General features: G+C 47.5%; 3 protein-coding genes and 1 pseudogene across 5 annotated transcripts; all 4 read right to left on the bottom strand.

Annotated features, from left to right (window-relative positions):
• Positions 1–21,915: 21,915 nt before the first annotated feature.
• On the bottom strand, positions 21,916–24,152 carry LOC119286094 (scarecrow-like protein 9). Its single transcript, XM_037565429.1, has one exon. It carries the CDS (start codon positions 24,117–24,119, stop codon positions 22,116–22,118), a length of 2,004 nt encoding a protein of 667 aa, XP_037421326.1. The 5' UTR covers positions 24,120–24,152; the 3' UTR covers positions 21,916–22,115.
• A 962-nt stretch (positions 24,153–25,114) lies between these two features.
• Positions 25,115–28,360, bottom strand: LOC119286095 (scarecrow-like protein 9). Its single transcript, XM_037565430.1, has one exon. It carries the CDS (start codon positions 27,093–27,095, stop codon positions 25,146–25,148), a length of 1,950 nt encoding a protein of 649 aa, XP_037421327.1. The 5' UTR covers positions 27,096–28,360; the 3' UTR covers positions 25,115–25,145.
• A 109-nt stretch (positions 28,361–28,469) lies between these two features.
• On the bottom strand, positions 28,470–36,327 carry LOC119286096 (scarecrow-like protein 14). 3 transcript variants are annotated; one of them, XM_037565433.1, is made up of 5 exons: positions 36,227–36,327; positions 35,290–35,364; positions 35,113–35,185; positions 32,035–32,101; positions 28,470–31,955 (listed from the first exon to the last, which is right to left on the bottom strand). In XM_037565433.1, exon 5 carries the CDS (start codon positions 30,503–30,505, stop codon positions 29,009–29,011), a length of 1,497 nt encoding a protein of 498 aa, XP_037421330.1. In that variant the 5' UTR covers positions 30,506–31,955; positions 32,035–32,101; positions 35,113–35,185; positions 35,290–35,364; positions 36,227–36,327; the 3' UTR covers positions 28,470–29,008. The 3 variants fall into 3 exon arrangements, with proteins under 3 accessions (XP_037421330.1, XP_037421329.1, XP_037421328.1); XM_037565432.1 differs by lacking the exons at positions 28,470–31,955; positions 32,035–32,101 and adding an exon at positions 32,118–34,195; XM_037565431.1 differs by lacking the exons at positions 28,470–31,955; positions 32,035–32,101 and having other exon boundaries at positions 32,118–35,185.
• LOC119286093 lies at positions 35,721–38,721 on the bottom strand (annotated as a pseudogene).
• Between the last annotated feature and the right edge of the window lie 30,153 nt (positions 38,722–68,874).

Raw genomic sequence — 68,874 nt, 5'->3', positions numbered from 1 at the left:
GCTTGACGGGGAGGAGAGGGGGCAGGGGGAGTATATAAAGGGGGTCTGGGGAGGCGGATCCGGCTTGGGGGAGGGGCAAACGGCGACGGGGTGGGGTCGGACTCCAAGTGGAGTCCGGCGGCGGCGGCGGAGCGGGTCTGCTCAGGTCTCCTCCCAAGTCGGCGGTGGAGGCGACGCGAGCTGGGCCTCGGCCTGGCTTCGGCTGGGCCGGCCTAGTCGGAGCGTGGATTTTTTTTAAAATAATAATTTCGCCGGAGAGGAAAAATAAAAAAATAAAAATCCTAAAGTCCCAAAAATAATTTTCACGATCCTCTCCTAATATTTAGGACCAGGTGAACATTTTTCTGGGCTAAAATGCAATTTTGAAAAATGCAATTTTTCCCTAATTTAACCGAATAAAATCTCAAATAAAATTCACATAAATATATATTTTTATTCAAAATTAAATTTCCATTATTTCCTCTATTTTGAAGAAGTCATATTATGTTCTCTCATTATTTTATTTATTTTGAAATAATTGGAAAAATAATTTCAAATAAAAATCCCTTGATCCAATTTACCAAAATGGAATTTTATGAAAACCTCCAACTCTCTCACATGGTGCTTGAGTTGCTTAAGGTCTCTTGGATCAAAGTGTCCAAATAAACCAAATTCAAAATGCTCAAAATACGGATGCATATGATGACCTAATGATTAACATCCAAATTGAAAATTGGGATGTTACAACTCTAAGCATAGTGGTTCTTTTCTTACTTTCAACCATAGAAACATAAAGAGCTTTAATTGATTCCTCAACCTAAGGCACAAAAAATATCAACTTGAGATTTTCTACATCATGAGAAATTCTATCAACACTTCTAGACAAATCATCAATCTTATTCAACTTTTCTTCCATTGTAGTGTTGAAAACTTTTTGAGTGTTGATAATGTTGGGGAACGCAGTATTTAAAAAAACTCCTACGATCACGCAAGATCTATCTAGGAGATGCATAGCAACAAGAGGAGAGAGTGTGTCCACGTACCCTCGTAGACCGAAAGTGGAAGCATTTAGTAATGCAGTTGATGTAGTAAAACGTCTTCGCGATCCAACCGATCCAAGCACCGAACGTACGGCACCTCCATGTTAAGCACACGTTCAGCTCGATGACGTCCCTCGATCTCTTGATCTAGTTGAGGACGAGGGAGAGTTCCGTCAGCACGACGGCGCGGCGACGATGATGATGAAGTTACCGGTGCAGGGCTTCGCCTAAGCACTACGACGATATGACCGAGGTGTGTGACTGTGGAGGGGGGCACCGCACACGGTTAAGAGAAACTTGTGTGTTCTAAGGTGCCCCCTGCCCCCGTATATAAAGGAGGGAGGGGGAGGTCGGCCGGCCCTGTAGGGCGCGCCAGGAGAGGGGAGTCCTACTAGGACTCCAAGTCCTAGTAGGATTCCACCTGGAGGAAGGGGGAAGGAGGGGAGAGGGGGAAGGGGAGGAAAGGGGGCGTTGCCCCCTTCCCCTATTCCAATTCGGACCCAAGGAGGGGGGCACGCGGCCAGCCCTTGTGTCCCTTCTCTCTCCCCATTAAGGCCCATGAAGGCCCATTAGTTCCCCCGGGGGGTTCCGATAACCCTCCGGCACTCCGATAATTATCCGGTACCTCTCGGAACTCATCTGGTGTCAGAATAACATCGTCCAATATATCAATCTTTATGTATCGACCATTTCGAGAATCCTCATCATGTCCGTGATCTCATCCAGAACTCCGAACAAACTTCGGTCATCAAATCACATAACTCATAACACAAATCATCATCAAACATTAAGCGTGCGGACCCTACGGGTTCGAGAACTATGTAGACATGAACGAGACACATCTCCGATCAGTAACCAATAGCGGAACCTGGATGCTCATATTGGCTCCTACATATTCTACGAAGATCTTTATCGGTCAAACCGCATAACAACATATGTTGTTCCCTTTGTCATTGGTATGTTACTTACCCGAGATTCGATCGTCGGTATCATCATACCTAGTTCAATCTTGTTACCGGCAAGTCTCCTTACTTGTTCCGTAATGCATCATCCCGTAACTAATTCATTAGTCACATTTCTTGCAAGGCTTATAGTGATGTGCATTACCGAGAGGGCCCAGAGATACCTCTCCGATACACGGAGTGACAAATCCTAATCTCGATCTATGCCAACTCAACAAACACCTTCAGAGACACCTATAGAGCATCTTTATAATCACCCAGTTATGTTGTGACATTTGATAGCACACAAGGTGTTCCTCCGGTATTCGGGAGTTGCATAATCTCATAGTCATAGGAACATGTATAAGTCATGAAGAAAGCAATAGCAATAAAACTAAACGACCATTATGTTAAGCTAACGGATGGGTCTAGTCCATCACATCATTCTCTAATGATGTGATCCCGTTCATCAAATGACAACACATGTCTATGGTCAGGAAACATAACCATCTTTGATTAACGAGCTAGTCAAGTAAAGGCATAATAGGGACATTCTGTTTTGTCTATGTATTCATACATGTACTAACTTTCTGGTTAATACAATTCTAGCATGAATAATAAACATCTATCATGACATAAGGAAATATAAATAACAACTTTATTATTGCCTCTGGGGCATATTTTCTTCAGATAAATTCTTTAATATTATTCTCAAGATCAGAGTTATTCCTATTATGATAAAGGAGGAGGGTTGTGATAGGCTTGGCAAGCCAACGTAAAAACTCAGCCACTCTTATGGAGATGAAACCCAAAAGATTTTCGTTGGGGCGTAACCCTCTCAGCGACGCGCCACATCGGAACCCGGGTGTGGTGGAAAGTGGGCAAGGGCCGGGCCGTCACCCCCCAAGTGGCGCGCCGTATCTTGATCTGGATACGGTGGCAAGTGAGCGAGGATTGGGTCGTCGCATCCTTAGTGGTGCGCTACATCGGCGCCTGGGTGTAGTGGAAAATGAGCAAGGGTCTTCGCATTTGACTCGACGGGTGCGAAGGGTAAGGAAGCTAGCCGAGCCTAGGAGGATTCTCTTAGGTATCTGGAACGTAGGGTCTCTGATAGGGAAGCTTCGGGAGCTAGTTGATGCAGCGGTGAGGAGAGGTGTTGATATCCTTTGCGTCCAAGCAACCAAATTGAGAGGACAGAAGGCGAAGGAGGTGGAGGATACCGGCTTCAAGTTGTGGTACACGGGGACGGCTGCAAACAGAAATGGCGTAGGCATCTTGATCAACAAGAGCCTCAAGTATGGAGTGGTAGATGTCAAGAGACGTGGGGACCAGATTATCTTGGTCAAGCTGGTAGTTGAGGACTTGGTTCTCAATGTTATCAACGCGTATGCCCCGCAAGTAGGCCACAATGAGAACACCAAGAGGGAGTTCTGGGAAGGCCTGGAAGACATGGTTAGGAGTGTACCGATTGGTGAGAAGCTCTTCATAGGAGGAGACCTCAATGGCCACGTGGGTACATCTAACACAGGTTTTGAAGGGGAGCATGGGGGCTTTGGCCATGGCATCAGGAATCAAGAAGGAGAAGATGTCTTAAGCTTTGCTCTAGCCTACAACATGATTGTAGCTAACACCCTCTTTAGAAAGAGAGAATCACATCTGGTGACTTTTAGTAGTGGACAACACTCTAGCCAGATTGATTTCATCCTCTCGAGAAGAGAAGATAGGCGTGCGTGCCTAGACTATAAGGTGATACCTGGAGAGAGTGTTGTACCCCAGCATAAGCTGGTGGTTGCTGACTTCCGCTTTCGAATTCGTGTCCAGCGGGATAAGCATGCCAAAGTCGCTAGAACGAAGTGGTGGAAGCTCAAGGGGGAGGTAGCTCAGGTGTTCAAGGAGAGCGTCATTAAGGAGGGCCCTTGGGAGGAAGGAGGGGATGCAGACAATGTGTGGATGAAGATGGCGACTTGCATTCGTAAGGTGGCCTCGGAGGAGTTTGGAGTGTCCAGGGGAAGGAGAAGCGAAGATAAGGATACCTGGTGGTGGAATGATGACGTCCAGAAGGCGATTAAAGAGAAGAAAGATTGCTTCAGACGCCTATACCTGGATAGGACTGCAGACAACATAGAGAAGTACAAGATGGCGAAGAAGGCCGCAAAGCGAGCTATTGGTGAAGCAAGGGGTCGGGCATATGAGGACCTCTACCAACGGTTAGGCACGAAGGAAGGTGAAAGGGACATCTATAAGATGGCCAAGATCCGAGAGAGGAAGACGAGGGACATTGGCCAAGTCAAATGCATCAAGGACGGAGCATGCCAACTCTTGGTGAAGGACGAAGAGATTAAGCATAGATGGCGGGAGTACTTCGACAAGTTGTTAAATGGGGAGAATGAGAGTTCTACCATTGAACTAGACGACTCCTTTGATGAGACCAGCATGCGTTTTGTGCGGCGAATCCAGGAGTCTGAGGTGAAGAAGGCTTTAAAAAGGATTAAAGGAGGCAAGGCGATGGGCCCTGATTGTATCCCCATTGAGGTGTGGAAAGGTCTCGGGGACATAGAAATAGTATGGCTAACCAAGCTTTTCAACCTCATTTTTCGGGCAAACAAGATGCCAGAAGAATGGAGACAGAGTATATTAGTACCAATCTTCAAGAACAAGGGGGATGTTCAGAGTTGTACTAATTACCGTGGAATTAAGCTGATGAGCCATACAATGAAGCTATGGGAGAGAGTCGTTGAGCACCGCTTAAGAAGAATCACAAGCGTGACCAAAAATCAGTTTGGTTTCATGCCTGGGAGGTCGACCATGGAAGCCATTTTCTTGGTACGACAACTTATGGAGAGATATAGGGAGCAAAAGAAGGACTTGCATATGGTGTTCATTGACTTGGAGAAGGCCTATGATAAGATACCGCGGAATGTCATGTGGTGGGCCTTGGAGAAACACAAAGTCCCAGCAAAGTACATTACCCTCATCAAGGACATGTACGATAATGTTGTGACAAGTGTTCCAACAAGTGATGTCGACACCGATGACTTCCCGATTAAGATAGGACTGCATCAGGGGTCAGCTTTGAGCCCTTATCTTTTTTGCATTGGTGATGGATGAGGTCACAAGGGATATACAAGGAGATATCCCATGGTGTATGCTCTTTGCGGATGATGTGGTGCTAGTTGACGATAGTCGGACGGGGGTAAATAGGAAGTTAGAGTTATGGAGACAAACCTTGGAATCGAAAGGGTTTAGGCTTAGTAGAACTAAAACCCAGTACATGATGTGCGGTTTCAGTACTACTAGGTGTGAGGAGGAGGAGGTTAGCCTTGATGGCCAGGTAGTACCTCGAAAGGACACCTTTCGGTATTTGGGGTCAATGTTGCAGGAGGATGGGGGTATTGATGAATATGTGAACCATCGAATCAAAGCCAGATGGATGAAGTAGCGCCAAGCTTCTGGCATTCTCTGTGACAAGAGAGTGCCACAAAAGCTAAAAGGCAAGTTCTACAGGACGGCGGTTCGACCCGCAATGTTGTATGGCGCGGAGTGTTGGCCGACTAAAAGGCAACATGTTCAACAGTTAGGTGTGGCAGAGATGCGTATGTTGAGATCGATGTGTGGCCACACGAGGAAGGATCGAGTCTGGAATGATGATATACGAGATAGATTTGGGGTAGCACCAATTGAGGAGAAGCTTGTCCAACATCGTCTGAGATGGTTTGGGCATATTCAGCGCAGGCCTCCAGAAGCTCCAGTGCATAGCGGACGGCTAAAGCGTGCGGAGAATGTCAAGAGAGGGCGGGGTAGACCGAATTTGACATGGTAGGAGTCCGTTAAGAGAGACCTGAAGGATTGGAGTATCACCAAAGAGCTAGCTATGGACAGGGGTGCGTGGAAGCTTGCTATCCATGTGCCAGAGCCATGAGTTGGTTGCGAGATCTTATGGGTTTCACCTCTAGCCTACCCCAACTTGTTTGGGACTAAAGGCTTTGTTGTTGTTGTTGTAGAGTTATTCCTATTATTATTATAAGAAGGATTTTCATAGGAATTACCATAATTATTAGAGGAATTACTAGGAAAAGGCCTAGGATTAAAAATACCTCTATAAGCATTGTTATTGAAATTGTTTTGCGAGATAAAATTCACATCTACGGCATCACTATTTTGCTCAATCAAAGTAGACAAAGGCATATCATTGAAATCAATAGGAGCATGTTTACTAGCAACCAATTTCATAAGAGCATCAACTTTTTCACTCAAAGAAGAAATTTCTTCAACCAAATTAACTTTGTTACTAGTAGGAGCTCTTTCGGTATGCCATTGTGAATAATTCGCCATGATATTATCAAGAAACTTAGTGGCTTCACCCAAAGTAATTTCCATAAAAGTACCAACCGCGGAGGAATCTAAAACATTACGAGAAACAAAATTCAACCCTGCATAAAAATTTTGTATGATCATCCAAAGATTTAACCCATGAGTTGGGCAGTTCCTTAGCATCATTTTCATCCTTTCCCAAGATTGTGCAACATGCTCATGTTCAAGTTGCTTGAAATTCATGATCTGGGTTCTAAGGGAAATATTTTTTGCGGGCGGAAAACACTTAGTGATAAAAGCATCTTTGCACTTATTCCAAGAATCAATACTATTGCGAGGCAAAGAAGAAAACCAATTTTTTGCAGAATCACACAAAGAAAGTGGAAATAATTTCATCTTCACAACATCATTGTCCACAAACTTTTTCTTTTGCATATCGCATAATTCCACGAAGGTATTAAGATGGGACGTGGCATCCTCATTAGGAGTACCGGAAAATTGATCTTTCATAACAAGATTCAGCAAAGCAGTATTAATATCATAAGATTCCGCACTAGTGGCGGGAGGAGCAAGCGGAGTGCCAATAAAATCATTGCTGTTGGTATTTGAGAAATCATGCAACTTGGTGTTCTCTTGAGTCATTGTGACTACACAACAAGATTGCACTCAAAAACAGATCCGGCAAGAACACGGCGAACGAAAAAGAGGGTGATTGTTGGGGATATGACTATTAGGTATGACCCGCCAGGAGGGGCCGGGTTATACCAATGGCGATTCATTATCACGAAGCCCATGAAGGTATCGAAGATGGTGGTTCATGAAGATGACTTATTAAGAGCCCAAGGCCCAAAGGCGGCTTAAGGCCCATAGGTGTAAACCACCATATATGTATGACTTGTGTTGTAAGGCATGTATATTTGGTCACCGAGCTGGACATGTTGTTATGAACTGGCTTGGGACTCTGTAAGCCACATGACGTCAACCTGAGTATATAAAGGGATGACTCTACGGCGGTTTAGGGTAAGAAACAACAGATCGAAAGCTAGGTCAAGCGTATTCACTCCCTGGTAATCGAGGCATAAGCAATACCACCTCAAACTGGATTAGGCCTTTACCTTCACCACAAGGGGCCGAACAAGTATAAACTCCTTGTGTCCTTTGTCCTGTTTAACCCCTTTAAGCTAACCCTGTCGCGATGGCTCCATGACTAAGTCCTCTTGCTAGGACATCTGCCGTGACAATTCCACGACAGTTGGCGCCTGCCGTGGGGCCAGAGCGTGGTGGTTTCGAGTTCTTACAGGGCAACTTTGAAGGGGTCAAAGGATACGCTATAGGCCGGATGACCAAGAGTCGTCGCGGCAAGCTCTACATTGACGAATCAGGCTGGGGCCCCGAGGCCGGCTCAATCAAGTACGGGTACCGGGTTCCCTTCGGCGGAATTCACATCTTCATCGGCAAGATCGGCGAACCGGGCCTTGAGCCGGACACCTGCGCCGACATCATCGAGACAGCTCAGCGTGCATGACCCGCCCGGGTTCAACCCATCGTGAAGCATGCCTTTGTTGGATTCATGCATGGGGGAGAATTTGAGGAAGGATCCATGTCTGCTGGTGAGAGGGCCATATGTTCTGATGGTGAGTCGTCCACAGGCGAGACTACTTCATTGTACCAGCTGCAAGATGGCAGGCTTGGGGGCTGTTCCGGCGGTGACAGTATTCCGGACCCCTATGAGCCGCCGAACCGGTTCACGATCTTCATGGCCGGTACACAAGCAGTGCAGAATTCTTCGACTGCAGCGGCAATGGTTTCCAGGTCAGCAACGGCGATGAGGGCTGGGGCAGGAGGCCCTGTGCACCCGCCGGCTCGGGTTCTGTCTGACTTATTGGACACGTTGACAACATTGTTGACAACAGAGGTTAACCCAGCAAATCAATCTCAGCATAACGCGGAAGTTGCAAAGCTGCAGGATGAGATAGCTCAGGCCAAGGAAGATTTGGCAGCTGAGGACGCAAGGATGACTGTGGAGCGAGCCGCTCTGGATGCTCATGCACAACGAATCCAGGCTGATTCCTTTCGGCTCTCCTTGGATCAGAACGCTTCAAACGACGTCTTGAGGAGAAGGCACCGAAGTCGTCTGCCCCTGGTTTACGAGGCGAGGAACCTCTTCAACACACCTGGTGCAGGGACCAGTGACCCGCCAGGGGTAAACCGGGCGGTAGCTGCACCTGGGACTGGAGCACCGGCTCAACCACGCACGACGGACCCACCTCGTCAGAATAATATCCCGCCACATGTGCCAACGCCACTGGGTCATTATTCTAACCCTTTGGATAACATGATTGTTGCGGTGTCGCAATTGGTGGCTCTCCCAATTGAAGGTGAATCTCCAGCTGCGGTTGAAACACGGAGGGCTAGGGAGCTTCTTCAGACAACATTGGTGCAGCAGGAGGCTTATTCTTACAGCCGTGAGAGGATCCATTCAACCCCTCGCCTAAGCCGGAGTTATAGCAGACACATGGACTCCCCGGCGGTGTCAAGAAGTGAGCAGCTTCGTAACCCGCCCCGTGGACAAGACCCGCCCCGTAACACTCAGGCCCTGATGGATCAGGATAGAGCACGTCGGGAGGCTGAGATGGCGGCTCATCAACCATCTCTGGTTTATCCAACAACTTCGGTGGAGGCAGGTGTGACCTCTAGAAGCATGGGTGTACCATGTTTAGAGTCGGCTCTGCGTAATGAGCTCTTGCCCAAGGATTTCAAAGGACCTCGTAAGGTGCCCAACTACACAGCCGACTTACCCCCTGAGGCGTGGATTGAGAGTTATGAGATGGCTATGGAGTTGCTGGAGGTTAGCGATGTTGCATGTGCCAAATACTTCACCATGATGCTGGATGGGACGACTCGTACTTGGTTAAAGGGGTTGTCTGCCAACTCCATCGGGTCGTGGGCCGAGTTAAAAGCACGGTTCATCCAGAATTTTAAAGATACGTGCAAACAGTCCATGTCAATTGTGGATTTAGATGCTTGTGCCCAAGAGGAAGGCGAATCAACGACCCATTGGGTGCGCCGGGTCAAAGCCATCTTACATTCATCGGATAACATCAATGTCGGCTCAGCGGTCCTCATGTTAGAGAAGAATTGTCGTTTTTTGCCTCTTAAACAGAAGTTAGGGCGGCTCAAGCGCCACTGTAATGATATGGGGGAGCTGATGGTGGCTCTAATTAAATATGCCGACTATGATAGTACCAAGGACCCCCGAGTCTGATGATGAAAAGCCGGGAAAGGGAAAGAAGGGTGGCAACACTAAGGGCCAACATCATAACCCGGCGAGTCAGGGGGCAACGGTAAACGCAAGGCAGATAATAATTTAGATTTTGTGGCTAATACCAACACGCAGAACAATGGTCAGTGTCATAAAGGAAAGCCACCTCCTCGGGCAGGAGGGTCAGGTATAAATCTAGAGCAGATGATGAATCAGCCTTGCCCAAAGCATGGTACGCGTGAAAGGCCATCCATGCACCTTTGGAAGGACTGCCACATTATGAAGGAGTTCAAAAATTCTAACTTGTTCCCGTACAATCATGGGCCAGGTGGCGGCTCAGGTTCCGGCTCTTATGGTCTGGGTCACGGTGGCGGCGGTCCTAATTCCGGCTTCCAAGGCAATCAAGGAAATCAAGGCAATCAGGGAGGTTTTCATCAACAGTTTGGTCAGGGGAATCAGCAGCAACAATATGGGTATCAGAGTAACCCGAAACAGTTGAATAGTGGGCAGTACCATGTCTTCACCACAAGTTTATGCAAACGGGATCAGAAGCTCCATAAAAGGGTTGTGAACACTGTTGAGCCAGCAGTGCCCCATTACTTGCGCTGGTCTAAGCAACGCATTGTGTGGAGCCATGAGGATCACCCGCCTCGGGTTGATAATTCGGGTCACTTAGCTTTGGTGGTGGCACCTCAGGTTGGAGGATATAAATTCACTAAGGTACTCATGGACGGAGGCAGCAATGTCAATATCCTTTATTATGAAACTTTTCGTCGCATGGGATTGACTGATAAAAATCTTAAACCGTCGAACACCGTCTTTCATGGTGTGGTGCCTGGTAAGTCGGCATACCCAGTTGGTAAGATAGCCCTGGAGGTTGCTTTTGGAGATGATTATGATTCCAGGTCTGAGACGTTGACCTTTGAAGTGGTTAAGATCAAGAGCCCTTATCATGCTCTGTTTGGGTGGCTGGCTTATGCCAAGTTCATGGCACGGCCTTGTTATGTTTATCTGCAGCTCAAAATGTCGGGTCACAAGGGGACTATCACAGTGCATGGAAGCCAGAAGATAGCTTTGGAGTGTGAAGAAGGTGATGCGGCTTATGCTGAGTTTGTCTGTGCAACAGAGGAGTTGAAATTTTATAAAGACAATGTTGACCCAGTAGATATGACCTCTTTGAAAAAGCCAACTACGGAGCATGATCCGGTCTTGAAGTTTAAGTCGGCAGATGACACCAAGCTGGTTGATTTTGTTCCTGGCGATTCATCCAAGCAGTTCAGCATTAGTGCTAATCTGGATCTGAAATAGGAAAGCGCGCTCATCGAGTTCATCCGTGAGAACCGGGACACCTTTGCATGGAAACCTTCTGACATGCCAGGTGTACCGAGGGAACTCGCTGAGCACACTCTTAATATTGATCTGAAGTTTAAGCCGGTCAAGCAGTTTCTTCGTCGTTTTAATGAAGAAAGGCGTAAAGCCATTGGTGAAGAAGTGGCCCGGCTTTTGGCGGCTGGGTTCATTGTTGAAGTTTTTCATCCTGAGTGGTTGGCTAACCCAGTGTTGGTGCTTAAGAAGAACGGCACTTGGCATATGTGTGTGGATTACACGGACTTAAATAAGGCTTGTCCGGCTGATCCCTTTGCTCTCCCTCGTATTGATCAGATTATTGATGCTACGGCGGGTTGTGAGCGTTTGAGCTTTTTGGATGCTTATTCTGGTTATCATCAGATCAAGATGGCAGTTAAGGACCAGGAGAAGATAGCTTTCATCACTCCATTTGGAGCCTTCTGCTATGTGTCTATGCCTTTTGGGCTCAAGAGCGCCCAGGCGACTTACCAACAGTGTGTGCAAAATTGCCTTCATGATCAAATTGGGCGTATCGTTCATGCTTATGTGGATGACATTGTGGTGAAATCCAGAAATAAGGAAAAAAGGAAACCCTGATTGATGATTTGAAGGAGACCTTTGATAATCTCCGGGCTTATAATATGATGCTTAACCCGGTCAAATGCGTTTTTGATGTACCACCTGGTAAGCTTTTGGGTTTTCTAGTTTCCAACATAGGCATTGAAGCTAACCCGTAAAAGATAAAAGCCATCACCTCTCTGGCTAAGCCGGCATGTATTAATGATGTTTATCGTATGGCAGGTCGTATTGCGGCCTTAAGCCGGTTCATAAGCCGGTTGGGCGAGAAAGCTATCCCTCTTTACCAGATGATGAAGAAGACAGATCACTTTGTTTGGAGTGATGCTGCTAATCAAGCGTTTGAGGATTTGAAGAGGCAGTTGGCTGGGCCGCTCGTTCTTGTTGCTCCCATCGATAAAGAGCCTTTATTGTTGTATGTGGCTGCCAATAGCCGAGCTGTCAGTGTAGCAATTGTGGTGGAGTGGAAGGAGTCAGGTAAGGAATTCCTGGTTCAACGGCCGGTTTACTACATTAGTGAGGTCCTTATTGAGTCCAAACAGAGGTATCCACATTGGCAGAAGCTGGTGTATGGGGTTTTTATGGCTAGCCGAAAGCTTAACTAGCATTTTCTGGGTCATCCTATCACTGTGGTTAGTTCTGCCCCCTTAGGGGATATCATTCAAAACAGAGAAGCCACTGGTCGGGTAGCCAAGTGGGCCATTGAGCTTGGGCCTCATAGTTTAAAGTATGTGCCCTGTACAGTCATCAAGTCTCAAGCACTTGTGGATTTTATCAATGATTGGACAGAGTTACAGATGCCTGAGGAGAAGCCAGATAACACGTATTAGACTATTCACTTTGATGGATCCAGGTAGTTGGAAGGCTCGGGGGCTGGAGTTGTATTAACTTCCCCATGAGGTGATAAATTTTGTTATGTTCTCCAGCTGATGTTCCCTTGTACTAACAATGCAACTGAGTATGAGGCCTTGCTCCATGGTCTTCGGATGGCTAAGGAGATGAGTTTAAGCCGGGTGCGATGTTTCAGCGACTCAGATCTGGTAGCTCAGCAAGTTTCTGGCACTTGGATTCTAAGGATCCACTCATGGCGGCTTACCATCGAGAGATTGATGCTATTGCGGGTCACTTTAAGGGTTATCAAGTTGAACATGTTGATCGCAGGAAAAATGAGGCGGCTGATGCTTTAAGCCGGTTAGGGTCTTAGCGTAAGCCGGTGCCACCTAACACTTTCCTGGATATTCTGCATAACCCTTCTGTTAAATTGCCTACAGAGGAAGATCTGGCTATTCCTGACCCGGAAGCACAACTGGTGGCGGCTCTTCATGCGATTCCTGATTGGACAGTTTCATATTTGGCTTATATGACCCGGGGTGAGTTACCTGAGGATGAAACTTTGACCAGACAGATAACCCGGGGTGAGTTACCTGAGGATGAAACTTTGGCCAGACAGATAACCCGGCGGTCTAAGTCAATGACTATTGTCAATGGAGACTTGCAACATCGTAGTGTCACAGGGGCGTTTCAACGTTGTGTTCTCCTGATGAAGGCTGTGAGATTCTACAAGAGATTCATTAAGGGGATTGTGGTCATCATGTCGGGTCTAAAAATCTCTTGTAGCCAAAGCTTTTCGTCATGGGTTCTATTGGCTGATGGCGCATGCTGATGCGGAGGATCTAGTCAATAGATGTGATGGTTTTCAAAAGTTTGCACGACGCGCCCATGTGTCAGCTCAAGAGTTGAGGATGATTCCAATTACTTGGCCGTTTGCAGTCTGGGGGCTTGATATGGTTGGACTTTTCAAAAGGTCCAAAGACAAAAAGACGCACCTCTTGGTGGCGGTTGATAAGTTTACAAAGTGGGTTGAAGCAGAGCCGGTCAGTAAATGTGACGTGGCGATGGCGGTTCAATTCATGAAAAAGGTGATTTTCCGTTTTGGTTTTCCCCACAGTATTATAACTGATAATGGCACTAATCTATCCAAGGGCGCCATGGAGGAAATTTTTCAACATGAGCACACCCGGCTTGATGTATCGTCGGTGGCTCACCCCCAGTCTAATGGTCAAGCCGTGAGAGCCAATCAAGAGATCATGAGAGGCATCAAGCCCTGGCTTATGGTTCCCTTACAGAGGACGTCGGGTTGTTGGGTGGAGGAGTTACCATCCGTGTTATGGAGCATTGATACCACCCCCAACAGATCTACAGGTTATACGCCTTTCTTCATGGTCTACGAAGCAGAGGCGGTTCTCCCCAGTGACATCCGTCATGATTCTCCTCGAGTGGCGGCTTACGTTGAAGATGATAATGAAAAGGCACGTCAAGATGCACTTGACCTGTTAGATGAGGAGCGTGACCTCGCGGTGTCTCGATCCACGATTTATCAGCAAGATTTGCGTCGTTATCACAGCCGTCGGGTTAAAACCAGAACTTTTCAAGAAGGCGACCTGGTGCTTCGACTTACCTAGGATCAAACTGATATGCACAAGTTATCCCCACCTTGGGAAGGACCCTTTGTGGTCAGTAAAAGTCTGAACAATGGATCGTACTACCTTATCGACATTCAAGAACACAAGGATTCACGTAAGTCGGAGGAGGAGACCCACCGGCCTTGGAATATTGCTCATCTTCGGCCTTACTATACTTGAGCCACCGGCTCTTATAATGTACATATTTTGACAATGTATATATTATGATGATTATAATAAAGCTGGCATCCCTGATAAAGCAGGGCCTCTGTCGTTTCATTTCCAAGAATAATGAGTCTTTTTCATTACAAAAAGGTCACTTTGTGGCTTCCTGCTCATGGAGCATAGCTGTGAATATCCCTCTTGATCCGGCGCAACGCCATTCTTACAAATCACTTTGGGGCTTCCTATTCAAACATAGGTGTATTCACCAAAGAGAACATAGCGTTACTACCCTCTTGATTCGGCTATCAAGCCAATATGATAATTTCATAAGAGCAAAGCTCTGATTACCTCGGTAATTCGGCTATCAAGACAATATGATAATTTCATAAGAGCATAGTTCTGATTATCTTAGTAATTCGGCTATCAGGCCAATATGACAATTCATAAGAGCACAGCTCTGATTACCTTGGTAATTCGGCTATCAAGCCAATATGATAATTTCATAAGAGCACAGCTCTGATTACCTTGGGATTTCGGCTATCAAGCCAGTATTATAACTTCATATGAGTATAGCTCTGACCTACTTGGAGACTTAATGAGCGGGTTACAAAGACCAAAGAGAGTCTGTTGCACAGCACAGCTCAAAACATAGGTATATAATGAACCGGCATATGATGATATTAAGCACTTGGAAGTATTGTCTTCTAAAGTTTTGGGTTATCACCATAACTTCTTTGGTATGGTAAGCCAACAGTTTTAATCACATATCACATGTATGATATTTTTTTATTATATTTGAACCAACCCTGGTTATACACTATTTTCGTCACCAGTGGTTTTATATGGGGTATTATGACCCGCCTGCGGTAAACCGCCGGGGCAATTGTGATCTACTTGTGTGCTGGGTAATGATAAATTTCATCTGCATAAATTGACGTTACCATAAGCATAAAGTGGTACGCTTTTCAAGTGGTGGATCAAACAGTGTTGCACAAAGTAAAAACATGCACGATGGCACGACAGATCAAAGTTTTGCTAGCCTATTACATGACTCAGTGAGCCAAAACAGATCAAGTATTTTCCGAAGTTCAGATATTTGAACCACCCAGCGGGTCAATCTTCTCGGTCTTGGCGACTTGAAGTTTCTGGATCATCCTTTTCCGGTTCTTCATCCTCCTCCGCTGTCTGGAAGTTTGGTGACGACTAATCAATGCCACGTAAGGCATGGAATTCAGCTTCATCATCTATAAGATTGGACGGGTCAACTTCAGGGGGCGAAAGTATGCTTAAGAATTGGGGGAATCAGATCCATCACTTTGTAAGCCGGCATGGGCTTCTTCTGATTTTCTGCATCATAAGCCGGCTGATATTTTGATAGGTTTGTCTCATCAGCAATCAGAGTCGCCATAGGACGTATTTCCTTCACGCAAGCAGTGAAGTCCTTTTGATCAAAAGAAGTGCCATCTTCTTTCAAACTTGGATACCTAGTAGCTACCTCGGCTGGGTCTAGCTCTGGTACCCATGCCTTGGCACGGCTCAAGGCCGTCACGGCGCCGGCTCTTGCACATGACCGTTTTATCTCTTGAATCCTCGCGGGCAGAATTGACAATTTCTTCAAGACGTCGCTCAGCAGATTGGGTCCTTGATTTGTTGGAGAAATCATGGCTAGCGTGCGTTGAGCTCCACTATATAGTTGTTCAACAAGTGTATAAACAGCCTTGAGCTTCACAAGCATCTCTTGATCAAGGTTGCGGCTCCTGGGACCTGAGTAATAATTATGAATTGGTTAGAGGTGATTTATACCATCAAGGAAGAGATTCAATTTCAATATTAACACGGCAAACTCACCAAAGATAGCAGAAACCATCTGGGATACACGGTGCTTTAAACCGGTAAGCTCGGTGGTCACCTCTTGAAGAGCCGCCTCCGCTTTTTCAGCCCACTGCGTTAAAGCAGTCTTTTCTTCAGCCCAGGCGTTTCTTTCAGCCTCAAAACTGGTCTTCAGCTTTTCCATTTCAGCAACGCTAAATTGGAATTTTGAATCAACTTTCCGGGTCTCAGACTCTTGATTCTCCAGTCGGGTCTTTGCATCAGCCAATTGTAATTGAAGTTCAGCAGTGGCGTCCTGTACAAGCACAGAGTTGCAAACACATTCATATCCAGGTTACAGAAATATAAGTCCCCAGCCTTTTGCAAGCAACAACACTTGGCACTTGGGGGCTAATGCCTGCCGAAAAATTCTTCATACAACGGCTCATGTGAATAAGTCCCAAGCACTTTGCAAGCAAGAGTACTTGGCACTTGGGGGCTAATGTATATCACTGGTGTCTCTTTACTACTTTATGGTGACCCAATTGTGCCGTAAATAATCACAGCCGGTTCATGGGGGCTATACAGGTAAGCTCTCTTTTATGAACAATGGTAAACATGACCGGCTCATTCATGCTGATTAAACCGGCCCTCGGGGACTACGGTTGCAATGTTAATTGTTTAAAACCCGGTTTAACTTTAGATGTGAAAACCGGCCTTGGAAGGATTCTACAAAAGATGCTCTTAGTTATTCTAAGTCTACACTGTATTCAATCTTATCATACCCAGTAGACTTGGGGGCTTGCAGGATGTACATAGCTTATTTAAGCAGGAATCCATACTTCATATTTTTGATGCATCTGCTTCACCATATCAATTTCAAGATCCCAGCTGGTGTGTACTTGTTTGAGGTAGCCAGAGAGTACTTCACTATTGCTCAATTGAGAATAGTGGGCAACATCAAATCTCACTTTCCGCTTTTCAATGAACTCCTGTTTAGCGGAGTGTTTGGCCAAGACAGTTGGATTTCCTGGTTCTGTAAAGCCGGTGCCTGTGATCATAACATGGTCGGCATGTGTCTCTGACGGTTTAAGTGGGCTTGATGATTCAGTACTCAAAGGATTGAGTTTTGTCTGGTCACCGGAAGGTCATGAATCTCTGGTGGGACATCATGGGCAGGTTCTTCTGGTTGTTTTTCAGAAGCGTCTGATGCTGGGACTTGCTGCTCCGGTTCATGGACTTTAGGATCTTCAACTGGCTTGGTCACCTTTGCCTTCTTGCTAGGCTTTGCTTGTCCACTGCACGGGTTATGAGGGATCAGTACAAGTATAAGAGCATAAGGAGATAGAAAATAAAAATGATGTTACCCAGGGGCAGTCTTGAAAGCCGGCAGCTAGGTTTGAGATGAGTCGCCGGAGGAAGAGCGAGAAACCTCCTGATAGTTTGAATCGGGAGGATTAAGTGGCTGGCGAATGAGACCCACCAGTGGGTAAAAAGAGTTTAAGTTTGGAAAGACCTCGTTTTGACGTTTCCGTGGAGCTGGAGTATTTGGTAAGCCGGACGATAACTCTTCACCTCTGCTGGTCCGAGTTTGTCGCCGGCTCTCATGTTGCTGTTGCTTCAAAAGAAAGTGAGGATCCAAATGAGCTAAGGGGTGTGAAAATCTTACTTTCCGGGTTACCTGTCGAATTTTCTGTCTTGGCAAAGGCTCTGAGTCAGACGAAATGATAGTTACCTCTTCTTCGACTGCTTGGATGGTCCCCGTGTCATCCTGATGATAATCAGTGTCAATAAGATGGTTGAAAAATGAGCCAAGGGAATCAAGGGCTACCTCCGACTCAGAACTGTCGTCCAGCCCAAGCATCTTGGAAGTAGTTAATTTCTTCTTGATTTTCCTGACAGTTTTCTTGGCGGCTTTCTTGGTAGCCCTGTCCTTTTTGGCAGCTTCATGGTCATATTGCTTTTTCCAAAAATCAGATTTAGTCTGTGGTAGTCATCAAAGTTGAGTTAATAGACTATGTGAACAATGAGGTAAAAGCAAGTAATTTAGAGACTCACATCCGGTGGCGGGTTAAGTGTGCAGAAAGGGTTCAGACCCACTTTGCTGCAGTCTTCTGGATCTTCATTCAGAAGGGTCTTTGTCATTTCATTGATGGCCTCATCAGTTAAAAGCACGGAGCTGTGGCGCGATGGATCCTTTATACCACCCGTGTAAGTACACATTAAACTGGGCCGGCGACTCAAGGGTATGATCCGCCATGAAACCCAGCACCGAACCAAGTCAATGCCAGTTAACCCGTTTCCCAACAGAGCCTTGACCTTTGCAATGGTAGGGGCAAGTTTTGCACGTTCAGCACCGGTAAGTTTTTTGGGAAGAAGATGCTTTGGGTTAAGACGCTGGACACGATAACCCGGAAGTGGATTCTCGTCAGCCGGAGAGGTATCTTTGCAGTAAAACCATGTCTGGTTCCAATTTTTGGGGTGACTCGGCAAGCAAGCATAGGAGAAGATAGCACGTCTTCTTCGTTGAATTGAGATTGCACCAAGTTCCAAGTTGGGCTCGTTCGTAAACTCGTTTTGGCGGTTCAAATAAAAATATTCCCTAAAGAGTTCAACGCTGGGTTCCTCTTGAAGGTATACTTTGCAGAAAACTTGAAAATTGCAAATGTTGGACACGGAATTGGGTCCGATTTCTTGAGGATGGAGTTGAAAGAAGTGCAGAACGTCTCGGAAGAATTTTGATCCGGGTGGTGAGAAGCCCCGATTCATGTGATCAGTAAAAATGATGACTTCATCATCCTTTGGGTGAGGTCTTCCTTCGCTTGGTTTGGGGGCGCGCCAATGCATGATATCTTTTGCTGGCAAATAGCCGATGTTGACAAAGTCTTTGAGCATGTTCTCAGTAACAATTGAAGGAACCCAATTACATGAGGTGACTGTCTTCGACGGCATTGTGAAGGAAGAAGCCTGAAAGAAAGGAAAATTTTCCGGTTTAAGTTGATTCATTAAGCTGGAGACGCTATAGTATGTATTCAGATTGGCGGCTTAAGTGGGGCCTAATGATATATGGATAATTATAAATCGGTGGTGTAAGCCGCCATGACAGCAATGCTATTCAAGATTTGTCAAGAGCGAATTCTACTAAGTGTTGAGGCAAACAAGTTTCACAGATTAATGCTAGGATTTCAGATCTGGGACACTTCGCATAATGGAAAATATTTTTGACCTAAAATACAGTTCTCGAGCAGTTCATATGTTCAGATGGGTTTTTCTTACGCGAAAGAGATGCTCTAATAACAGAAACAAGTATCACGGCTGCCGCCGCGCGAGAGAAGTGCTAAGTTTGGATCAAAGTCATCAGTTGCAGCGAAGAACAAGGATGAACTCTGAAGAACTTCGAGAAACCCTAATGGAAGATCTATGATGGAGAAAGGAGAGGCACTTACGGGATACACTGAACAATGGAGAAATGTCGCGGCTGCTCTGGCCTCATTCAGGTCGATGCAGCAGCCGGAGTCGAGGAAGCTGATGAGTTCGGCAGCGGCGGTGCTCAGGCAGGCAGGTGTGTTGCGGAGATGTGAGGAAGAAGAAAGAGACGAAGAAGCAAGGGAGGAGAAAAGAAAGGAACCCCTGGCCCTATTTATAAGGATGGAAGGATAACTGACATTCGCGGGAATCAAGGAGATCAAAAAATGGATATGTGACGACGCAAATGCCTCGATTTTCGGGATGATTATTAAAGATAAAGATCCGTTAAGATATGCTGGGCATTGTGCAAAATTAATAACAGATGACGTCATGGCGGATCTCCCAAATTCTAGGAGATGATGTCACGGCGGGTTACAATATCTAGTGAGAACAGGTGAAGAAGGATTTTTCCTAAGTGATAAAGATTGACATGAACAAGTTCAAATCAACCTGGGGCCTAATGTTGGAGATATAACTATTAGGTATGACCCGCCCAAGAGGGGCCGGATTATACCAACGGCGGTTCATTATCACGAAGCCCATGAAGGTATCGAAGATGGTGGTTCATGAAGATGACTTATTAAGAGCCCAAGGCCCAAAGGCGGCTTAAGGCCCGTAGGTGTAAATCACCATATATGTATGACATGTGTTGTAAGGCATGTATATTTGGTCACCGAGCCGGACACGTTGTTATGAACCGGCTCGAGACTCTGTAAAGCGCAGGGCATCAACCTGAGTATATAAAGGGATGACCCTGTGGCGGTTTAGGGTAAGAAACAACAGATCGAAAGCTAGGTCAAGCGTATTCGCTCCCTGGTAATCGAGGCATAAGCAATACCACCTCAAACTGGATTAGGCCTTTACCTTCACCGCAAGGGGCCGAACCAGTATAAACTCCTTGTGTCCTTTGTCTCGTTTAACCCCTTTAAGCTAACCTGTCACGATGGCTCCACGACTAAGTCCTCTTGCTAGGACATCTACCGTAACAATTCCACGACAGTTGGCGCCCACCGTGAGGCCAGCGCGCGGTGGTTTCGAGTTCTTACAGGGCAACTTTGAAGGGATCAAAGGATACGATGTCGGCCGGATGACCAAGAGTCGTCGCGGCAAGCTCTACATCGACAACGCAGGCTGGGGCCCCGAGGCCGGCTCAATCGAGTACGGGTACCGGGCCCCCTTCGATGGAATTCACATCTTCATCGGTAAGATCGGCGAACCGGGCCTTGAGCAGGACATCTGCACCGACATTATCAAGACAGCTCAGTGTGCACGACCTGCCCAGGTGCAACCCGCCATGAAGCGCGCCTTCGTTGGATTCATCCATGGGGCGGAATTTGAGGAAGGATCTGTGTCTAGCGGTGAGACGACCATCTATTCTGATGGTGAGTCATCCACGGGCGAGACCACTTCATTGTATCAACTGCAAGACGACAGGCTTGGGGGCTGTTTCGATGGGGATAGTATTCCGGACCCCTATAAGCCGCCGAACTGGGTCGCGATTTTCATGGCCGGTACACAGCCAGGGCAGAATTCTACGACTGCAACAGCAATGATTTCTGGATCAGCAACGGCAGCGGCGGCCGGGGCAGGAGGCCCTATGCGCCCGCCGGCTCAGGTCTTGTTCGACTTATTGGACACCTTGACAACATTGTTAACAGCAGAGGTTAATCCGGCAAATCAAAGGCTGATTCCTTCCGGCTCACGTTGGATCAGAACGCTTAAAACGAAGTCATGAGGAGAAGGCACCGGAGTCGTCTGCCTTCGGTTTACGAGGCGAGGAACCTCTTCAACACACCTGGTGCAGGGACCAGTGACCCGCCAGAGGTAAACCGGGTGGTGGCCACGCCTAGGACTGGAGCGCCGGCTCAGCCACGCACAACGGATCCGCCTAACATCTCTTAGGCATCAGCAATATTAACAAGATAGGAGAACTCATGATAACAAAGTCTACTTACTTTGGCAAACAGAAAATGGTCCGAAGGAGCCGAACCGCCGAACTAATGTGCTGCACACAAACAAGTGAAATACGCCATCTAACAATGATAAAGCACCCTCTGCCTGTTTCCATCCACACCTGTCGAATTCATATTACCACTAAGTAACCAAGAGAATGTCAATTTTTCATCAATGTAATGCCTATCATATATGATAGCATGCAGATAAATCTGTTTATGTAAGGACTATAACTTTCATCATTGCATATCCTCATATATGGCATCATGCAGATAAATCTGTTTAGACAAGGACTATAAATTTCAACTCAACTTGCAACTAGACCATATAAATCAACGAGAAAAATGGTTAAATAGCATCAAAGATGCAACAACTACTTCAGAATCCCCTTTTCTGTGCTAACTGCCAAGCACCCAACTCACTCGTATGGTTTTCCCCATGATCCTTGTGCTAATTTCATTTGTTACTTGACCCCCAAAGTTCTGAACAAGAATGGAAGACCTTGACAAAATATCCTTACGATTAGGAACTGAACAAGAAACAAGTAAATATGGAATTGGTAGATGTTGTCATACAGGGATTCCACATAATCTCATCTTTGATAATGCAGTAGCAATTTTACATGTTCTATGTTTAAACAGATATATGTGTGCTCACAGCAGCTTTGAACAAACAGGTGCCACTCCACAACCTGAAAATTGTTTCTATTACTAGTAAGTTACAGATACAAAAGAGGAGCAAACACGCATCTGGTACTGCAACAGATCATCAAACACTGATGAAAGTTGCATGTATTGGTACTTCAATCTATCACTTGAGAAGCCCATGTGGAGTGTGCATAGAGCACCCGGCCTTTCCATCCTTGCAGAAGCCAGCGGTGATCCTCGCTGATCATGAAATGCTTGTGGTACCGACTCTTCACTTGGTCCTTGAGCATCAGAACAACATCAGGGTCCAACGGCAGCTGCCTTAGCCCCGCTCGCTCGTTCCGCGCCTGCCACTCCTTGTAGTTCTGAGGGCGCTCCACCCGGTCTGCACCTTCACAGGCGATCATGTTAATGGCGGAGCGTGCAAGCATGTCCCGCTCCACCAGAAGTCTCTGGTCGTTGTCCCGTGGAACGGTGTTCTCCATCACATCGAACAAGGCCGTGAAGTAGTACAAGGCATGGCGGAACCGCGTCATGAAGAAGGCCGCGCTGTATGGTCCATTGACGAGGGACTGGACGAACACGGCCGGCCTCATCTTGCTGATATTGTTGAGCACCATGTCCCTCGGGCTCACCATGTCAAAGGTTAGGCTCTCGTCCATCAAGGTCCTGAACTCGTACATGCTGTTCACGACCAGGACCTCGTCTGGGTCGATGTGCAGGTCCTCAGCCCGGACATCCTCCGGCTTGGATGCGACGGCGCGGAACTCGAATGGCACGCCGAACTGCTTAGCACAGTTGCCGAGCCGGTCCCCCGCCTCCTCCATTATTTGAGCCGGACGGAGCCCGGGGCGAGGGGTGTTAATGCCGGTGATCCTCACTTGTGGTGGGCCGCCCTCCCTGTTGGCCAGCAACCGGAGCAAGTCCGGCCACTGGAATCCGGTGGTGATGCCGTAGTGCACAATGTGCAGTTTCCTCCTCCCTGCAACGGCCTTGCAGATGGTGTTGATGGCAAAGAGCAAACCAACCTTCATCGAGCAGCACGCAGCCATGTGCAGATGGAAGGCTTTGATGAGCCCAACGGTTAAGGTGTGCTTCTCCATGAGCGCTCGGTACAGCCGGCTCCCCGTGCCAGCCAGCCGTGCCTCCAGCCCCTGGGCGAAGTAGTGCGCCAGCCGCTGCTTGGCGTCCCCCGTCGGCGAGGAGTGCCACTTGATCCGCTCCAGCAGCTTGCTCGCGCCGTGCACGTCGTTGCTGGACACTGCTTCGGCGCAGCGGATCAGCAGGGTCTCTAGGTCAGTCACCACCGTGTGCCTCGCCCCGCGCCTCCCGCGCCTGCCAATTGCTGACTTGTTCTCCTTGTCCTCCAAGGTGACGCGTACCACCTCCTGCATCTCGCCCGGGTGCGCGTCGTAGCCGTTGAGGACAAGCCGGTCCAGCATCTCCAGCGCGGTGGCTTCCTCCTCCTCCTGGACACAACGCGGCAGCACTGTTATTTGCTTGCTGCTCCTGCCCAAGCCCGCCTCCACCTCACCATCCATGCCAGGCCTCTTCTTACGCCCCCTGCCAGCCACCATCACATTGTCTGCGGGCAAGAACCTGTTGGCTTCCTCCATGCCTTTGAAGAAAGCCATGCTCGACAGCATGTCCGTTCTGGTGCTGCTCTCGCTGGGAATGGGAAACACCAAACCACTGGCCTCCGCAATGCCTGTGCCGTTCAAGAAGAAGGCTGGATACTGTACCTGGCACCTGGAAACCATGAAGTCCGTGCCGTTACCTTGGCTGGGCATCAAGATGGAGGTGGAGGAGGCAAAGGACTCGTGGGCGTCGGATGAGGTATTGGCAAGGATCTCGGCGAAGGGCTGCTCGGCCTGCAGGAGCTCCGGGTGGTCAGGGTACTGGTAGAAGAACTTGTCGACGATGTCCTCCTCCGTGAGCATGCGCGAAATGTACTCCAGGGCCAGGTCGTTCTGCGGCTGCTGTGAGTCATCATGGGTCATCGGAGTCGGAGGAAGGTCGAGGAAGACGGATGGGGACAGTGGTGCAGGCTCAGCGAGGCCCAACAGCTCCTCTGGTGTGGCAGCCATAGTGGAGTGCATGCTGATTTCTGATGGTGCAGTGAAACTATATTGGATTTGGAGTGGATATATCACTGTCATCCATCCGTTTCATGTGAAGCAAAAACAAGCACTTCGGACATCGTACAGTACGTTGCTGTCTATTGGAACCATCGTAGCTTCACATTTCACAAGGTTAGTTTAACCGTCCACCGGCCGACCTGCGCCTGCACACATGGACAAAGAGAGGCTTTTGAGAAAGATTATATCCATCTTGTTGTCGCAGCCAGCATTCTGTCCTTGTCTGATCAGAACTTCAGAAGCAGTCAACTTTCTTGTAGACATCAATTTATGTTTTAGAATGTCAGGCTGTTGTGAGTTCAACATGTACGTAGTAGCACTAGCAGATAAAATAATTGAAAGTTCTCTAGTATTATCCTGAAAATTGATTAGGTCACATGTACTCCCTCTGTTCGGAATTACTTGTCGCAGAAATGGATGTATCTAGACATATTTGAGTTCTAGATACATCCATTTTCGGGACAAGTAATTCTGAACGGAGGGAGTAGTAGCCAGTTTCTAGATGCATGTAACCTTTAACCATGTTCATTTATGTTTCTTTCCTGCTACACACTTGGACACCTGCAAGTAGGCAAACGGATTTGTAAGATGAAAACGCAGAGAAAGAAATTACAAATTCAATACATTTCAGTTATCCTTTTTCTTTGAACAATTTCCAGTAATCCTTTTACATATGACACTGAATTTATTGGTCCTCTTACAAGACTACAGATTATATATCTTCTTCGGGTATCATGTCTTAATGAGATAACTGAAGAAGAAGAAGAATGAGTGGAAGCACATAAACATCTGCTGCTGCAACAACAATTGACCTTTACATCAAGTCTTTACTCATCAAATTGAAACTTAATGTCTAAAAAAAATGTAACTTTAAGGCAGCTTACAGGAGACATTTAGCATGCGGCAGTGGCACCCTGGTGTTATTCATATTCGTGTCTAAGAGCGAAATTTAAGATGGTTGGAGGAAACAGGAGGGGATGCCCCAGTTGTATCTCATAAGTACTACTAATGTCCAAAGATTAACCTCTTATAGGCAGAAAAAGGCAGCTAATACTCGGAGCTAGTGTCGTCTGCCACCCACGCCGAGTGAGCATATAGGATGCGGCCCTTCCACCCCTGCAGCAACCACCCCTGATCCACATCCACAACAAACTCCTTGTGGTACAGGCTCTTGACCTTGCCTGTTGCCACCTTGGTGATAATCGGCTTCAGTGGCAGCTGTCTGAGGCTTGCACGTTGGTTTCTCAGCTGCCACTGTTTGTATGTCTCGGGACGCTCTACCCGGTCTGCACTCTCGCAGGCGATAGTATTCAGGGCACACTGCCCGAACATGTCCCGCTCGAGAACGAAGCGCTCGTAGCTCTCTGGCGGTGTGGTGGTGTCAAGCATGTCGAACACCGATGAGTAAAAGAAGAGTGCCTCCCGGAACCGGGCCAAGAAAAATGGGCCGCTAGAACCATTCACAACACCTTGGACGAACACATCTGGCTGCATCTCCCGGATGTTGCTGAGGACCACATCCCTGGGGCTGGGTCTGTCGATAACAAGGCTTTCGTCCATCAAGGTGTTGAAATTGAACAGGTCATTCACCACAAGCACCTCGTCAGGGTCGATGTTGAGGTCCTCGGCACGGATAGTCTCCCACTTGGCCGCGATGGCATGGAACTTGAACGGCAAGCCAAACTGACGGGCACAGTTGCTGAGTGCCCGCCCTGTCTCCTCAAGCCTCTTAGCCGGGCGGAACCCGGGCTGCGGGAGGTCAATCCCGGTGATCCTCACCTCCGGTGGCCCGCCGTCCCTGGTCGCCAGCCAAGCCAGCAGGCCCGGCCACTGGCACCCATAATGCAAGCCATAATCCACAATGTGCAACTTGCTCTTCCCTTCCACGGCATCGAAGATGGTCATGCTGGAGAATGTGAACGCCACCCTTTTGAAGGAGCAGGCTGCCATGAACAGCTCGTAACCTTTGAGGAACTCCATGGTCGAGGTGTGCTTCGCCATGAGTGACTTGTACACCTGGCTCCCAGTGCCCGCCAGCCGGGCCTCAAGCCCCTTGGCGAAACAATACGCCAGCCGCTGAGCGGCATCTCCTGTTGCGGAAGCATGTTGCCTGATCTGTTTCAGCAGATTGCCCGCGCCATGACGGTTGCCGGTGGCCACCTCCTGTGCGCAGCATAGCAACAGCCCGCGCAGGTCCACCGCCTCTTTCTTTCCCTGCTTTCCCCGCACCGCCTTCTTATTTTTTCTATCAGCTCTGATGTTCTCCATGGTGATTTGCAGCTCCTCCATGGTCTCCCCACATAGTTCGTAACTATTCAGCATTATTTTGTTGATCATCTCGCTGGCGCCATCCTCTTCCAGCTCCGGCATCAGCAGTTTGCTGGCCCTGCCCACCACTTCCTCCAGCTTGTCCACATCACGCTGACCCTTCCGTCCCCCACCACTAATGCTTCGCCCAAAAATCTCCTTCGCTTGGTCGACGCTGAAGACATCAGCCTGCGGTTGGTTGTCTCTAGGCAAGAACTTGTTGGCCTCCTCCATGCCTTTCAAGAATGCAAAGTTAAGCATGGCTTCATTGGAGCGGTTGAGTTTGCTCTGATCACCATTATTGTACACCTCAGCACCATCCGAGAACGTCCAACTCGGGACGTCCTTGTCAGCCAAGCACATGCTACCTCCACGAATACCCTGCAAAGACGCATCAGAATGCATCTTCTCCATGTCGCCACCTTCGCCGGACAGTAAGTTCTTGGCATCATCAAGAATTTGGGTAAATTGCTGCTGCGCCTGGAGGAAGGCAAGATGGTCTGGGTACTGGTAGAAGAACCTGTCGTCGATGTCCTCCTCCATCAGCATGCGAGTGATGTATGGGAGCACCAGGTCCCCGACACTGCCGCCATAGGGCGACGGAGGAATGTCAAGGTAGACGGATGGGGATGGCGGCGGGGGCTCCATGTGTTCCTTCAGCCCCAGCAACTCCTCGGGGGCGATGGGCATGGTGGTGAACTGAACTAGTGATGGTGCTGCGCTCCACAAGGATATGGCTGGTTGCTCTTGTACAGAGAAAGGCGTCGGTTCTTCCCATGCTTGGAGACTTGGAATCAACGATCATCCTCCAAATGGACATGGCTGATGGCTCTTAAAAAAAGAATTGTCCTATAGTATATATCAGGACATGGCTGATCCTCCTGTTTGTCACCATCACACAATAGTATGACTGTCCTAGGTTGATTATTTTTCTCAAACACACCTGGCAGCATGTCTTTTTCATTATGAAAGCGCCAAGATAGCAGGAACAACCAATATTTACAAAAATAAAGGAAAAACAACAGTCCTTACTGAACGACTAAACAAAGTTTAGCATTGTAATACTATAAACCACAAGGGAGAAGTATACTGTTACATGCGAACTTGCATTTTTTTCAGTATTAAAACACATAATTGCAGTTTTTTAGCATGCTTTCATCTTTCATGAGCCAGTATTTTGTTTAATCTGTAATCACTAAATCACTATTAGATTGAAGTAGTCATTCGGTACCTTCAGACCTGCCGTTTATCCCATTCACTGCACACAGGCCCAGTAGCACTACAAACCTGCTAGTAAACATAACGCTCAATCAATGAACTTGTGACCTGAAACATTAAAGCATAGAGAGAAATAGCAATTCCAGGCAAGCAATACGAATATAACACACAATGGGCACAGGTTCGGGTTAGAAGAGTTTCAGAGGCAACGAAATTGGTTACCATATTTGCTATTGGTAAAAAAAGTATGGCCCATGCAATGCAATTGGCATGTGACATACCCCAGCCAGGAGCAAAAGGAACTAGAAGATGCTAAGTGAAGAGATACATTTACTTAGGAAGTTAGAGATGAGTGTGTTAGGAAAGAAGATATCCTATTTTGGTGGTCGGGACGAGTCTTCCCTGTAAAAGGAACATCATGTACTCTGCTAAAAATAAGCAATGAAATAATCAAAAGTTCTCTAAGCCCCTCTTCCACGTCTGGGACAAGCCCTGCAGAGAGGCTGCAGAGAGTCACCGACCTTTACCCTGCACATATTATCTTGTTGTGAATCAAGGTCCATAAAATGCTGGTCTTCATTATACATGACAAAAGTTGTAATACACTTGCGACTAAAATATCCAATTTACACATACATGAGGATGATGTCATATCATCGTTAGTCTTCTAGCGTTTACTTCCAATCTCGGACCTTCATCTTCCTTACCAACGTCACACAAATCCATCAGGCCATGACAAAGAGATCAGATGGTTCATGTGAACGTCCAAAGCTCAACACCAAACTCTGGACACTGAACAGTAACTGTTGTGGCCAGCTGCATCAAACAATAAAACGAGTATGCAACTAGTTCAAATTTACTGGATCATGTATAGTAGGCTAGTAGCCATCACCCAGACAATGCACAACTCTAAATATATATTTGCCTTGTACAGTTGGGTACAAGAAAAGAGAAAAGAAAATGCAGGCATTCTCTGAAATACTTCAAGCAGTCCGATAGATATTGGACGAGTCAAAATGCATCGTTCAGCTTGAGAGCATAAACCACACCACAAACGGTACAGTATTAATACCATATCTGCTTCTGTTCAAGTGCAGGAAGGAGAAAAATAGTTGACAGTGGGAGCTAGCACCATCTGCCTCCCATGTTGAGTGAGCCAAGAGGATGCGGCCCTTCCATCCTTGCAGCAGACAGTGGTGGTCCTCGTCGATGAGAAAGTCCTTGTGGTATTTGTTCTTTACCATGTCCCTAGCCATCTTAACAGTTTCTCTGTCCAGTGGCAGCTGCCTCAGGCCTGCACGTTGGTTTCTGACTTGCCAATGCTTATAGGTCTCACAACGCTCCACCCGGTCCTTTCCCTCATATGCAATGGCATTCAGGACAACTCACCCAAAGATGTTGCGCTCCAGCGCCAGCCGCAGTTTGTTCTCCCTTGGCATGGTTGCATCAAGCATGTCAAACAGTGCAGAGTAAAAGAAGAGGGCCTCGCGGAACCGTGACAAGAAGAAGGTGCCATAGGAGCCATTTACGGTGCTTTGGACAAACACGTCCGGTTTCATCTTGCTGATGTTGCTGAGGACAGTATCCCTGGGGTTCGGGCTGCCTATGACGACACTCTCATCCATTAAGGTCCTGAAATTGTACAGGTCATTCACAGCAAGCACCTCATCAGGTCCCAGGTCCAGGTCCAGGTCCTCGATGGAAACGGTCTGCCACTGCGCCAAGATGGCACGGTACTTGAACGACACACCAAGCTCCCGGGCAATGTCAGTCAGCCGACAATCGATCTCCTTCATATGTTTTTCTGGGTGGAATCCGGGCTGTGGGAGGTCAATGTGCGTAATCCTGACCTCTGGCGGGCCACCATCCCTTGCTGCCAGCCAGCGCAGCAGTTCTGACCACTGGAATCCATAACGAAAGCCATAATCAACAATGTGCAACCTGCTCCTCCCCACTGCCGCATTGAAGATGGCCCTGTTGGCGAACAAGAAGGATACATTCCTGAAGCAGCATGCTGAAATGAATTCTTGGTAAGCCTCTGAGTGCGCCACAGCAGAGGTGCCCTTTGCCGTAAGCGTCCCATACACTTGGCTGCCTGTGCCAGTGAGCCGTGCCTCCAGCCCCTCAGCGAACCAGTAGGCAAGCCGCTGTGTGGCGTCACCAGTGGGTGAGGCATGCTGCTGGATCTCCTTGAGCAACTCACCTGCCCTCCGGCGGTCATCCATCACCGCCTTGGCACAGTGGATCAGCAGCGTGTGCAGGTCAATCACCCGTGCCTTGCTCTTTCTCCCCTTCTTGTTACTGTTCCCAGTCTCATTGTCCATGGAACTGCACATTTGATTGAAGTCAAAGACCTCGCAGGCACCAGCTTCGACCAATCTGTCCGTCCTACTGACATCAGCCTCCACCTCGTCGCTCCAGTCCTTGCGGCCCCTGCTGCTTTTCTCCATCGGTTGGTCCTGCTCACCGGTGGTCGTCAGCTCACTGTTTGTGGGCAAGAACTTCTTCGCCTCTTCCATGCCCTTGAGGAAAGCAGTGCTAAAGATGTCAGTGCTGAACTCTCCATTGGCGAGCAACAGCAAGCTGCGAACCTCATCAACACCCTTGAACTTCAAGATGCCCGAGCTGGGAGAGTGCATGTCGCTGGCCAAGGCGCCACCTTGGTCTGCCATTAAGGTGGAGGCATGCATGCTGGAAGAGAGGATTTGGGCAAAGGGTCGCTGGGCTTTGAGGAGTGCAGGGTTGTCTTCGTCAATGTCATCATCCTCCTCCATGAGGATATGCGCGATATTGGGGAGTGCCAGGTGATCCTGCATGGCAGAGCGGTTCCTGTCGTGGTGTGCCACTAAAGGAAGGTCGGGGAAGATACGAGGGACAGCCATGGTGATGACAATGGACAATGGGAATGCGCTTCCTCTAATGAATGGAATGGAATCATTGTAGGTATGATGTTGCTCTGCTAAACCCTCTCCTTGGTATCACCGAATTGTCTCCAACAATAAAGGACAAGTAGATGTTGTCCTAATCATATAGGAACGATGTGACTTTCTTGTTCCATTTGCTAGTACAAGGACATTATGCCAAAAAAATGGCATTTAAAAAAATTCTGGAAAAGATCACAACTGGACATGTTTGCGCACTATGGCACTTGAAAATCTTTATGTGGTACAGAAGTGATACAATGATGAAGGGCCAAAATAGCAGCTTTATTTGCATGAAAATTGTTTTGAAGTGCACTTAGTACTCAAACATGGACATGTGTTCAATTGGGGAAGTATGAGGACTGAACCTAAAAGTGGTTAACAAATGGAGGATTCATTACCTTTCTCCGTTATATGCAGCATGTACACCATGCTTGATCTACACTAGGCACGACGGCATCTAAACTCAAACCGCCCCAAATCTTCTATCTTTGACAACTAATCCCTCCAACCAATCCTGAATGTGGTAGTCATTTGGTATCTCCAGACCTGATCCGCCTATCGCCTGTACTGCATACATCCTCAGTACCATTAGCACTTTAAACCTGCAAGTAAACATGACACCCATGCTATGAACTTGTCATCTACTCCCTCCGTTCCGAATTACTTGTCTTGGATTTGTCTAGATACGGATGTATCTAGACTCATTTTAGTGCTAGATACCTCTGTATCTAGACAAATCTAAGACAAGTAATTCGGAACGGAGGGAGTAAAACTTTAAAGCATAGAGGAACAAATAGCAATTGAAGGCAAGTAATAAGAACCTCAGCCCACCAATGGGCACATGTTTATATTAGTTAGAAATTACTCAGATTCTTTTAGTGATCGGCCTGCAGCAAGGTAGGCACAGTTACAATATAAAAAGATAAGCATAGAAAATAGACTACTTAATACATCTGGTTATCCAAGCAAAGAAGAGCAGTGGCCAACTTGAACTATAAAAATGTCTCTCTAACTTCTTTTTTGTTTGAGAATTAGCTGCTTATATTAAATTATGCACTGTGATTACACTCCTTGTCTAGCAAGTTCATAATACACTCCAGTGAAACATGAAGCCAAGTAATTATTCCAGCTCTCCTTTGCTAATGCATGTGCTACCTCATTAGCTGTACGTCAGACCGCCAGCAGCGCATGGTCCTCAAAGTCCTGGAGGCATCCCTTGATTCCTTCAACCAGTGGCCCATATATATTGAATGATCTTGGCTCACATATCCCTTGAAAACATCTCAAGTTTGTCGACTTTTGATAACAAATAAAATATGCCATCTCGATAAACTATTTACCAGCCAACTGTAGAAGAGCATGGTAGCTTCACAAGCAACAAACTGGTTGTCATGGTGGTCCTCATCATCTATAACCGAAGTTGTAATACATGGTCAATAAAACATCCAATTTACAAACACAAGAGGATGACATCACATCATGCTTACCTACAAGCTTTTTTACTTCCAATCTTGAATTTCATCTTCCTTCCCAGTATTGCATGAATCCACCAGACTACGACAAAGAGATCAGACAGTTTCCATGAGTATCTAAGGCTCAACATCAAAGTCTGGACAATGGGTCACCGTAGTCACCAGCTAAATTATCCATTAAAACAAGCATGCCACCAGTTTGTATTTACTGGATCATGAATACAACCATCACCCCAGATAACACACAGCCATAGATATATATATATTATTTTTTATCTTAAAACATAGAAATATATTTATCTTCTTATACAGTGGAGTACAAGAAAAGAGCAAAGAAAATGCCACATCATCCCAAATGCCTTTTGCCATCCCATAAAACAAGAAAAATTAAAATGCATCTTCAAAGTTTAGAATATAAACCTCATCACAAACAGTATAGTATTAATTGCCCATAGCAGCTGTTGTTCCTGTGCAGAAAGGAGAAAAATAGCTAACAATGGGAGCTAGCTCCCTCTGCCACCCATGTTGAGTGGGCGTAGAGAATACGACCCTTCCATCCCTGTAGCAGCCATTGGTGATCCTCGTCTATGTCAAAATCCTTGTGGTAGTCACCCATGACCATGTCCGTAGCCATCTTAACAGTCTCTCTGTTCAGTGGCAGCTGCCTCAGGCCTGCTCGTTGGTTTCTGATCTGCCAATGCTTATAGGTCTCACCGCGCTCCACTCGGTCCTCTCCCTCATATGCGACGGCATTCAGGACCATCCACCCAAAGACGTCACGCTCCAGCGCCAGCCGCAGTTTGCTCTCCCGTGGCATGGTTGCATCAAGCATGTCAAATAGCGCAGAGTGATAGAAGAGGGCCTCTCGGAACCGTGACAAGAAGAAGGTGCCATAGGAGCCATTCACGGTGCTTTGGACAAACACGTCTGGCTTCATCTTGCTGATGTTGCCGAGGACGGCATCCCTGGGGTTCGGGCTGGCTATGACGACACTCTCATCCATTAAGGTCCTGAAATTGAACTGGTCATTCACAGCAAGCGCCTCATCAGGTTCCTTGTCCAGGTCCTCAACGCAAATGGTCTGCCACTGTGCCATGATAGCACGGTACTTGAACGGCACACCAAGCTCTTGTGCAATGTCAGTCAGCCGATTACCTATCTGCTCCATATGTTTTTCCGGGTAGACCCCAGGCAGTGGGAGTTCAATGTGGGTGATCCTGACCTCCGGTGGGCCACCATCCCTTGAAGCCAACCAGCGCAGCAGCTCAGGCCACTGGAACCCACAATGGAGGCCATAATCCACGATATGCAACCTGCTTCTCCCGACTGCTGCATTGAAAATGGCCTTGTTGGCAAACAAGAAGGCTACCTTCCTGAAACAGCAAGTGGACATGAACAGCTGGTAGGCCTGCATATGCCTCACAGTAGAGGTGCACTCAGCCGTGAGCAACCCGTACACCTGGCTCCCTGTGCTGGTCAGCCGCGCCTCCAGCCCCTCAGCAAACCAGTAGGCAAGCCGCTGTGTGGCGTCCCCAGTTGGTGATGCATGCTGCTTGATCTCCTTGAGTAACTCACCTGCACTACGGCGGTCATCCATCACCGCCTTAGCGCAGTGGATCAGCAGTGTGTGCAGGTCAACCACCCGCGTCTTGCTCTTTCTCCCCTTCTTGTTGCTGTTCCCAGTCTCATTGCCATGGGCAATGAGCATTTGGTCGAACACCTCGCCAGCACCAACTTCCACCAATCTGCTAGTCCTACTGACATCAGCCTCCACCTCACCATGCCTGTCCTTGCGACCCCTGCCACTTTTCTCCTTGGGTTGATCATGCCCACCGGTGGTCGTTAGCTCACAGTTTCTGGGCAAGAACTTGTTGGCCTCTTCCATGCCCCTGAGGAAGGCAATGCTAAACATGTGAGTGCTGTAGTCCGCATCGGGGAGCAACATCAAGCTGTGGACCTCATCAACACCCTTGAACTTGAAGATGGGCGAGCTGGGAGAGTGCACGTCGATGGCCAAGGCGCCGCCTTGGTCCGCCATTAAGGTGGAGGCATGCATGCTGGAAGAGAGGATTTGGGCAAAGGGTCGCTGGGCTTTGAGGAGTGCAGGGCTGTCTTCGTCAACGTCATCCTCCTCCTTCATGAGGATTTGTGTGATATAGGGGAGTGCCAGGTGATCCTGCACAGCAAAGCAGTTGCTGTCATCATCGGCCATCAAGGGAAGGTCTGGGAACACCGGGAAGACGGGAGTGGCAGCCTTGGTGATGGCAATGACAATGGTAATGGCAAAGCTCTTCCTGGAATGAATGGAAGGGAATCATGGTAGGTGTAGTGTTGCTCTGCTAAACTTGTCTCCTTGGAATCACCGAACTGTCTCCAACCAGAAAGAACAAGAAAGCAGTTGTTTTCCTAATCATCTAGGTGTGATGTGACCTCCTTGTTCCATTTCCTTGTACAAGAGAATTACATCGAAAACAAATTGATATTTTAAAAACACAAGAAGAAAATCACACATGTACATTTTCGAGTACTATTTGCATTTTTAACACAAGAAGAAAATCACACATGTACATGTTCGAGTACTATTTGCATTTGCAAATCTTGATGCAGTGCAAAAATAATAAAATGATGAAGGCTAACATAGTAGCTTTCTTGCACAGAATTAATTTTAAAAGTGAACTTAATACTCAAATATGTACCTGTGTTCAATTTTTTAGAAACTTTGTAAGTTTGCAAACAGACTTTGTAAGTTTGAGCTCAGATGCCAAAACATTGCACTAAGCATGACGTGTTTTACTCTGTTTCTGATGTTTGGCAACATGAAAGCGCAGCATACATGACACATACAACCCACAAGTCCCGAGTCCTTACTGCAATTCAAACTGTATCTCAGTTACACGAATACTGTACATAGTTACATCTACTAATTTGTTGCACATGAATCTTATAGGGAAAAAAGTAGTGCGTGAACATAATTATTTAAGTGGAAGCTTAGGAATTATGCTGATATGTCAAAATAGTAAAATAATATACTGGGAGAGGCCAAAATATACCTAATTTAAATCTTGAAAATGCTATAGTTTTTAATAAACTTACTCATGCTTAATCTATAGTCCTATATCCCTGCCACGATCTGCATACTTGACCAAATCAGTAACCTCTTTCAGGCCTGCAAGCAAACAAATAAACGCAGCGCATTATGCTATGAACTTTTTAAGGAGAAACCATAGAGATAATTAGCAATAAAATCAAACAATGTGGATGTAGGCTCACTCAGTATTCTTTGCTACTCTGGTTTTCTCTGGCCATGTAAAGTACATAATAGAATGCAAACCATGGGACCAGTATCTGAAACAAAAAATTGGCAGAGCAGTATGAAGATGAGCCTAGAAATGTAACACAACTGGAGTAACATCTAATCTGCATCTGTGCAAGTTTGCACCTTTCTCGCATACCATCATTTAACAATATATCACCGAGCTTGCCCGAAGTTAAACAAACAACAACAAAGCCTTTAGTCCCAAACAAGTTCGGGTAGGCTAGAGCTGAAACCCATAAGATCGGCTTGCCCGAAGTTATAATATTAAAAAAAATACAGCAAAAACAGTTATAAGATCAAAGATTTTCTAGGATAATAGAAAAATTAAGGGTATAAGGTGCCCATCTTTCTCAGAAATCATCATCGGTGCAAACTTCATGTTATGTGTGGTCAAGCCAATCACAACTTTAATTGTTCATACAAGTAAAGATATATGTGCATATCAACTCTGACTAATCAGTACACCTTTGAGGCTTCAACACATATCTGGTTACTCTACACAGGCTCAAAAGGAAGTGCCAAACAATTTGACTGACATATTCATAAACCCCTACAGACTTTGTGGTGTGTTGTTACAAAATCTGCAGCAACACGATGGCCAAAGCATCCAACTTATAGATATACTCCCTCCGTCCGGAAAAGCTTGTCCCTCAAATGGATGTATCTAGCACTTGGTGCTAGATACATCCATTTGAGGGACAAGCTTTTTCGGACGGAGGGAGTATATGCCAAGACATTACTGCATCTCTGCAGATTCCTAAGTTTCAGATCTAAGCTTCATGATCCGTGATGAGCATAATCAAATGACTACTTGCATAGTAGAAGTAATTGACTACCTCATGGCACCATGGAATTATAAGATCATAAATGGTGAGATAAGTCCTAACTTACAAACATGAATATATCTATTGATGTCAATAATCCAAGTTTGATTGAGCAAAGAAGCTAGGTTGCATTGTCGGCAACCCATGTTGACAGGGCATAGAGCACACGCCCCTTCCACCTGTGCAGCAACCACCGCTGATCCTCATCAACGACGAAGTCCTTGTGGTAGTTGTCCTTAACCTTGTCCAGCACAAGCCTAACAACATCTGGATTCAATGGCAGCTGCCTCAGCCCAGCCCGGTGGTTCCGGAGCTGCCACTGCTTGTATGTCTCAGGGCGCTCCACGCGGTCTGAGCCCTCACATGCAATGACATTCAGGGCAGACCGCCCAAAGATGTCGCGCTCAAGCAGCAGACGCCCTTCGTTATCCCGGGGGACTGTCGCATCCAGCAGGTCGAATTGGGCCGAGTAATTGAACAATGCCTCCCTGAACCGTGTCAGGAAGTATGTAGCACCATACGAGCCATTCATAATGCCATGGATGAACACATCTGGCCGCATCTTCCTGATGTTGTTGAGGACCTGATCCCTGGGGCTCGGAGTATCAAGGCCGAGGTTTTCGTCCATCAAAAGCCTGAAATGGCAAAGACTAATCACCACAAGCACCTCATCACGGTCGATGCTCAGGTCCTCCGGCTGGACTGTCTCCCGCTTTGCTGCAATACCATGGAACTTAAACGGCACACCGAACACGCGGGCGAAGTTGCTGAGCCTGCGCCCCGTCTCCTCAATGTGGTAGGCTCCTTGGAACCCAGGTTGAGGGAGGTCAATGCCGGTGATCTTCACCTCTGGTGGTCCACCTTCTCTAGCTGCAAGCATACATAACAGGCCCGGCCACTGCAGTCCTTGACTCAGACCATAGTCCACAATGTGCAACCGGCTCTTCCCTACCACAGCATTGCAGATGGTCTTATTGGCAAAGATGAAGGCCACCTTCTTGCAGCAGCAAGCTGCCATGTAAAGCTGGTTGGCCTTGAGAAAGTCTGCAACCGAGGTACGCCTTGCCATGAGCGACTGGTACAGCTCGCTCCCCCTACCCGCCAGCCGTGCATCCAGCGCCTCGGCAAAATAATGCGCTAGCCTTTGCGCCGCATCACCCTTTGGGGTCGAATGCTGCCTGATTCTTTTCAGCAGCTCACTTGCGGTCCGCCGGTTGTCTGTGGACAGCGCCTGGACGCAGTTGAGCAGCAGCGTGTGCAGGTCCACCATCTCACTATCACTCGAGTCCCGTCTTGGCCGACCCTTCTTCCGTCTGTTCTTCCCGGGTTCACTGTCCACAGCGACGCGAAGCTGCTGAACCCCCTTCATGCATATCTCGTGTTCCTGGAACATCATTTCGTCGAACAGCTCTCGTGCGCCATCCTCCTCCTGCTCCGGCATCATCAATTTGCTGGCCCTGCCCATGTCTGGCTCTAGAGTGTCCCTCTTTTTCTTGAGGCCGGCTCCAGCGTGCACTCCGGCCACCACTTGGTCCACCTTCATGGCCGGGAGGCTGCTGTTGGGCGGCAAGAACTTCCTCGCCTCCTCCATGCCTTTGAGGAAGGCCAAGTTGAGCATGTCCTGGTCGCCGGGCAACAAATAATTCCCAATGACGAAGTCAGAGCTAGGGTTTTGGGCTTCCTCGTCGCCGCTGAGGAGCGCCGAGCTCTGGGTGTCCGGTGAACCTGAGGCAAGGCCCAGTACTTCGGCGTAGGGCGGCCGTGAGATCTAGATCGCTGCGTCGTAGGGCGATGTAGCGCTGGGGGTTGTGGAGGCAGTGGCGTCGAAGGTGGAGGTGGAGAAGGACGGCGAGAGCGCGGAGGTGGAGCCGCTGGCGCTGTCGGCGACGTCGACGAGGATCTGCGCGAAGGGCAGCTGCGCCCTGAGGAGCGCGGGGTGGTTGGGGTACAGGTAGAAGAAGTGGTCCTCCATGTCCTCCTCCAGCAGGCGCGAGATGTAGGGCAGCGCCATGTCGTCAAACGAGGAGTCCCCGTCCTCCACGCCGCGGGGCGTCGGCGGCAGGCCGAGGAACAGGGACGGCGAGGGCGGCTCCAGCCGCGAAAGGAAACTCTGCTGCCCCAGGAATTCCTCCGGCGTGGCGGCCATTGCTCTGCTCTGCTAGGCTGTGTTGTGCAGTTGTACACTTGTGCTATGTATGGCTAAAGAAGTGGAATTTACTCCGCTGTGAAGCTCTGCAGATGGTGCTTTCTTTAAAGGATGAAACCATGGAAGATTCCGGGAAGGGGCGTGATGATGATGACGGGAACGGAGGAAGAGACCGAAGGGCGAGAGTCAAATACTCAACTGCAACTCCGGCTCGCCGCCGGTCCCATCCCCAGGGTGGAGCAGAAAGAAATGAAAGAAAAAGGAAGGTGATGATGAGGCTTCGCCTAACATGGCTAATCGAACAACAATAGTAGTATATCAACTCAGAAGATTTCTGCTGAGGAGTGCTTATTAGTTAATTGAACTGGGCGGCCAAGAACCAAATGAGCTGAGCTGAGCTGAGAAGGTACACCAACCCTAGGCAAGCTAGGCAGTCACTCCGTTTCCTTTTAGTCCGTATATATAATTGTCTAAAGTCAAATTTTATAAAATTTAATCAATTTTATGGAAAAAATGACAATAAAATATATATCATTAGATGCATCGTAACTTTAATATTGTAGGTCTTGATATTGTTAAATAGAAATTTGATAAAACTTTACATAGTTTGACTTCAAACAAATTTTATATGCAAAATGAAAAAAAGGAGTACTTGACTTATGGCCATTGACTGCCCGAATCACATATTTGCATCAAGATCCAAAAGCACGTTAAAACGAAAGATATCGGATTTTAAGCTCACAAAGAAGAGGATCGTCATTTTTCCTCCACTGCAGCGGCGTAGCTGCAGGGTGGACAGAGTGGTCAATGGACCACCCAGTAAATCAGACTAGGATTTTATATCCACGATAGCTTGTTTGCTACCTGACTCGAACATGGCCTGAGATGTGGACGACCGAAAGAGCATGTCTGGTAGCCTATTTATTCTCAATGGCAGCCCGGTGACTTGGCAATCCCAGAAACAGAAGATTGCGCCTTTGTCCTTCTGTGAGGCTGAGTAGGGCAGACTTCTCCACAACATGCTCGAGGAGGACACCAACGCCACCACCATCCTCTTCGACGCCAAATCCACAATTCAATTGTGCAAAAATCTAATGTTTCAAGATCGGAGCAATCACATTGAAGCGTGGTTCCACTTCATCCACGAATGCATCAAAGGTGGGAAGATCAACGTTGGCTACATCTACACCGGCGATCACAAACATCATCACCAAATCCCACGGGCGCACAAAGTTTTAGGAGCTGCATGTACACATCCGGATGGTTTTTTATATGGAACATACTTTCCATTTAACTCGTGTGTCAAACAAGACATGTAGAATTTTTGGTCGGCAAATTCGAAGGAATCATTGAGCGCCGGCAACCAAGTCTTTAAATAAGGTAGGAACTTCCCCCGGCCATACAGCTTTGGGGTTCAACGACCACCTTCGCATCGAAAGCCACAAGGGCATCGCGCATCGGTATGTGATACGTCTCCAACGTATCTATAATTTATGAAGTATTTATGTCATGTTTACAACAATTTTATATGGTTTTGGTATGATTTTATTAGAACTAACCCGGACTGATGTTGTTTTCAACAAAACTACCGTGGTGTCGTTTTTTGTGCAAAAATAAAAGTTCTCGGAATGGGTCGAAATTTACAGTGATCGTTTATGGACCAGAAGAGACCCACGGAGCACCGGAGCTGTGCCGGGAGGTAACCGAGAAGGCCACAAGCCTGGGGCGCGCCCCTACGGCTTGTGAGCCCCTCGGGCACCCCCCTGACTTGTTTCCAATGCCAAGTACCCCTATATATCTCGTAACCTCTAAAAAGAACCCTAGATCAGATGTTCCGGAAGGAAATATGCCCTAGAGGCAATAATAAAGTTGTTATTTATATTTCCTTATATCATGATAAATGTTTATTATTCATGCTAGAATTGTATTAACCGGAAACTTAGTACATGTGTGAATACATAGACAAATAGAGTGTCCCTAGTATGCCTCTACTTGACTAGCTCGTTAATCAAAGATGGTTAAGTTTCCTAGCCATGGACATGTATTGTCATTTGATGAGCGGGATCACATCATTAGAGAATGATGTGATGGACTAGACCCATCTGTTAGCTTAGCACTATGATCGTTTAGTTTATTGCTATTGCTTTCTCCATGACTTATACATGTTCCTATGACTATGAGATTATGCAACTCCCGAATACCGGAGGAACACTTAGTGTGCTATCAAACATCACAACGTAACTGGGTGATTATAAAGATGCTCTACAGGTGTCTCCGATGGTGTTTGTTGAGTTGGCATAGATCGAGATTAGGACTTGTCACTCCGATTGTCGGAGAGGTATCTCTGGGCCCTCTCGGTAATGCACATCACTATAAGCCTTGCAAGCAATGTGACTAATGAGTTAGTTGCGGGACTGTGACGCCCTTGATTAAATCGTACACTACTCATACATGCAAATGTGTACGATCAAGATCAAGGACTCACGGGAAGATATCACAACACAACTCTAGACACAAATGAAAATAATACAAGCTTTATATTACAAGCCAGGGGCCTCGAGGGCTCGAATACATAAGCTCGAATACACAAGAGTCAGCGGAAGCAACAATATCTGAGTACAGATAGGAGTTAAACAAGTTTTCCTTAAAAAGGCTAGCACAAAAGCGGCGACGATCGAAAAGGCAAGGCCTCCTGCCTGGGAGCCTCCTAACTACTCCTAGTCGTCTGCGGTCTTCACGTAGTAGTAGGCATCCTCCGGGTAGTAGTAGTCATTAGTGGCGTCGTCTGGCTCCTGGGATCCGTCATCTGGTCGCAACAATCGGGTATGGGGAAAAAGAAGTAGCAAAGCAACCGTGAGTACTCATCCAAAGTACTCGCAAGACTTACATCAGACCTAAACTAAGTATGCATCTATATCAAAGGAATGGGTTGTATCTGTGGACTAAACTGTAGAATGCCAGAAGGGAAGGGGAAAGCCTAGCCTATCGAAGACTAGCATCTTCAAGCATCTTGCAGCATATATAAGAGTACAGATCAACATAATGTAAGTAGTAGTGTTATCAACCTCGGCCAGAGATCCTTTCTCGACTCCCTGCGAGAAAGCAATCCCAGAGCCATACTATCTAGTTATCATCACATATCCAAGTCTCATCTCAAGTATCCAGTTCTAGTTGTATCGATCGGGATACAACTCCAAGTGTCCGTTACCGTAGGACAGGCTATCGATAGATGTTTTCTTCCCTGCAGGGATGCACCAACTTACCCACCACGCTCAATTAACTCCGGCCGGACACACTTTCCTGGGTCATGCCCGGCCTCGGCCAAACAATACGCCGCAACCCGACCTAGGCTTAATAGAGAGGCCAGCACGCCGGACTAAACCTATGCCCCCAGGGGTCATGGGCCATCTCCCCGGGAACTCCTACACGTTGCGTACACGGCCAGTGAGCAGACCTAGCTACCTCCTTCAACAAGGTAGGAGCTTACGCAGTCCAACCCGGCGCGCGTCGCTCAGTCGCTGACGTCTATTAAGCTTCGGCTGATGTATACGACACAGAACGCCCATACTATGCCCACGTGATGGTTAGTGCTATCAGGCCAGAGGCCCCTCGGATCAAATATCCAAACCGTAGTGGATTAGGAGCACGCGATAACAAGCAGAGACTCATGATTGATGTGACCCCGTTGCCCCATCTCGAGTACTTGCGGCAAGGGCTAAGAATGCCCGGCCACACCTCGTAAGTGTCTCGCGGGCACCTTCCAGGTCAACCTGACTCCACATCACTCGCAATTAAGCTTGCACGGGTACCACTCAGGGTCGACCCGTCTTTAGTAACATGGTTCAGTGCAAAGTCATAGTAACACCAAGGGGAAAACCCGAGGAATCACCCCCGGTGAATTCCACTCGATGTTATCATCAAGGTGAACGTAAGAGGATCCACCCTCGAGGTTCACACTTGAGGGGTTGCACGACAGAGCCGTAATGGAAGTGGTTAAGGAGGAAATCACCCTCGATGATCACGACCGAATAGCTACACTACAGAGATCTCATTAGGAGTGATGTATGAGGTTCACCCTCGGCACTCGATAGTAACTCTGTAGTGTCGTACAACTAGGGGGTGATGTGCGGTGTCGGGGCCTGGACGTCGATCATGTTGATCGAGTCATCGAACATAAAGCGAGGCAACTAGGACAAGGTGGGGGTCGCTGATGGATCACTAACCAACCTATACTAAGAAGTTTAGGATAAGCAGGTAAGGTATGAAAGTAGGTACCAACAACAGGCTATGCATCAGAGTAGGATCATACAAAAAGCAGTAGCAGTTCTAATGCAAGCATAAGAGGGAAAGAAATGGGCGATATTGGAATGCTCAAGGAGGGTTTGCTTGCCTGGTTGCTCAGACAAGAAGGAGGGGTCGTCGGTGACGTAGTCGATCACAGTGGCATCATCGGTCTCGGGGTCTACCGGAGAGAAGAGGGGGAAGAAACAGTAAATACAGAGCAAACAATGCATCACAAGGCATAACATGACGACGGACAGAGCTAGGGTTGCCCTAACATAGTACTACACGTTGCAAACGGAGGGGATAAACATCCGAGGATGAATTCCCGGCGTTAGGTGGATTCCGGACAGATGAAAGAGAGGGGACGGTTCCATGTTCAGCATGTTAGGGGCATGTGACAGATGAACGGACCGCGTATTCGAATTCGTTGGATTTTTCTGAGCAACTTTCATATAGAAAACATTTTCATCTGAGCTACGGTTTAATTACTATGAATTTCTAAAGTTTAAAGCCTTTTTTGGAATTATTCAAATTAACAGAAAAGGAAAAATGACATCAGTATGACATAGGTGTGACATCAGCAGTCAACAGCCGCACTGACCAGGTCAAACCTGACTAGTGGGGCCGCCGGGACCCACATGTCAGCCTTTGTGGGTTAATATTGGATTAACTTGACTAACAGTAGTAGTTAGGGGTGTGGGCCCCATTAGTCAGCGACTAATTAGTGATTAAACTAATTAACAGATTAATTAGCATTTTGTTTATTTATAAACCTGTTTAATTAGCGCAGGGCCCACATGTCAGTGGCATTGGGGGCGGCCACGTCGATGTTGACCCAAGTCAACCGGTCAAAGGGGGCCCCTGGGCCCACCAGTCAGTGGCCCAGGTGGTGCCACGTGGACGCCACGTCGGACACCGGCCGGAGACGCGCCGAAGTTGACTCCGGTGAGCCAAAGGCGGCGCGGCTCGGGAGGGGCACGGATTTCGCGCACAGGGGGTCTGCGGGGTTGTGGCTGGGCGCGTTCGACACGGCTCGGCGTCGCGCATCGAACGCTGGTGGCCGGAGTGGCTAGAACGGACAGGGGCGAGCGCTTCGAGCTCGCCGGTGGTGAGGTGCTTTGGGAGAGCAACGACAGTGGTGGTACGGCGCGAGTTCGGGCTATCCAGAGAGCGGGGCGAGGCCTACGTGCACGCGCGAGCAAGATGGGCGCGAGCAAAAGACCAAAAGGTCGCCGGAACGACGCCGGCGACGAGCTACGCGGAGGCGCATCCGTTCGGAGCACGAGGTCGGCGCTACGGGGCTCGGCGAGAGCAACGGACGCGCGCGTTGGGCCCCTGGGAACCCCAGGAGCACGATGCGGCGCTCGGCCTCATGTGAAGGCGCCCATGGCCACGACGCCGAGCTCATCGGCGGCAACGCGCTCGGGCGACGGTGGGCGAGCTAGCTAGATGGCGCGCGAGGGCGAAAGGAGAGGGGAAGGAGGGGAAGGAGCTCACAACGAGGCTGTAGGGGGATGGCAGCGTGCTCGGGGAGGACTCGGTGCAGCGAATCAACGGCGGCGAGCTCGGGCGTCCGAAGGTCGAAGACGACCTCGAAGCCGACGGGGCAGGGGCTCCGTGCGCGGGGAGGTTGCCGCAATCGGCATAGGCGGGGACGAGGGAGCTCCCAGGCACGGGCGGATGGAGGACGGCGACCGGTGGCCACGGGCACGGCGAGGCTGCGGCGATGGCTTCACTCGGGCGGCGCAGTGCAGTGGACCTGAGGAGGGGAGGGGAGAGGGCGAAGGAGAGAGCGACAAGGGAAAGAGGGGGGCAAGTGGGCGAGTGGGGAGGGAGCCCGAGGCGTCGGGGCCTTATCCCCTCTCACCGGCGACGTGGAGTACGGGGCGGCGCGCCTGGTCCGGCGGGGACGAGCGAGACGCGCCCAGTCCGGCGGGGACGAGCGAGACGCGCCCGGTCGGACGCACAGGGGGGAGGGGAACAGGGGAGCGGTAGGTGGGCTGGCCTGGGTGAGGGGGAGCTGGGCCGGCCCAGGTGGGCTTGGCCCAGTGGGGCAGGGGCACTTCCCTCTCTCTCTCTCCTTTCCTTTTCCCTTTTCCTTTTTCTTTTTTTAGCCTTTCTGTTTTAGCCATTTTAGGCCACCTTCACATTTTGCAAAAATGTTGGTTCACCACCAATATTACCAGAAGAATACTTCCCACATGATGAACATTTTAGTTTTCACCCCCTGTATACATAGTTCTCGAACCCGTAGGGTCCGCACGCTTAACGTTCGATGACGATATGTATTTATGAGTTATGTGATTTGATGCACCGAAGGTTGTTCAGAGTCCCGGATGAGATCATGGACATGATGAGGAGTTTTGAAATAGTTGAGACATAAATATTCATATATTGGAAGGCTACATTCGGACACCAGAATGGTTCGGGTCATTTCGAATAAGTTTCGGAGTACCGGGGATTACCGGAACCCCTCCCCCCCCCTCCCGGCGGAAGTTATTGGGCCTCATGGGCCTAATGGTGGAAGAGAGGAGGCAGGCCAAGGTGTGGCGCCCCCTAGTCCAAACCGAATTGGACTAGGGCTAGGGGGCCGCCGCCCCTTTCCTTCTCTTCTTCCTCTCCTTCCTTCTTCTCCTACTAGGACTAGGAAAGGGGGGAACCTACTCCTACTAGGAGTAGGATTCCCCCCCCCTTGGGCGCGCCCTTGTGGCCAGCCCTCCTCCTCCTCCTCCCCTCCTTTATATACGGGGGAGGGGCACCCCATAGACACACAAGTTGATCTTTAGCCGTGTGCGGTGCCTCCCTCCGCAGTTTTACACCTCGGTCATATTGTCGTAGTGCTTCGGCGAAGCCCTGCGTCGGTAACTTCAACATCACTGTCAACACGCCGTCGTGCTGACGGAACTCACCCTCGGCCTCAGCTGGATCAAGAGTATGAGGGACGTCACCGAGCTGAACGTGTGCAGATCACGGAGGTACCGTGCGTTCGGTACTTGATCGGTTGGAGCGCGAAGATGTTCGACTACATCAACTACATTACTAAACGCTTCCGCTTTTAGTCTATGAGGGTACGTAGACACACTCTCCCCTCTCATTGCTATGCATCTCCTAGATAGATCTTGCGTGATCCTAGGATTTTTTTTGAAATACTGCGCTCCCCAACAGTGGCATCCGAGCCAAGTCTATGCGTAGATGTTATATGCACGAGTAGAACACAAAGAGTTGTGGGTGATAATAGTCATACTGCTTACCAGCATGTCATACTTTGATTCAACTATATTGTTGGATGAAGCGGCCCAGACTGACATTACATGACCGCATTCATGAGACTGGTTCTACCGACGTGCTTCGCACACAGGTGGCTAGTTGTAACATCCCAAATTTTCAATTTGGAATGTTATACATTAGATCATCATGCATGTCATATTTTCTTGCATTTTGCCCGATCCTAGAAATTTCACGCAACTCAAGGACCCTCGGAGAGAGTTGGAGATTTCGTTATTTTCATATTTGAGTTTTCTCAAATTTTGAAAAGAGGATCATTTGATTTATTTTATTTCATCTTCAATTATTTTTCCAATATCAAAAATAATGAGAGAGGGAATAATATGACTTTCCCAAATTTAGGAAAAATGAAGATTCAATGAATAAATCAAATTTTGGTTTTGCCGGAGTTTTGTTTGCTTTTTATTTGGATAGGGAAAAATGCGGGTTTTCAAAAATTGCATTCTAGGTCCGGAGTAAAGTTCATTTTGTTCGACTCATTTTTAGGAGTCGGAGAAAATTTACTATAGTAATTTTGGAGTTCGTTTAGTTTAGTTTTCTTTTGTTTTTCTGCGCGCGAATCCAGTTAAAAAAAAGGACCAAGGCCAGCCGGGCCAAAGGCCCAGCCAGCCGTCCGCCTCCCCAGCCAGCGCGCGCGCCAGGCCGCCGCCTCCCTCGCTCTAGGCCGAGTCCCAGAAGGACTCTAGGCCGGTTAGCCCCCCCTTTCCTTGTTTTGTTTTCCCTCTTTTGCTTACCCCCTACCCCAAGTAATCCCCCCCACCTATATAAATACACCCCAACCCCCCCCCTCTCCTCACATCAATCCCAAGCCCCTCCCCTCCTTAGCCGCGCCCCACCCCGCGCCCCTCACCCGCCGCCGCCGCCGCCCTTGCCCCGCTGCCGCCGGAGCCCTCGTCGGAACCTCGCCGGAGGTAGCCGCGCAACCCCTCGCCTCAGTTCGGTTTTTCTTAAAAGAATCGTTCCGTTTCTTTTCCGTTTTCTTTTCCGGTTTTTGTTTCGGTCTTTTCCGAAACCCTAGATCGGTTTTCGTTCTTTTTTTGGACCGTTCGTCTCAACGAACATGATCACCGATTATTCCCCGGTTAACGACGCCCGTTCATTTAACCGTTCGTCTCTTTCTTTTCGTCGGATTTATTCCGCGATCGCGATCTCAGATCCGATCTTCGTTCTAGTTTTTCTTCTCGCTCGTTTATCGGAATCAGGTGATTCAAGCGCCTGGAGTTTCGTTTCGAAACCGCCGTTCCGTCTAATCAACTTAAACAAGTTTTTGCCCCGGTAAAATTTTACCTAGTTTCAACTTGCTAGAACCGAGTTGTTTTCTTCCGCCTTTTGTTTTCCGTTTCTTCGTTCGGTTCGTTCTTTCTTTGCAACCGGAGTTCTTAAGTTGAATTTTCTGGTTCGTTCTCTTGTTCGAGTTTTACCTGTGCTTTAGATGAGTTCTTATTGTGTGCTTGTTGTTTGTCTGCGATAGATCACCCGGATTGCGTCGCTTGTTACTTCGAAACCCTAGGTCTCGCGGATCATCAGCAAGGCAAGTAACACTTTGATCATACCTTTTTCTACAACCCATGTTTTATTGCATTAGATCAATCCTCTCACATTGCATGATTAGGATCTAATTAAACTGTGGGATGGGAAGTAGATGAGGTAGTACCTATCACATGTATTATTATGAAACCTTTGGGAGTTACTTCTACGTTTGCTTATTATGCCATGCTATGCTAGTAGACGTGGATTGGGTGAGTGATATCCATGACAGATGTGAGTTGATAATTTTAATGGTTTATCTAAGGTGGCAACTTAAACACACATCTAGGTGGATTGAGGCACCTGATGTCTATCAGGACTTGCCTGTTTTATTTTGGACCGCCACCCAGGCTCAAAGGGATCATAAGATCATTCATGCTAGAAACTTCCGTGTGCAGCCACATGCTACTATGGGCTCTAGCATAGTTGACTAAGTTGTGCGAACTCTTACGGGGTGGACTAGCATATGTAGGGGTTGTAGGTGGTACGGTCTACCCCACATGTAAGGTGCTAGCGCTTCTGAAAGACTATGTCTCGGTCATCCGTTTCTCAAACACCATGTAGTGCGAGAAAACAAACGGAGGCGATCGAGTCATATGGAGAAAAGTGCGCAAACCTCTGCAGAGTGTACAAACTAATCATGATTAGCCGTGTCCCCGGTTATGGACAACTTGAGTATCTAGTACTTGAATATCTTGTGAATCTCAACATGTTACTTCTAATTAATGTTGTTGGGTTTTAACTGTTCACTTAATTGGGATCGGAATGCTGTCAACCATTCTCGATGTTTAACAACTACCATGATAGTTAAATAAATTTATTCCTTTGCAGTAGGGAAAAACTGGCTTTACGCAAAACTATAACCATAGAGCTTTCCACCAGCCATATATGCATATAGTATAGCTGTTTCATTCCATTACTCTCTATGTGTTACATTGCCAGCATATTCCATGTGCTGACCCGTTTTCGGGCTGCAACTTCTCATGTTGCAGACTTTTCAGACGACGAGTAAGGTGCTTTTAGGTCGTGGCCCTATACTCAGTGATGCCGTTGGAGTTGATGGACCCATTTATCTTCCGAGTCTTCCGCTGTTATCGTTATTAGATGGCCTTAAGCCATATTTATTGTAATAAGTTCTCTTTGAGACAACGTTGTAATAAGTGTGTGATTGCCACTCTGCTATAAATCCTTCGATGTACTGTGTGGTGTCAGCATTACTGATCCAGGGATGACACCTGAGCACAGAGCACTTGATCCATTCGGGTCGGGTCGCTACAGAGATGGTATCAGAGCACACGCTGACAGTAGGACACGACCACTAAGTTAAAGCCATAGATCACCATTCTCTTCTCATTTTCTAACTCCTCATCTTTTCTACTCTTTTAGGATGACGAACGCGAAGATTAAGTACGCCCAACCGGATGAATGCACACCATTTGGATTTCACCTGAAGGAAGTCACCAAGTACCTGAACATTGGATTACCAAGCTTCACGGGAACCTTCAACGCCACTCTGCCTGAAGAGGAGCGCTGGAAGATTCAAACTCACGTTCCGGGAAGGACATTCGCACCAATCACGAAGCCCATAGATAGTGTTTTCAATGCACCAACCTGGAGTCTGGGAAGGAGCATGGCAGCTCATATCACCATAGGACGCATTGGAGAAGTTTACCAAGAAGACCTCAAGGACACTATCTACCAGATTTGCGGACGCCGAGATGAACAATGGGAGTTAGTCAGCACCAAGAAGGATAGATCCATTGCATCTTTCATCCAGGAGTTAAACCAGCACATTCGACGCCACGAGAACTAGATGTGCAATGATATGATAGAGTTGAAGAATGCAAAGGCAAGGATCATCGAGCTAGAAGGAGAACTGAAGTCTACACGCAAGGACTACATGGACAAGATCGTAGCTCTAGCAAGACACACTGGCGATCTTAAGCAGGAGATTGAAGAACTCAAGAGGAAGTTAGCATCCAGGAAGGAAGACGAGTACGTCACATGTCCGGACAACTACATCATCATCGACGACACCGATTCGGATCCAAGTGAACCCGACTTTGAAGACGAAGCTGGAGCAGATATCATGGAGTCTTCCACCGGTTCAAATTTCTAGATGACCACCAGATAGTAGTAGCATTTCCCCCCTGTAAACATTATAGTTCGAGCACTTTTGCGATAGTTTCAGACCGATTGTAAGCCCTTGTTTGATTGAACGAAGTGATTTTGTGTGCATTTGCTCATGTGCATTGGGGTAGTGTTTTCCATTTAGACCTCACTCTATTCTTAATTCTTGTCTTTTCTAAACCCTCAGATGCCTCCGAGACGTGACAATGGATTCCCACCGGAGCTCACTCAGTTGATCCAGCAGCAGAATCAATTGATGCAGATGTTAGTCCAGAACCAGCAGAACAACAACAACGCACCACCACCACCACCTGTTGACCACTTAGCCCGTTTCCTTAGGCTGAATCCACCGGTGTTTTCCAGTAGCACCGAGCCGATAGTAGCAGACGATTGGCTCCGCAAGATAGGAAGGGAGTTGACCACTGCAGGATGCACGGATGGTGAGAAAGTGAAGTTTGCCGCTCACCAGCTTGACGGACCCGCGGCAGCATGGTGGGAGAATTTCACAGCCACTTACCCAGTTGACACTGTCACATGGGATCAGTTTCAGCAAGCGTTCCGCACTGCCCATGTTTCAGCAGGAGCTATGGCCCTGAAGAAGCGTGAGTTTCGCAACTTACGCCAAGGAGGAAGGACAGTTGGCCAGTACGTTGACGATTTCAGCAAGTTAGCACGTTACGCCCCAGATGACGTTGCTACGGATGCAGCTAAGCAGGAGAAGTTTCTGGAAGGACTGAATGATAAACTAAGCATGAAGTTGATGGTAGCGAGTTTCAACAACTACCAGGAGTTGGTAGATCGTGCCATCATGATTGAAGGGAAGCAACAGCAGATTGAGAATCGTAAGAGGAAGTATGGACAGGGGAAGTATAACTCTGGAGCCCAGCAGAAGCCCCGTTTTACCCCAAAACTGGGATTTCAGTTTCAGCATACCCATGGAGGAGGTAGCTCGCACAACCAAAATGGCCACAAGAATGGTAATGGAGGAAGCAACGGCCAGAACCGTACCATCCCATCGACCCCAACCAAGAGAGACCTGAGTCAAGTCACCTGTTTCAAGTGTTCCAAGATCGTACATTATGCCAATGAATGTCCCGAAGGCCAGAATGGAAATGGCAATGGAAGCTCTAGGAAGAAGCCGAACCCTTTCAATAGGGGATAGGTGAACCACATTAATGTGGAGGAGGTTGAAGATCAGCCTGATGCAGTAATCGGTAAGTTTCTGGTTAAGTCATTTACCGCACTCATTCTTTTTGATACTGGTGCATCGCATTCATACATATCAAGGGGATTTGTGGATAAGTATAACCTACCAACCCAAGCCCTTAGGTCACCCATGTTAGTAACCTCGCCAGGAGCGGAGTATGTGGCAAGTTTATGGTGTGATCGGTTACCATTAAGGATTGGTAACTATGTTTTTCCCTCAGACCTAATAGTATTGGAATCTCAAGGATTGGATGTGATATTAGGCAGGGATTGGTTATCAAAGTATAAAGGGAATATTGAATGTGCTAGTAAGTCAATTTTGCTTACCACACCAGAAGGAAGAAGGATCAAGTATGTATCCCGACATGTGCCAAACAGGACACAAGTAAACTGCCTAACAGGAGTTGTGCAAGAGGAAGTACCAGTGGTAAAGGATTTTCTAGATGTATTTCCTGAAGAGTTGCCAGGCATGCCACCGGATAGAGACATTGAGTTTTTGATTGAGCTTTTGCCAGGCACTGGGCCAATATCGAAGAGACCATATAGGATGCCAGCAAAAGATTTGGTGGAAATTAAGAAGCAGATTAAGGAGTTACTAGATAAAGGTTACATTCGCCCAAGTTCTTCGCCTTGGGGATCACCCGTACTTCTAGTGGAAAAGAAGGATGGATCATTAAGGATGGTTGTAGATTATCGGGGATTGAATGAAGTAACCATCAAGAATAAGTACCCACTGCCAATGATCAACGATCTGTTTGATCGATTGCAAGGAGCTAAGGTGTTTTCCAAGATCGATTTGCGATCAGGGTACCATCAATTGAAGATTCGAGAGCAGGACATACCTAAGACAGTGTTCACCACCAGATATGGACTGTATGAGTATACCGTTATGTCATTTGGATTGACTAACGCACCTGCCTATTTTATGAACCTGATGAACAAAGTGTTTATGGAGTTTTTGGATAAGTTCGTCGTAGTGTTCATTAATGACATCCTGGTTTATTCAAAGAATGAAGAGGAGCATAAGGAACATTTGCGCTTGGTTTTGGAGAAACTAAGGGAACATCAATTATACGCCAAATTCAGCAAATGTGAGTTTTGGTTGAAGGAAGTTGGATTCCTCGGACACGTTATATCCGGAGAAGGTATAGCAGTTGACCCCACTAAGGTTGAGACCGTAACCGAATGGGAATCGCCAATGACAGTTGGAGAGATCCGGAGTTTTCTTGGACTCGCAGGATACTACCGGAGGTTTATTGAGAACTTTTCAAAGACTGCAAAGCCTATGACTGAATTGTTGAAGAAGGATACTAAGTTCAATTGGACTGAGGAATGTGAGGCTAGTTTCCAGGAATTGAAGAAACGCTTGGTTACCTCACCAGTATTGATTTTGCCAGATCAGACCAAGGATTATGAGGTGTATTGCGACGCTTCACGTCGAGGACTTGGAGCAGTGCTTATGCAGGAAGGGAGAGTTGTTACGTATGCTTCACGACAACTGAAGCCTCATGAGTTGAATTATGCCACGCATGATTTGGAGTTAGCAGCCGTAGTGCATGCATTGAAAACGTGGAGACATTTCCTCATTGGAAATCATTGTGAGGTGTACACGGATCACAAGAGTTTGAAGTACATTTTCACACAGAAGGAGTTGAACCTCAGACAAAGGAGATGGTTGGAGCTCATCAAGGATTATGACATGAGATTGCATTACCATCCCAGAAAAGCTAATGTAGTAGCTGACGCATTGAGCCGTAAGAGCCATGTCAACACCCTAGTGACGGGGAAAATACCCAAGGAGTTAGCAGAAAACCTTCGTGAGCTATGTTTGGAAATAGTTCCGAGAGGCTATGTAGCAGCATTGGAGATTCAATCAACATTGATGGATAAAATCAGAGAAGCTCAGAAATCTGACAAGGAGATTGCTGCTATAAAAGAGAAATTGAGCGAAGAAAAAGCAAAGGGATTTCGTGAGGATGAGCACGATACCCTATGGTTTGAGGATCGTGTTTATGTGCCAAATGACCCGGAGATCAGGAAGTTGATTTTGCAAGAGGCACATGATTCACCGTATTCGATTCACCCAGGGAATACCAAGATGTATTTGGATTTGAAGGAAACATTCTGGTGGACCGGAATGAAGAAGGATATTGCAACATATGTAGCAGTTTGTGACGTATGTCAGAGAGTAAAGGCAGAGCATCAGAAGCCAGCAAGATTGTTACAACCATTGCCGATACCCGAATGGAAGTGGGATAAGATAGGCATGGATTTTATCACAGGACTACCCAGGACGAAAGCAGGCTATGACTCGATATGGGTAGTAGTTGATCGTTTGACAAAGGTAGCACATTTTATTCTAGTTAAGACCAGTGCTAAGTTGGCAAAGATATACATGACTAGGATCATTTGTTTGCATGGAGTTCCGAGGAGTATCGTATCAGATAGAGGAACCCAATTTACTTCAAAGTTTTGGAATCAGTTGCATGAAACTTTAGGAACCAGACTAGAGTTCAGCACAGCTTTTCACCCACAGACGGATGGACAGACCGAGAGAGTCAATCAGATTTTGGAAGATATGCTGAGAGCTTGTGCACTAGATTATGGATCTAGTTGGGACGATAACTTGCCGTATGCGGAGTTTTCTTATAACAACAGTTACCAAGCCAGTTTGAAGATGGCACCTTTCGAAGCCTTATACGGAAGGAGGTGCAGGACACCGTTGTCATGGGACGAAGTTGGAGACCGTCAATTCTTTGGACCAGATTTGATTAAGGAGTCTGAACGGAAAGTTAAGTTGATTCGCGAGAGGCTCAAGGTAGCCCAGTCCAGGCAGAAGAGCTACGTAGATTCTAAACGCAAGGAGACAGTCTACGAAACCGGAGACAGAGTTTATCTCTGAGTATCCCCACTTCGAGGAGTTAAGCGCTTTGGAGTTAAGGGAAAGTTAGCACCACGTTTTGTTGGACCGTATAAGATCTTGCAACGTATGGGAGAAGTCGCTTATAAGTTGGAATTACCAGAGGGACTGTCAGGAGTTCATGATGTATTCCATGTTTCTCAGCTGAAGAAATGTCACGCCGAGATGGCGGAGGTACCGCTAAGAGATACCGTGCCACTCGAAGCGATTCAGTTGAAGGACGACTTAACGTATGAGGAGAAGCCAGTCAAGATTCTCGATTATGCCAGCAGAGTTACCCGCAGCAAGGTTATCAAGTTTTGCAAAGTTCAGTGGAACCACCACTCAGAGGATGAAGCCACCTGGGAAAGAGAAGAAGATTTGCTCAAGGACCACCCTCACCTATTTTCTAGCCAACCCGAATCTCGAGGGCGAGATACATTTTAAGGGGGTAGGTTTGTAACATCCCAAATTTTCAATTTGGAATGTTATACATTAGATCATCATGCATGTCATATTTTCTTGCATTTTGCCCGATCCTAGAAATTTCATGCAACTCAAGGACCCTCGGAGAGAGTTGGAGATTTCGTTATTTTCATATTTGAGTTTTCTCAAATTTTGAAAAGAGGATCATTTGATTTATTTTATTTCATCTTCAATTATTTTTCCAATATCAAAAATAATGAGAGAGGGAATAATATGACTTTCCCAAATTTAGGAAAAATGAAGATTCAATGAATAAATCAAATTTTGGTTTTGCCGGAGTTTTGTTTGCTTTTTATTTGGATAGGGAAAAATGCGGGTTTTCAAAAATTGCATTCTAGGTCCGGAGTAAAGTTCATTTTGTTCGACTCATTTTTAGGAGTCGGAGAAAATTTACTTTAGTAATTTTGGAGTTTGTTTAGTTTAGTTTTCTTTTGTTTTTCTGCGTGCGAATCCAGTTAAAAAAAAGGACCAAGGCCAGCCGGGCCAAAGGCCCAGCCAGCCGGCCGCCTCCCTAGCCAGCGCGCGCGCCAGGCGCAGCGCCAGGCCGCCGCCTCCCTCGCTCTAGGCCGAGTCCCAGAAGGACTCTAGGCCGGTTAGCCCCCCCTTTCCTTGTTTTGTTTTCCCTCTTTTGCTTGCCCCCTACCCCAAGTAATCCCCCCCACCTATATAAATACACCCCAACCCACCCCTCTCCTCACATCAATCCCAAGCCCCTCCACTCCTTAGCCGCGCCCCACCCCGCGCCCCTCACCCGCCGCCGCCGCTGCCCTTGCTCCGCCGCCGCCGGAGCCCTCGTCGGAACCTCGCCGGAGGTAGCCGCGCAACCCCTCGCCTCAGTTCGGTTTTTCTTAAAAGAACCATTCCGTTTCTTTTCCGGTTTTTGTTTCGGTCTTTTCCGAAACCCTAGATCGGTTTTCATTCTTTTTTCGGACCATTCGTCTCAACGAACTTGATCACCGATTATTCCCCGGTTAACGACGCCCGTTCGTTTAACCGTTCGTCTCTTTCTTTTCGTCGGATTTATTCCGCGATCGCGATCTCAGATCCGATCTTCGTTCTAGTTTTTCTTCTCGCTCGTTTATCGGAATCAGGTGATTCAAGCTCCTGGAGTTTCGTTTTGAAACCGCCGTTCCGTTTAATCAACTTAAACAAGTTTTTGCCCCGGTAAAATTTGACCTAGTTTCAACTTGCTAGAACCGAGTTGTTTTCTTCCGCCTTTTGTTTTCCGTTTCTTCGTTCGGTTCGTTCTTTCTTTGCAACCGGAGTTCTTAAGTTGAATTTTCTGGTTCGTTCTCTTGTTTGAGTTTTACATGTGCTTTAGATGAGTTCTTATTGTGTGCTTGTTGTTTGTCTGCGATAGATCACCCGGATTGCGCCGCTTGTTACTTCGAAACCCTAGGTCTCGCGGATCATCAGCAAGGCAAGTAACACTTTGATCATACCTTTTTCTACAACCCATGTTTTATTGCATTAGATCAATCCTCTCACATTGCATGATTATGATCTAATTAAACTGTGGGATGGGAAGTAGATGAGGTAGTACCTATCACCTGTATTATTATGAAACCTTTGGGAGTTACTTCTACGTTTGCTTATTATGCCATGCTATGCTAGTAGACGTGGATTGGGTGAGTGATATCCATGACAGATGTGAGTTGATAATTTTAATGGTTTATCTAAGGTGGCAACTTAAACACACATCTAGGTGGATTGAGGCACCTGATGTCTATCAGGACTTGCCTGTTTTATTTTGGACCGCCACCCAGGCTCAAAGGGATCATAAGATCATTCATGCTAGAAACTTCCGTGTGTAGCCACATGCTACTATGGGCTCTAGCATAGTTGACTAAGTTGTGCGAACTCTTGCGGGGTGGACTAGCATATGTAGGGGTGGTAGGTGGTACGGTCTACCGCACATGTAAGGTGCTAGCGCTTCTTAAAGACTATGTCTCGGTCATCCGTTTCTCAAACACCATGTAGTGCGAGAAAACAGACGGAGGCGATCGAGTCATATGGGGAAAAGTGCGCAAACCTCTGCAGAGTGTACAAACTAATCATGATTAGCCGTGTCCCCGGTTATGGACAACTTGAGTATCTAGTACTTGAATATCTTGTGAATCTCAACATGTTACTTCTAATTAATGTTGTTGGGTTTTAACTGTTCACTTAATTGGGATCGGAATGCTGTCAACCATTCTCGATGTTTAACAACTACCATGATAGTTAAATAAATTTATTCCTTTGCAGTAGGGAAAAACTGGCTTTACGCAAAACTGTAACCATAGAGCTTTCCACCAGCCATATATGCATATAGTATAGCTGTTTCATTCCATTACTCTCTATATGTTACATTGCCAGCATATTCCATGTGCTGACCCGTTTTCGGGCTGCAACTTCTCATGTTGAAGACTTTTCAGACGACGAGTAAGGTGCTTTTAGGTCGTGGCCCTATACTCAGTGATGCCGTTGGAGTTGATGGACCCATTTATCTTTCGAGTCTTCCGCTGTTATCATTATTAGATGGCCTTAAGCCATATTTATTGTAATAAGTTCTCTTTGAGACAACGATGTAATAAGTGTGTGATTGCCACTCTGCTATAAATCCTTTGATGTACTGTGTGGTGTCAGCATTACTGATCCAGGGATGACACCTGAGCACAGAGCACTTGATCCATTCGGGTCGGGTCGCTACACTAGTGGGTGTCTGTTTCTCCAACTTTAGTTGAATCGAGTGTGACTACGCCCGGTCCTTGTTGAAGGTTAAAACATCACACTTGACGAAAAATCGTTGTGGTTTTTGATGCGTAGGTAAGAACGGTTCTTGCTAAGCCCGTAGCAGTGACATAAAACTTGCAACAACAGAGTAGAGGACGTCTAACTTGTTTTGCAGGGCATGTTGTGATGTGATATGGTCAAGACGTGATTATAAAAATTGTTGTATGAGATGATCATGTTTTGTAACAAAATTATCAGCAACTGGCAGGAGCCATATGGTTGTCGCTTTATTGTATGAAATTTAATTGCTTTACTTTACCTCTAAGCGGTAGCGATAGTCGTGGAAGCAATAGTTGGCAAGATGACAACGATGCTACGATGGAGATCAAGGTGTCAAGCCGGTCATGATGGTGATCATGACGGTGCTTTGGAGATGGAGATCAAAGGCACAAGATGATGATGGCCATATCATATCACTTATATTGATTGCATGTGATGTTTATCTTTTATGCATCTTATTTTGCTTAGTACGGCGGTAGCATTATAAGATGATATCTCACTAAATTTCAAGGTATAAGTGTTCTCCCTAAGTATGCACCATTGCTACAGTTCGTCGTGCCGAGACACCACCTGATGATCGGGTGTGATAAGCTCTACATTCACATACAACGGGTGCAAGCCAGTTTTGCACAAGCAGAATACTTAGGTTAAACTTGACGAGCCTAGCATATGCAGATATGGCCTCGGAACACCGAGACCGAAAGATCGAGCGTGAATCTTATAGTAGATATGATCAACATAGTGATGTTCACCATTGAAAACTTCTCCATCTCACGTGATGATCGGACATGGTTTTGTTGATATGGATCACGTGATCATTTAGATGACAAGAGGGATGTCTATCTAAGTGGGAGTTCTTAAGTAATACAATTAATTGAACTTTAAATTATCATGAACTTAGTACCTGATAGTATTTTGCATGTCTATATTGTTGTAGATAAATGGCCCATGCTACTGTCCCTTTGAATTTTAATGCGTTCCTAGAGAAAGCTAAGTTGAAAGATGATGGTAGCAACTACACAGACTGGGTCCGTAACTTGAGGGTTATCCTCATTGCTGCACAGAAGAATTACGTCCTGGAAGCACCGCTAGGTGCAAAGCCCGCTGCAGGAGCAACAGCAGATGTTATGAACGTCTGGCAGAGCAAAGCTGATGACTACTCGATAGTTCAGTGTGCCATGCTTTACGGCTTAGAATCAGGACTTCAACGATGTTTTGAATGTCATGGAGCATATGAGATGTTCCAGGAGTTGAAGTTAATATTTCAAGCAAATGCCCGAATTGAGAGATATGAAGTCTCCAATAAGTTCTATAGCTGCGAGATGGAGGAGAACAGTTCTGTCAGTGAACAAATACTCAGAATGTCTGGGTACCACAACCTGATACATCCATTTTGCATCATGCTTTTATATCGATATTTATTGCATTATGGGCTATTGTTACACATTATGTCACAATAGTTATGCCTTTTCTCTCTTATTTTACAAGGTTTACATGAAGAGGGAGAATACCGGCAGCTGGAATTCTGGGCTGGAAAAGGAGCAAATATTAGAGACCTATTCTGCACAACTCCAAAAGTCCTGAAACTCCATGAAAGTTAGTTTTGGAATATATTAAAAATATTGGGCAAAGAAAGCACCAGAGGGGAGCCAGCCACCGTCCATGAGGGTGGGGGCGCACCCTACCCCCCTGGGTGCTCCCTACCTCATGGGCCACCTGGCAGACCTCCGATGCCCATCTTCTGGTATAAGGCGTCTTTCGCCCTGGAAAAATCAAAAGGAAGCTTTCGGGGCGAAGCGCCACCGTCTCGAGGCGGAACCTTGGCGGAACCAATCTAGGGCTCCAGCGGAGCTGTTCTGCCGGGGAAACATTCCTCCGGGAGGGGGAAATTGTCACCATAGTCATCACCATCGATCCTCTCATCGGGAGGGGGTCAATCTCCATCAAAATCTTCACCAGCACCATCTCCTCTCAAACCCTAGTTCATCTCTTGTATCCGATCTTTGTCTCAAAACGTCAGATTGGCACCTGTGGATTGCTAGTAGTGTTGATTACTCCTTGTAGTTGATGCTAGTTGGTTTATTCGCTGGAAGATTACATGTTCAGATCCTTTATGCATATTAATACCCCTCTGATTATGAACATGAATATGATTTGTGAGTAGTTACGTTTGTTCCCAAGGACATGGGAGAAGTCTTGCTATAAGTAGTCATGTGAATTTGGTATTCATTCGATATTGTGATGAGATGTATGTTGTCTTTCCTCTAGTGGTGTCATGTGAACATCGACTACATGACACTTCACCATTGTTTGGGCCTAGGGGAAGGCATTGGGAAGTAATAAATATATGATGGTTTGCTAGAGTGATAGAAGCTTAAACCCTAGTTTATGCGTTGCTTCGTAAGGGGATGATTTGGATCCGTATGTTTCATGCTATGGTTAGGTTTACCTTAATTCTTCTTTCGTAGTTGCAGATGCTTGTGAGGGGGGTTAATCATAAGTGGGATGCTTGTCCAAGGAAGGGCAGTATCCAAGCACCGGTCCACCCACATATCAAATTATCAAAGTAACGAACGCGAATCATATGAGCATGATGAAAACTAGCTTGACGATAATTCCCATGTGTCCTCGGGAGCACTTTCCTTTATATAAGAGTTTGTCCAGGCTTGTCCTTTGCTACAAAAAGGATTGGGCCACCTTGCTGCACCTTGTTTACTTTTGTTACTTGTTACTTGTTACTCGTTACGAATTACCTTATCACAAAACTATCTGTTACCGATAATTTCAGTGCTTGCAGAGAATACCTTACTGAAAACCACTTGTCATTTCCTTCTGCTCCTCATTGGGTTCGACACTCTTACTTATCAAAAGGACTACGATAGATCCCCTATACTTGTGGGTCATCAAGACTCTTTTCTGGTGCCGTTGCCGGGGAGTGAAGCACCTTTGGTAAGGAAAAATTTATATAGTGTGCTGAAATTTACTGTCACTTGTTACTATGGAAAATAATCCTTTGAGGGGCTTGTTCGGGGTATGTTCACCCCGACCAGTAGAGCAAAGGGTTGCTCCTCAACCTACTGAACCTACTGAAAATGTTTACTTTGAAATTCCTTCGGGTATGATAGAGAAACTGCTAGCTAATCCTTTTACAGGAGATGGAACATTACATCCCGATATGCACCTAATCTATGTGGATGAAGTTTGTGGATTATTTAAGCTTGCAGGTATGCCCGAGGATGTTATCAAGAAGAAGGTCTTGCCTTTATCTTTGAAGGGAAAGGCATTGACATGGTTTAGCTATGTGATGATATTGGGTCGTGGAACTACAACCGATTGAAATTGGAATTTCATCAGAAGTTTTATCCTATGCATCTGGTTCATAGTGATCGTAATTATATATATAATGTTTGGCCTTGCAAAGGAGAAAGTATCGCTCAAGCTTGGGGGAGGCTTAAGTAAATGTTATATTCATGCCCCAATCATGAGCTTTCAAGAGAAATTATTATTCTAAATTTTATGCTTAGCTTTCTCTCAATAATCGCTCCATGCTCGATACTTCTTGTACCGGTTCTTTTATGATGAAGACTATTGAATTCAGATGGGATTTATTGGAAAGAATTAAAAGCAACTCTGAAGATTGGGAACTCGACGAAGGTAAGGAGTTAGGTATAACACCTTAGTTCGATTGTGTTAAATCTTTTGTGGATACCGATGCTTTTCGTGAATTTAGCACTAAATATGGGCTTGACTCCGAGATAGTAGCTTATTTGTGTGAATCATTTGCTACTCATGTTGATCTCCCTAAGGATAAGTGGTTTAAATATCATCCTCCCATTGAAGTAAAAGTAGTTGAACCTATTAAAGCCGAAGAAAAGACTATCACTTATAATGTTGATCCTATTGTTCCTACCGCTTATATTGAGAAACCACCTTTTCTTGTTAGAATGAAGGATCATGCTAAAGCTTCAATTGTGGTTCATAAGAGTAATGCTAGAACACCTACACCCTCTGAGAAAATTAAAGTTGAACATAGTATTGCTATGGTTAAGGATCTCTTGGTCGATAATATTGATGGGCATTGAGGGAGTCCTGGATTAGGGGGTCTCCGGACAGCCGGACTATATCCTTTGGCCGGACTGTTAGACTATGAAGATACAAGATTGAAGACTTCGTCTCGTATCCGGATAGGACTCTACTTGGCGTGGAAGGCAAGCTAGGAAATACGGATATGGATATCTCCTCCTTTGTAACCGACCTTGTGTAACCCTAACCCTCTCCGGTGTCTATATAAACCGGAGGGTTTTAGTCCGTAGGACAACATACAATCATACCATAGGCTAGCTTCTAGGGTTTAGCCTCTCTGATCTTGTGGTAGATCTACTCTTGTACTACCCATATCGTCAATATTAATCAAGCAGGACGTAGGGTTTTACCTCCATCAAGAGGGCCCGAACCTGGGTAAAACATTGTGTCCCCTGCCTCCTGTTACCATCCAGCCTAGACGCACAGTTCGGGACCCCCCTACCCGAGATCCACCGGTTTTGACACTGACATTGGTGCTTTCATTGAGAGTTCCTCTGTGTCGTTGCCGTTAGGCTTGATGGCTCCTACTATCATCGATAGCGATGCGGTCCAGGGTGAGACTTTTCTCCCCGGACAGATCTTCGTGCTCGGCGGCTTTGCACTGCGGGCCAATTCGCTTGGCCATCTGGAGTAGACGGAAAGTTACTGCCATGGCCACCAGGTCAGGTTTGGAAGCTTAAACTACACGGCCGATATCCGTGGAGATTTGATCTTCGACGGATTCGAGCCTCTACCTTGTGCGCTATGCAGTCACGATGAGCATGACTTAGCTCTCCCATCGGATAGTGTTAAGGAGATCGCACCGGCAGCCACTCCGACCCTCAATTTGGAGCCAGTTGCGCCTTCCGCGGACGGATGGACGGACCCCGCCATGGAGGCCTTGCCCTCAGCGGCGATCGAGCCGAACATCGACCTTGCCTTGCATGAGAGTCGTGTTGTTAAACTGCCGGATCCTTCTCCGGCCATGGACTCCAAACCGCCTGCGCCCGTTCCTATCGAATCCGATTGGGCGCCGATCATGGAGTTTACCTCCGCGGATATTTTTCAGCACTTTCCCTTTGGCGACATACTGAACTCATTAAGGTCTCTCTCCTTGTCAGGAGAATCCTGGCCGAACTATGTCCGGCAGGACTGGGATGTGGACGACGAAGAAATTCGAGGCCCACCCACCACCCACTTGGTAGCCACTGTCGATGACTCAACCGACATGCTCGACTTCGACTCCGAAGACATCGATGGTATGGACGACGATGCGGGAGGTGAAGAGGAACCACCGCCCATAGGGCGCTGGACGTCCACCTCATCATATGACGTATACATGGTGGACACACCAAAAGAAGACGACGACGAGGAATGGAAGGACACAACGAAGGCTTGTCCCCTCGAGAAGCAGTCAAAGCGGCGACGTAGGCGCTGCCCCAAACCCTACCTCGGCAGAAATAACGATCATATAGACCCAGCGTTGGAGCAGGGCGAACCACTACCGGACCACGGCAATACGGAGAATCAAACCGAACAAACCAATTCTGTCAAAGATAATAGTCCGGATGACATAACGCCGGACAGGCACCTGGAGCAGCAGAATGTCTGTCAAAGGCTTGTTGCCACCGTGAGGAGTTTGAAAAATCAGAAGCAAAGGCTCAAGGCTACACAGGACACACTCCAAATCAGATGGAGTAAAGTACTCAACACAACAGCGAAGTATGGTGGTAATCGCCCCACCAAGAGCTACCCGAAGCGGAAGTTGCTACCCGAATTCGATGAGGAGGCCCTAGATCCCCCACAACAAAAAATCAAAACGGCCACCTGGCCGGATAGACGACCTCATGGCCAACATGGAGCGGCAAACAACGCCACTCACAAGCCAATACGCGATCCACATGAGGGCTCGCACCAAAAGGACGGCGCAACCAGATCCATCTATGGACCACGCAAGCACGCCCCAACATATGATGTAACAAAACAAACATCAGAACAATGTGGTACACCCAGATACAGGGGTGCTGCACACCCCCTATGTTTCACCGATGAGGTGCCGGACCATGAATTTCTAGAGGGATTCAAACCCGTAAACATAGAGGCATACGACGGAACAACAGACCCTGGGGTCTGGATTGAGGACTATATCCTCCATATCCATATGGCTCGAGGAGATGATCTCCACGCCATCAAGTACTTACCCCTCAAGCTCAAAGGGCCAGCTCGGCACTAGCTTAAAAGCCTCCCCGAAAACTCCATTGGAAGCTGGGAAGAGCTCGAAGACGCTTTTCGGGCAAATTTTCAAGGGACTTATGTCCAACCCCCGGATGCGGACGATTTGAGTCATATAACTCAACAGCCCGGAGAGTCAGCCCGAAAGCTTTGGAACAGGTTTCTTACTAAGAAGAACCAAATAGTTGACTGCCCGGACGTCGAAGCCTTGGCAGCTTTTAAGCATAGCGTCCGCGACGAATGGCTTGCCAGACACCTCGGCCAAGAAAAGCCGAGAACAATGGCAGCATTAACAAGCCTCATGACCCGCTTTTGCACGGGTGAGGACAGCTGGCTAGCCAGATGCAGCACTAGCGACCCAAGCACATCCGAAGTTAGAGATGAAAACGGGGAATCACGACGCAGCAAAAATAATAAGTGTCGAAATAAAGAAGACAACCCGAAGAGCACGGCGGTAAACGTCGGATTCCGAAGCTCTCGGCCAGGTCAACAAAAGCCGCCCTCTAAAGGCGCCAGAGATGAACTGTCAAGCCCGAACAAAATTTTGGACCAGGTATGTCAGATCCATAGCACCCCTGGTAAACCCGCTAATCATACCCACAGAGAATGTTGGGTCTTCAAGCAGTCTGGCAAGCTCAACGCTGTACACAAGGGGGGGGGGATACACCAAGCGAAGATGAGGATGAGCTTCGCAAGCAAGACACTGGGGAACAAAAGAAGTTTCCATCAGAAGTCAAAACAGTCAACGTATTACACATGATCAAGGGAAGCAAAGCGGCCCTCCCAGATAAATATGCCCAAGGGCCTATCATCGCGAAACCCTGCCACTGGTCGTCTCAACCGGTCACTTTCGACCATCGTGATTACTCAGCAAGTATCTGACGGGCAGGATGGGCTCCCCTGGTATTAGACCCAATAATTGACGGATACCACTTTGCACGAGTACTGATGGACGGTGGCAGCAGTTTAAACCTGATATACCAGGATACAATCCGCGAAATGGGGATAGACCCAACGAAAATTTGCCATAGCAACACTACCTTTAAAGGAGTAACGCCAGGCCCAGGGGCTCACTGCATGGGCTCCCTGCTACTAAAGGTTATATTCGGCTTCCCCGATAACTCCCGTAGCGAACATTTAACCTTCCACATTGCTCCGTTCCAATGCGGTTATCAAGCACTACTTGGACATGAAGCTTTTGCTCGCTTTAATGCAATACCGCATTACGCTTCCCTCACGCTCAAGATGCCCGGTCCACGTGGCATCATTACAGTGAACGGAAGTATTAAGAGATCTTTGCGCGCCGAAGAGAATGCGACTGCCTTGGCAGCCGCACACTAAAAACAGCCTCACCAACTAAAGCATTTGATAGGTCGTCAAGACCACGGACGTGGTTAGACGAGTCCGGCACTGCTATATGTAATTTGTACCGGATTGATGGCCACACCCCTATTACAAATACATGGGGCTCAACGCGCGCAGACAAGTGGCAATTTCTACTCATTTCTAGTTATACATTGTTTCTTTAAAAACTATCTTTTTGCACGATAACTTTTTTCACCTAAGTTCCTCTCTTTTACAGATGATCATCGTGCTACACCCGTCCAGGATACGGCACAATGGAGACACAGGCGCAGACGTGCAGCAGGGACCCGCTCCAAGGATTCTTTTTAGATTAAGACCCTGCATAAACCTTTTTTTACTGTCTCTTGTTGATACACATCCCTCGAATTCTCAGTACAATTGAGAAGGATGCTAATGTCTTGGCATGTGGCCACGTCAGAGTAATGCACGTACCTAGACACAAGGGGCTTCTTACAAAGGGCACCATTTAGGCCCGGTCTATACCATAAAGACCGAATACCTTAGGGAGTGTTCGGCGTCGCGAGTTTGGCCTTATATGCATCAGCTCTGAATCATTGTCTTTGGTCAAATGTTGGGTTTGCCCGGCTCCTGTGTTTTCGTGCCTTACGTTCCGCTTTATCGGCTAAGGCAGCACCAGGAGAACTACTGCGATTGTGCCTTGGTTCATCCGGACGAGCACCTCAGTAGAGAAAGCCGAAAACTGACTGTCATGATATAGCGTGAGACTGGTCAACCACTCGATGACCTATTGGAATGTTAGAATTCCTCCACCTTAACGAAGGGCCGTTTTCCGGCTAGGCATGTACGTACCTCGAGATCGGGAGAGTGCGGAGCCACTAGGGGCTATCTAGTAGCCCCACTGTCAAACTCGTATGGCTAAGTGAAAGTGTTAAAGCATTATAGTCCGGTTGCCTCGTTCGCTGCGCTATCACCTCCTTAATAGGACCAAGACGTTGGGTTAAGTGTGAACACGCGTTTTTTGCGAGCACCTTCGCATTATATGCGTGGGGGTTGAAGCCAACGACTGCAATCTTTCAGGTTATATACATATATACATAAACGGCCGCACAGGAGGCATCACATTACTTTCCAGCAAAAGTATAAATACAACCTTACTATATTTCATAAAAACATTGTGTTTACAATGGGAATACATGTCATTCAAACATAATATTCTTCGAGCACTGGGACTCTATCAAACGAGCACCCTCAAGAACCTCTTCAAAATAGTGCTCGGCAGCTACTCGGCCCATGGCCGAACCTTGCGCCGCAACAGTGGTAGCATCCATCTCTACCCAGTATGCCTTGACACAAGCAAAGGCCATCCACGAGCCTTCTATGCACGCCGACCTCTTCATCGCGTTGATGCGCGGCACCGCGCCAAGGAATTGCTGCACTAAGCTGAAATAGCTGTTCGGCTTCGGCTTCTCCGACCACAACTGATCTACAACAGACCTCATGACGAGTCCGGACAACCTATTAAGTTCGGCCCATTCGGCTAGCTGATCAGTCAAGGGAAGTGGACGCTCGGGAACATTGAATTGCGACCAGAATAGCTTGTCCACTTCACGACCTTATTGATCTTGGAAGTATTCGAGTGCATCGACAGCGCTCGCCGCCAAGTCCATATATGCGTCTGCCAAACTCCACAGCCGATCCAGAGGGGCATACCGCGGATCTCCGAACTTCCTCCGCAGCAGAAAGGGCTTCCCAGCCGCAATATCCCCGGCTTCGCGCAGCTCCTCCTTCTTCGCCCTCATAGCAGAGCGACTGTCTTTGGTCGCCATAGTGGCCTTCTCCAGGTCCGCTGCCTTCACTCAGTTCTCCTCTTCAAGGAACTGGCAACGGTCGGCAGTGCCTTTTAATTCTACGACCATCTTGGCCATCTTTTCTTTGCTTTCGCAATGGGCGGCCTTCTCGGCTCTTAACTCCTTGGCCGCCTTCAAAGCAACTGCAATACTAACCCTCGCTTGTTCCTTGGCTTGGGCGAGCTCCGCTCGAAGGGTCTCCACGGTGGCAGCTCCGTCTGCAGTCACAGCATATTAAAGATACTGGCATCATGCTGCTCTTATTGTGTGACATTCACCAGAAAACGTTACTTACCCTATGATTCGTCAAGCCGCTTGTTAACAAGCTCGATGTCGGCGTCTGCCGCATCCAGTTGCCGTTTTAATTGGGAAAACTCAGTAGTCCGGCTAGCCACCGGAGCTTCCACCACCTGCACATAAAGGAAGTCTGGTTATTGCCTGGGACTATGATCCTCTGTTCGCCGCTGTTCTCGACGACAACCAGAGTCTCAGGGGCTACTATCTACACAGGGCACACCTAACATGTGCGGTACTATCACATATTATCTCACGTACCTCAAAGCCTGTCAGTAGACTCATAAAGGCTTCATGTAATCCGCTTTCGGCGGACGAAATTCTCTCCATCACCGTACCCATCAGCGTACGGTGTTCTTCTGAGATGGCCGCTCGGCCCACCAGCTCCCTCAGAACGTCCGACCGCATACCAGACAGTGCCGGACTCTTTTGTTTGCTCTCTTCGAGAGCCGGACGCTGGGGACTTCGGGGGTCTATGGGATTATCTTCTGGCCTCACTGGATCCGGAGAGGCCCTCCGTGACGACACTTCGGGGTCGCCCGCTTCTTGAGCGGAGGAGTCCGGGGGAGGCGTTTCGCTCTCCATCATCTCCGGAAGAAGATCCCCCGAAGACGAGCTTAGCTGAGAGGGGCTAAGACCCGAACTACAAGATATATGCGGCGGTTATTTTCTCAGAAGAAAGATGGTATACCTTCACTATTAAAGTATTTTTTGGACCACTTACGACTCGTTGGAGGGCTGATCCCCCCGCGGACTTTGTGCGGCAAGAGCACCCCCCGAGGCAGGACCCTCTATTGGAGATTTCTTCTCCCGTTTGGAGGCCTCGGCTTCCGGATCCTCGGAAGTAGTCCTCTTCCTCCCCCAGTTATCCTCCTTTATGGAGGCGCTCGTTCCCTCGGTTGGAACTGGCAGCGATGGGGGCCCACTTCCGCCCATATTATTCCCCTATGTATCTTCCTTCGAGGGCTCCGGGCAAGGTGCGAGCTCGAGCATCTTTTCCAAAACCGGATTTTCCAAACCCTCAGGGAGGGGGGCCGAACACCGAATCATCTTCGCCTTTGTTAGCCAGTCCTGGTCAAAGAGCGATCTCTCAGAAATAACTTCATGAATAAAAGACGGTGTGTTCGGCTAGAGGATTTCTTACTTGTTCGGTGGCGCGGTTACTGCTTAGGCCCACGTCCTCGGTAGTATCCGGACACTCTATTTAAGGTCCGAAGAATGACTTGTACATCTCCTCGTGCGTCAGGCCGAGGAAACTTTGAATGGCATGTGGTCCTTCTGGGTTGAACTCCCACAAGCGAAGCGGCCGGCGTTTGCAATGCTGGACTCGACGAACCAGCATAACTTGCATTACCACAACCAAATTAAAATCTCCCTCGAAGAGATCTTGAATGCGGCTTTGCAGTATAGGCACGTCCTTGGCTAGACCCCAGCTCAGACCTCTGCTAATCCATGACATCATTTGTGGTGGGGGGCCCGAGCGGAAAGCGGGGGCAGCCGCCCACTTGGCACTTCTGGGAGCCATGACGTAAAACCACTCCCGTTGCCATAATTCGAACACCTCTGGAAAGGAACCTTTCAGCCACGGAGCTCCTGCCATCTTGCCTATTGATGCGCCTCCGCACGCTGCATGTTGCCCCTCGATCATCTTTGGCTTCACTTCAAAGGTCTTGAGCCACAGGCCGAAGTGAGGGGTAATGCGGAGGAAGGCCTCGCACACGACAATAAATGTCGAGATGTGGAGAAAGGAGTCCGGATCTAGATCGTGGAAATCTAGCCCGTAATAGAACATCAAACCCCTAACAAAGGGATCCAGAGTGAGGCCTAGGCCTCGGAGGAAGTGGGAGACGAACACGATGTTCTCGTCGGGTTCAGGAGTGGGGACAACCTGCCCTTGAGCAGGCAGCCGATGCGAAACCTCGGCGGTCAGGTATCTGGCCTCCCTCAACTTCTTGATATCCTCTTCCGTGACGGAGGAGGGCATCCACCGGCCTTGAAGGCTGGATCCGGACATGATTGAAGATCCGGAGCACCTGACCTGGGCTTTGGGTGTTAGAACTCGAGGTGGGGGAGGGGTTCGATTGAGCACGAGAGGGAAAAAGCGAAAACCTTGTCCCTTTGTAAAGAGGGTGAATATCAAGCATCCTCTTCGTAGCCGTTTGGGACTTACCTATAATCTAGGAGTCCTAGACACGGTTGGGTTACCCACGACCGTA

This window comes from Triticum dicoccoides, chromosome 4A, assembly GCF_002162155.2.
Source record: "Triticum dicoccoides isolate Atlit2015 ecotype Zavitan chromosome 4A, WEW_v2.0, whole genome shotgun sequence".
Taxonomy (NCBI): Eukaryota; Viridiplantae; Streptophyta; class Magnoliopsida; order Poales; family Poaceae; genus Triticum; species Triticum dicoccoides.
Note: the sequence above shows the minus strand (reverse complement) of the source record. Positions and strands in the feature narration are given on the sequence as shown.

Bases quoted from the DNA above. Each gene is read 5' to 3' on its own strand.
- LOC119286094 (XM_037565429.1), bottom strand. From the start codon at position 24,119: ATGACAGTGATATATCCACTCCAAATCCAATATAGTTTCACTGCACCA.
- LOC119286096 (XM_037565431.1), bottom strand. From the start codon at position 34,231: ATGGCCGATGATGACAGCAACTGCTTTGCTGTGCAGGATCACCTGGCA.
- LOC119286095 (XM_037565430.1), bottom strand. From the start codon at position 27,095: ATGCCCATCGCCCCCGAGGAGTTGCTGGGGCTGAAGGAACACATGGAG.